The 60,948-nt window shown below is 34.9% G+C and overlaps 1 protein-coding gene across 1 annotated transcript; it reads right to left on the reverse strand.

Annotated features, from left to right (window-relative positions):
• Nucleotides 1-22,755: 22,755 nt before the first annotated feature.
• On the reverse strand, nt 22,756-60,406 carry LOC129255827 (zinc transporter ZIP12-like). Its single transcript, XM_064096541.1, has 13 exons — nt 60,187-60,406; nt 53,168-53,503; nt 43,910-44,117; nt 40,991-41,418; nt 38,724-38,898; nt 37,292-37,461; nt 35,251-35,487; nt 34,716-34,820; nt 33,682-33,787; nt 32,765-32,917; nt 30,619-30,806; nt 27,146-27,259; nt 22,756-25,706 (listed from the first exon to the last, which is right to left on the reverse strand). The coding sequence occupies exons 1-13, from the start codon at nt 60,208-60,210 to the stop codon at nt 25,560-25,562; spliced, it is 2,391 nt and encodes a 796-aa protein (XP_063952611.1). The 5' UTR covers nt 60,211-60,406; the 3' UTR covers nt 22,756-25,559.
• Nucleotides 60,407-60,948: the final 542 nt, after the last annotated feature.

The following is a 60,948-nucleotide window of genomic DNA, read 5'->3' on the forward strand; positions in this document are numbered from 1 at the left end:
TGTAAATAAAATGTCTCCCTAATAATGAAATAAGTTACAGCAGTAAATATCTAATGCACTAAATCAGTTGTCAATCCAATTTTTCTAGTTCTTGGAGGAAAAAATTTGAATAAACCTAATTTTATATGATAAAATACAAAAGAACAAGTGGGGGTGTGACATAATCAGCCCACCTAATGAATATTCATGCCGACTGTTTTCACAAAATATTGCTTAACTTTAAAATTCAATAACTTTGTTATTTGTTATCCGATTTTGATGAAATTTTCGGCATTTTGCTCAGTGAATTCTACTCTATTTATCAAGCTATAAACACTTTCAGCCCGGACCATCCCTTTAGGTAACAGAGCTTTTATAGGACTTACAGATGGTTGTAAACGATCGAGCAACCTTGAAAAGTGAATTCATGAAAATGACTGGATAACAAGAACATGATTTATTTTATTATGTGACACACAGTATTATTTTTCTCTCTCGCTCTTAGCGGCTGGTAAAAGATCGGGAAGCGGAGGTAGTACAATAAAGGAAGATGGGACTGTAAATGAGGTAAGGAAATCTATACACCGATCTATTTCCCACTTTCAATACTATACTCGAAAACCCAGCACTGTATGGTTTAATTTGCCCACCCCTTTATCGTTTAAGTCACTTACTTCATGCATGTCCTGATTCTAAATTCATTCAGTTGGCAAACGAAATGATTACCAAGGTTCTAAACTCATTAATTTGCCAAAATTTATTCTTTCGAAATTCAATCACTATTTTGTGTCACCGAATGCATGCCCCGAATTCGAATCTAAATTGTAAAAACGTTAACTTTAATTCTATTATGAATGAATCGTGATTTATTCATTATGGAATTTATGCTTGGTTTCTTAATGGAAATATTTATCATTAACTAATAATAAAACATTAAACTTGCTTTTGTCCAAATTAAGTAAATTATATCTGATAACTTATAATTGATTTATGTAAGTGATCTCATTTCTAAACTTTATTCATTTTGAAAACGTTTGCGTTTTTAGGCACCAGTGTATAGGGAAAATACTGTATATACATATATTTCGTACAGTAGCCTTAAAAACTAGTGTACTGAAGCTTTTCGACATGCACTCATTGGAGTAAAATCGAGTGAATAGCTAAAGCGTTTCCGATGAATTCTTGTCGGAAAGCTTCAGTATGTCCGTTTTTAAGGCTATTTTACGATTTTGCGGTACCAAACACTCTTTTTCGTATTTTTAATGCAGTTCAATATTAAGCATATGTACATCTCTGCTTACTTTAAGTAGGAAGTCTCGTTACCAGATTTTTCATGAAAACCTCCCACCTTATCTACGAGAACTTGGGCCCACCAGCTGGCAAACATACATTTTAAGTATAAAAATGCTCTGATCCACGTGAATTATGAGGGTGTCCAAGAATGTATGGCCGTTGTATTATGCCGTTGAAATGTGTCACTTCATTAAAACAAATCATGTTGTTGGACAATTTTGATCGCAGTGACATTGCCAACTTACCTTTTGCATGTTCAACCTACCCTTTTCATGTAAAGTGCAATCATTTCTTCATGCAGTTTCTAGTTTAGAATTGGATTTGTTAGGTCTAGCTTTTTATATCTTGAAAAGTGTATTTGTATTTTTTAATCGTATTTTGATTATCTTTAACATGATAATTCATTCAGTTTGATTTCTATCTTACAGAGACAAACTAGCTTAAATTTTGGATCGGCTTTTGACAACTCAGCATGTGTTTTGGATTCAATCGCCTCACAATTACCAGCTGTTTGGCAAGATAGATTAGTAGATGTAAGTACCTTCCGAATACTGTTTTTATTTTTAAGAAGACGAACTCCTTTACGAAGTTTTGGTTTGATTTGATAAAAAGATGATATTATCGACTAATCCATAAATGAAATGGGAGCAAGGGCGATCCGAGCAATTCGACTAGCAAAAAAGAGGTTTCTCTACAAAATGTAGATCCTTTTGGTTATATTTATCCATTTTGCCACACCTAACAGAATCCCAGGGGCTGCTGCCTATGGAAAATAACCCACTCAGCACCCACCAGGAAGATTTTCCTGCATCCCAGCACCCCCGCTTCCTAAGGCCATGGGGGAGGGGACGTGCCCCCTTGAATTTCGAATTTGTACAGCAAGAAATTTTCATCGCCCTTAAGAGACAATAATCTCACAAATTCGCGCCCAACCACATTAACAATGTTTCATTATTAAAATCTTGAATTTGCCAGTTACATCATTTTTCACGAACTGATTCTTTGTGATGATTTGAATCCGACTCTTAAATTAGATTGATTAAATTGCTGGTGAATTGTCATTTTTTTCCATTCAGGCCTTCTAAAAACTTATATGTACATGTATATTATAACAGAGGTTAAATCAGAAAGCTAAAGATACAATCATGAAATCCTTTTCCGTGTATAAGAAAGACAAAAATACAATTAAAAAAATAGCTGGAACAAGACTGTTCCTGTCAATATATTTTTTTTTAATTTGCCATATTTATAAGGTGTCTTTCAAAAAATGTTTATATTCATCATGATAATTAGCAAGAATTATGTATGTATTTGCACACGTTGCTTTAAAAAAGTTCCTTAAAGTATATTTTGAGCCCATTTAAAAGTTCCTAGTATGGTGGTATTATGAAGTTACTACGAAACTTCATTTAATATTTATCAAAGTGCAGTTTATTTAATCTTTTATATCACGTCAATCTGATGATATTTTTTGTCCCCCCCCCCCTCTCTCTCTCTCTGTCTCTCTTTCTCTATCTGTCTCTGTCATTTCCTAGGTTATTCGAAGCGCCTTGCAAGAGGATGACACGTGGTACTAACCATACTATCTTGATGATTATTTAATGTAGATAAAATTAAATCTATTGCGGGATACAAACAAAAGAACATGAAATATGCCAGGAATTGTCATTTCAACCAGATAAAAGTATGGGAGGAAACACCGGAAGTTGTTGTTGCCTGGAAACGGATTCTTTGTGCCTGCAGAATTCTCGATAAGCGCCCATCAAAGCAAAGGACTGATACAATAGAAATATAAGCATTGGTTCATTGTAACACTAGCACAATTTCCTTTCTGCTATTGTCAGGATCTTTTTTTCCGAGTTCACATGATTGTGCTCTTAGCCAAGGTCTTTGTGCAATGTTGAACGCTTTTTAAACCAACCTTAATGAGCAGACATACACCCATACGTACATTAAGCATGTATGTAGCATGCCCATTGGCACTTTACAATATAACATAACAGTAAATTCTACTCTCCAAGTGCTTACAAAATATAAAAAGGGGATATTACTGAGAGAAAAAAAAATCGGATTTTAACTTATTTCTTAATACTCGTTCATTTATGACAATAAAAAGCTCTCTTAATTCTTAAAGTATCTTTCTTTTCATAATATGTTTATAAATGCACTTTTGTTATTTATCGATTTCTTACAAGTTTCCTTGATTTTGATTGGCTGAGGGGGGCACTGTAACTGTCAGATAAAGCAGGACTTGTCAGATAAAAGGGCCGACGAGTCCTTTCATGAAACGCTCCCCTACAGTCCAAAGTCACCAAAAAATCCCGTTAAAGTGGTTATATAGATTTGGAATCAATTCTCATTTAATTCTGGAAAGATTACGCATAGAAAATAAGATTCAACTTGCATAAAAATGTCCATGTTGATTCACTAAAAATATAGGTTACCTTTAGAAATTGACTGAAAAGAACAATATTATTTGTCATGTATGATTGAATATTTAATTCCGTTCATTATTTATTTTTCAAATCATTTATACGTCTGCATGTTATACCTTGTTGACCTACTTGTCATCGTTATTTTATCTGAATTGAAAATGTAGAGGTTGTGAATGTTTGTTACAAAATAGTTTATAGAAATCATGGTTGTTCTTTATTATTTTTTTCTTTACTTATTACAAGTAATATTTATAGTGAACCACTTTCCTCCTTCGTCAGCCTTGAAAAACCATGATGACATAAAACTGAAGCTGTTGTGACATGACAACACGGTTCTGACTGTAGAAACAGACATATTACATGTTAATCATTGTGTAATATGTAGATAATACATAGAGTTATGTAAAAGCAAATGGACCTATATAAATGAATTACAAAATATGTAACCGTGATTAGTAACGTGTCCTGATGTCATGATTATGACAAACTAATTCTTCAAAATTGTTTAAAAAGGAATGTTGCACGGAAATATTAATTTGAATTGATATTTGTGATATATACATGTATAAATAATTTATTTCTAAATACTAAAATCGCATCCACTTTTCAAAGCGATATAAATCTGTTTTATAGGTCTGTTCTATCAACTGTTTTGATTTCATGGTTATATCTGTTTTTTAACATGTAATATTTTTTTTGATAGATAGAAATTATTGTTTACAATACTCATTTAGTAAGCTCAATTATAACATCTCTGAAAAACATTTCAAATAGTGAAATTTGACAAATGTTTGGAAATGATAACTCTAACGATAATTTCTTTTAACAACTGTTTTGAAATATCTCATGGTGAGAATAAATGTATTTGCAATATATCTCTTTGTAACCTTGGTGTTTTTTTTTCTTAGTTTCGGGAATATTTTCATACAGATAAAGATATGAGATATCCATAAATTATGTCATGTAGACTTGAGTTTTAAGGACATATATGTTTTTTGTCTTCCAATCTCACTATAGCGCATGGAGACTTGATTTTATCTTTCCTGTTGCCCACGCTCTGGGCGGACCCACCAAGCACCCCGAGTTAGAAGACTTTGGGTCAGATGCATAAAAAGTAGCAATTGCTTGAAAGGAATTGCTTACAGCAAAATCAATAGCTAGCCAAGCAAAAGATCAGGCTCCAGCAATTGCTTTATTTCATATGCATAACCCTTTGCTTCTGCTTAAACCCTTTTCTTGCCTTCAGAAAGCAATTGCTATCGGTTTGAACAATAGCGACGTCACGCTGGTGCGAACACGACTCGCAGAAAAAATACGGGACTAGAATGTAAAGGTGTGACAGTGCAAAATATCGCTTTTCACACATTACATATTTTCCTTTAATAGATGTGGCGTCAAACTATTCCTTTAACTTGTTTCTAATCAATAAATGCATATAGCTGGCATTCAGTTTGCACTTACTTAACAGGGGCCGCGGAACGGTTTTCAAAGTGGAGTGGCCGAGTCAGAAGTGGGGGGGGGGGGCTGACCATGCAAAAAATCACAATCATAAGTCATTTTAAGTTTTTGTACATCGTTTTGGAAAAAATGGGGGGAGGGGCTGAAGCCCGCTCCCCAGCCCCCCACTTAGGATGAAAACATTTACAATGATTATGAAACGCGAATACCATGATCAAGCAAATTAACGCTCAAGCTGCTCTGACGGAGCTTTAAAAAAACAAGCAAATGCTTGAACGAATAAACAAAGGGGTTCGCTTATATGCCTTTTTAGTAATAGCTTAATCGTTAAGCAAATGCTAGCAGGCAGTTAGCAATTTCTTGTGCTTACTAGCAAGAGCATTTGTTCGCTCATTTGTATGCATATGGAATCAAGCCAAAGCCGAGCATGAGTGTAGCAAAAGCAATTGCTGCTTTTTATACATCTGACCGGTTATTTGAGAATTATTTTACACATTCAAATCAGAGGCATATAACTTAGTTTACCTAAAATAGAACAGATTTAATTTACCGAAGTTTGTTAGTGAATTTTGTTAATCAGCCAGGCGAGGAGGGGGGGGGGGCGATGTTTCGACAAACATTGTATATTTTTTGTAGCTGGCGAGTCATAATGAATCCATCGGCACATAATGATATGCGCATTTATTGTCCACTAGTCATGCTAGTATCCAATCAATATTGTTTCTTTTTTTTGTATTATCGATACGGGCGTACTTCGACCCGTCCTTTCCATAACATTATAAAAAAAAAACTTTCTGCTGAGAGGAAACGATAATGAGTATCGAAGTCTTACAAAGGCGAACATGTAGCCTTTTAAATAAAGTACATCAGCCATCAAAATATTTTTTAGGATCTATGCGTTAGATCAAGATAATAATGTTTGATATTGATATAAACTATAAAGGGCTGACTTTCCGTGATTTAACCACCCGAAAACATAGGCCCAGTAACACAAAGGTTAGCAAGTAATCGTACGCTTTATTTTCACCATTAATTATACATTATGGTTAATGCAATCAATCGTTAAAAAAAGAAAAAAAAATACGATGATTGCTAAGCTTTGTGTAGCTGTTAATGATTTGCGAGTGACTCTACGTAAGACTGATGATCTTTTCTTGAGATATTAGATATATTCATATTGTAAAAGAAGGGCTCGCGTAGAATCAGGCTGAATTCCTTGCGAGCACTCTTACTGTTTTGGTTCTACACGGTTGCCTTGAAATTGCAGCATATGCGAGCCCATAAAGTCGTTACGACTTATTCTTCATGATGTAGAAATAATTCCGTGGAACTTGAAAGATTTTCGAGGCAGCAGAATTTAGGTGCACTTCAACCGATCAAGTTAGATTAGGAGTGCCCCGGGGAGCGTTTCATGAAAGGACTCGTCAGACGTTTTATCCGACAGTTACTAAGGTAACAGTGCCTCTCAGCTAATCATAATCACGGAAAGTTGTCAGACCTGACGACTTGTCGGACGAGTGTTGATGAAACGCTCCCCCGATCTTCTGACTAATTATACTTCAAAGGCACTTTTTTATGACACCTCAAAATTTCGTTTATTTTACAATCTTATCTGGAGATCTATATATGGCAGTTTTCACAATCGTGACGGGGGACGGATTCTACAACATATAAATCTATTGTCAAAAAGCTCTTCATGACAATGCAGTCTTTGTCCAAAATCGGTAAATCAAAACAGCAGTTTCGTCCGGAATCTGGACAAACCACATATTTGCAATTTTTTTTTCGTCAGCTCAGAATCTTACAATGATCAGCTGTCCCGGTTCACCAATTTTCGACAAAGACCCTCAGCTGTTCATTGTGATTTGACGGGCATTTTCAATAGATTTTTTATGTTTTAGAATTCGTTCCTGTCGAAATTCCGAAAACTCGCAATTAGGAGAGGGATCGGCTGAGTAAAAAACAAATCAATGTAGTTAACGTCTAATTTGACTATTTTCGGGGAGATATAATCGATTTATACGGAACCGTCCATTTCTTATTGATAATTTGAATTATACTTATTTGTGTGGGTATGAAAGGGTATAGGCCTACCGGAAATATTCTACAGAAATAAAATAACAATGTTGCTTTTCATTCGTATATAAAAATCTACAACAGGAATGAAAAAAATATAATAAAACGTGCATGAATAATTGATGAAGGACATCATGTCATCTTCGTAAGTACTAAAAAAAAACTAATGGATTCGATTTACTCGATCTTTTATCTTGATCATGCGAAATACCAAAATATAATGGTGGATTTAGGCCTTCTTTCCATCATAAATACGGTAGCAGAAGATAGAAAATATATTTTTGGCTTACAATCATCATCTATCAGATACAGGATTAGTATGTAATTTAAAAGTGATATATTTTGGTTTAGCCCATATTTTTTAATACCTTTTACATGTCACAGAATGATAACTAAACATTTTAAGGTATTGAGTTGAAAAAGTATTTGACTTTATTCCTGTTTCCGGCGACGTTAAAATAATTATTTCAGATTTTCTATGACAGTGTCTAGGTTTGTCATGAAATGTGACACCCATATACATGCAATATTTTCTGATTTTTTTTAGAACCTTGTATAGGAGCATTGTATCTTAGAGAAACACGCTTTATGAAATATGAAATGTTTATGTTATCGTGATGACGATGTAGTCAGTACTCTGACCCATTTATACATTATCAGGAAGCTAAGAACTGATTTAATACGCAATGTAAATAAGGGGTTTATGTCATATTCATTATTTGGTTTATTTGGTTTCATAACATTCTGCAATCAAGACATGCAAAGACCTTTCATTCTAGATCGGTATAGTTTGAATTTTTTCACTCACCCGCAGCCGAAAGCAACCAAAATTCATACGAGCAAAGACGAGTTACAACGAGCAATTACGAGCATAAACGAACAATAACGAGCAACGGCGAGCAGATTACATATGCCAACGCAGCGTTATGATTCGGTGGAGTTTGCCCAGGTGTGCGTGGGGGGGGGCATATATATTCACCTCCACCTTTATATTGATAATTTTATGGTTAAAACACATTTCAGGAAAAATTATCACTCTTTACTAAAAGAAAATAAACATTTTGGTATACCATATCAAAAGTAAATTTACGCATTCCTTGACGTTTACTTCGATATGCATTCGTTCAATCAAGACAGGAAAAAGTTTGATGTTACGTTTATGACTGACAACATGGGTTTGGTAACAAAATCTGTTCTACTTTTTGATAATCTATATAAATTTAGCAATTCCAAATTAATCGCGATTTCTCCCACCCCTTCCCCCACCTCCACATTCATCCATCCGTGCAAAACACGGTATCAGGAAACGTGCAATTACTTTATTAATGAAAGATAAACAACCACAACAACTGAACATTCACCATAAGAACAAATTTACGAAATAAATTCCGATAATTTCTCTTGTAACATTTGAAAATTAAAATGTTGCTCTTAACATGTAGATCCATGCTGTTAATGTCAGCTCACTCATGCAATAACTCGATGAATCGACATTTATTTTAACATAACAGTTCTTAATTTTGATAGAAAAAAAAAGTTTCAAAATCAACGCCGTTTTGATTTATGGAGATTTTTTCGTTTTTGGTACGTTCATTTACCAAGTATTTTTGTCTGAAATAAGAATATTCAGATTGATTTCTTGGACCATCGATTGAAAATTATAACGATTGGATTACATTAATAATTCAAAGATTCTAGAGTATGCGGTTTCACACGATCGATGTATTAAATCTCATGAAAATGGTAAATTTGGGTTTTTATTGATCCGAGCAAATAATTATCTAGTAGAATTGTGTCAGCGAAACAACTATCAGCAGGAAGAAAACTGATCAAAGAGAGCCGCTTGATTTCTAGATGTCCTATGTGTTATTTGCTAACCTCATTATTCAAAATAGTGGTATACTTGATTAAATACACAACCACACCAACAGAATGGGTAACAACATGTTTTGAATTTTTCTTTTATAAAATTGTTGTCAACGTTCGTGCAAGAAATGGAGCCAAGTGATATTTTCATGTTACGGACGTAAAGATAGTGATTCAGAAACGCCCCCCCCCCCCTTTATTGTCAAACAATATTCCCGTCTAAAGTATGGCTGCATATCTTTTGAGTATTGATTATTTTGATGACGATATCGTCTATATCAACTGACATCACATCACCCACCCCTACCCTTGTTCTGTATAAGAGATAGAGAATTCGTTCCAGAAAAAAGGGCGTTAGTTAATTTGTCTACCAGAAGCGAATAATTCGTGATTATACATGTACATAATTATATTATAGGAAAAGGTATTACGATATTTTTTTCAGGTTTTATGTTTTCGGCCATAAAGAAGGAACTTCGTAAAAACTTGTGATTTTGTTCTCCCAATTTCCATGCATCAGCATTTTTTCCATACAGGATTTCTACGAAATTAGAAAGGACTCATTTATCCGATAATGGTCCCCATACATCACCTTATTTCTTTCCCCCTAAGTGGATGTGATAGATTCGCCCTATCGTCCGAAGGTCGATAATAACCAGCGCCTCCCCTCCGTGATGTTTTTAGCTTGAGAGGTATATAGTTTGTTCTCCTTTCAACCTCGTTGATTCGGATATTCATTCAATCCAATGGCATATCATATTATACGTCTTGATTTACAACAATTCAGAGTTCATTCCCCTTTAGTCATCCTTTGTCCGTGTATATTGCCTCCCCTTCAACCTGTGCTTGATAGTTTAAGGAATATCAGAGGATGCCTGGCAACATGATCAAGTCCAGAACTGAAAATCTGAGTATGTTGTAAAACTATAATTAGTTCATTTTTCTCCAATAAAGTACATGCAATGATATAATCGTTATATGCAAGTGTTTATTCCCTTTCTTTCTTGAGTGAGTCAGTTATCAATGCAAAGTCGTTGTGTAAATCTTGTATCGCCTATGTACTTCATGTAATATATATATTTTTTTCTGTATGACTGGTTTGTTATGTACTAGTATTCATAAACGTTATCTCGTTCAAACATGGTGATTCCAAACGCAGTGCAAAGAAGAAAAATAGTAGAATTTAAGAAACCTACATACAAATTCATATTCAATATGAAGATTCGATCTCTGTTTTTATTAGTAGTATTTCATTAAATGAATGCATGGGGAATACATGTGCATTTGGTAAATAACCATCTCTTTTCCCGCGCTATACGGGGTGTCCCAGAAAAACACGGAGCCGCGGATTCTAAGTTTTCTGTTGTCAGAGAGTGCGATTTTGTTTTCCTGCATACTGGGTTTACGCATCTTCTAAACTCTTAATATTGGTCACATAACCGATACACTTGTCAAAATCAATACAAATTATGTTACATTTTAAAATTATGTTAATCTATGATATTTTTTAAACCAAGTTCGATCGAGCACAGTGGTTTTCTTGACCAACTCATTGAAACAAAATGTCAAAAAATTACAAAAAGATCAAGTTTGTGCGTTTTCAAAGTCCGGTTATTTAAAATATCGCATATCAAATAAATCATTCAATATGGCCTCTAAACGATGTTTATTGGAAACAGGCCTACATATTTTATAACTTCTTACTCTTTCATTTTGACCCCATTAAAAGATTTCAACAAACTAAAATGACAAAATCTTTGGATCTAAACAGAAAATTTCATTAGGCTTGAAGTTTTATTTTTCGCTAAATCAACCTCATAGAATTTATAAGATTAAATTTTCGTTAAATAAGTTTTTGAAGACTTAAGTATTTACAAGTCTCGCATTAGAATTAAAATTCAAAGTCTCGGGAATTTAAAAAGAGAATATTGAGTTTTTCATCCAAATACAATTTGATGTCCTTTTTGTTAGAAAGCAGCTTTCTAAGCAGCATTATGCACATTGAAAAAAAAAAAATTCTTTGAGGTTAAGAGTTCATCATTCTCATTTTCTGACGTGTAAGATGATTTGATTTTGCATAACGACGAAATTTCATGTTAATGTGTATAAAACTCATTAAATGATTAATTTATATATAGCATTGCGAATATTCCACTAGATATCAAGTTGAATAAATCCAAAGTGTCACAGAGAAGGATTAACCTTTGCATCCCAATGTTTTTTTTCTGACTCAATGAGTTTACATCGTGTGTTATAAAATATGGTTGATTGATGATTTTTAAGAAGTATTATAGTGATGTTATAATTGCTTCGAAATGAGTGACAACGAAAGCTTAGTTATTAGATACCGTTTAACTACAGCACAGAGAGGAAAAATGATTAATGATTGTCTCCTTAATCCTAGTCACAATGGCCAACATGACCAAGCTGACTCCAGTCTGATCAAAGCTACGTTATATTTATTGAAAAATGGCGGGAGTTTGCAATTACTTTGGTGCAACACTTTTAAACAATGCCCCATGTGTAAAAGAATTTAAAAAATTGATTGTCGATATATAAGGCCCATCTTTTTCATTGTGTAAACTAATTTACTCATCAAAGTCACTCCTTAGTAATTAACAAAAATAATGTTAATTTTTTTTTGTTCTCACTAGGTTAATGGAATCTATATGAAACTCTATTAAGTGTGTGATTAAAAAATAAAAATCACATACGGTACCCGACCCACTTTTAATTGAAATTGAGTCTGGTATGAAATGCGTTCCATAATTATCTGCGTTCGAACTGAATTATATCCCGATATTCTAAGATAATAATTTCGGAAAGCGCAAGTACTACTATTTTCTTAATACACTCTTGGATTCAGAGTCTGATATATGCAAAATTAACATTCTGTTTTTCGGTTAAAGATTAGATTTAAAACCTTCGAAATTGAACTTATCAATAATCTAAAAAGTTGGTAAAGTTCTTTTTCCTTACTCCAAACGTTATTGGAATTAATGGGGGACAATATACAATTTGTATTAACATGGAGAAGATTTAAGACAGAATTGGAATTATGATTGTCATATTCATCCATAAGATTGATGAAAAAAATTGTAATTGTAGAAAATCAAAATAGACAATTATTTACTGATTTAATTTTAATGCACTTCAATCACAGCAGTTTTTAATGAAGCTAAATTTTGAAGCAAAAAAAACAACAACAAAAACAACAACAAAAACAACAAAAACTTGTGTACATAGCAAACGCATGGTTTTTGCTACGACGGACTAAACTGCACAAATTCTTAATCAAAGTACATGTATATCATGATTATAATTTCATGTGAAATGCCACCCCCCCCCCCCGACAAACATACACACACGCCCACATGCATCCCACCAGTAGATTCTGGAGAGAAAACAAAAAATCACAAAGTCTGTGCTTTCATCGTACGTTGATCAAGGATGTTGTAGCCTATGGGGTATGTGCCATTGATTATTCTATTGATTATGGCCCGTTTAATAAAATGATCATTACGGTATTTAATTCTATTTTCTATTTAAAAAATCACCTAAACAGTTCTTAACTTACCTTTGTGTGTATTTTCCCACCTTGATAACTGCAATTCTGCTCTTTCTGGAATCCAGCTATCACATTATTTTCCGCCCTCTCCAATGAAGTCAAAATACTTTTGCAAGGCTTGTTACTCTCTCTAGAAAATCTGAACGTATAGGACGCCAATTCTGAAATCTCTTCACGGGCTTCCAATGCGCCAGTGCATCCTTTCCAAGTTATTCTCATATCTTACAGGATCATCAAAGACCGAGATCCTGGATATCTCGCTGACCTCATCCATTTACGCTCCTTTAGCTCTCCCAGACCACTTCGTTCTTCTACGATCTTGTAGCTAACCCGAGGCGTGGACCCGAACATATACCACTTTTCTAAACCAGTTCGTTGTTATCCCAGGGGCAACATTGATCAAATGAACGCTCATTTATTCCATCAGGATAGGCAAATTTCAATTATGTGAGAATACCTAACATAGCAGAATGCAGAATTTGCATAGACCAGGTGACTAAAATATCACTTCAATGAACTCTTTATAAAGGGATTTGTTGCACTTCGAATGCATTAACATGTTGCTGTTACATTGTTTGGCCAACTGTTATTCGCTGTGGGCGCATTGTTGCTTTCCAGTGGATCGAATGGAGAGCACACTTGTTTAGAATATATAAAAATAATCAAGACATAATGCGCCGAATGTATCTACAAATTGGTCTATCATAAACACACATCCATAATCCCAACTCCCTTGATCAATCTAAGACCATTTTTATTAATTGATTAATTAATTAATTAATTTATTTATTTATCTAATCTATTTATTTATTTATTTGTTTGTTTGTTTGTTTATTAATTTATTTATTTATTCATTCACGTTTTTTTTCCCCACAGAGTAGCCCTTTCAGTTAGCAAACTGATTTACAAAGGGGCCCTGCAACATGATAAAAAACCATACAAATTAGATAATACAATATAAATATGAAATAGATTGAAAATAATATATACATACAGTAACAAATATACAATATGAAAAAGAGTTTTTTAATGTCAAGATTTCCCATTCTGTATACAGTGTATAGCATTCACCGTTAGCCTATTGTCTGCTGCTTTGTTGGGAATATGGAATGCTTGTTTGTCGGTAATCCGTAGAAATTAAACATGTTTTCATGCAACATTTTCTCGACCATACATCATTTATATTTTGTTTTTATGTCTCATATGACAACAAAAAAATTGGTTATTTAAGTTATGAACTTTGTTTTCTCAATAAATAGCAGTAATAGCCAGAAATCTCACTCAAAATTGTAATTTGCTCGTGCGGTTGAAAATTTGCTAGCACCACTTTCAATTTGTTCTAACTCAATCATGGGTGCATTATGAACGTTGAGATGGGCCAATTTATGATTATGTCAGCAAAACTTTCACTGAATAACGGTCTCGTTTTTTTTCTGGTACGCATTGTATAATTACCCCCAAATTACGTTATATTTTCCACATGAGGCCATTGCCAAACTCTAAAAAGAAATCAACTATTAAACCATGGAGCTATTATCTATGATTAAACGATAGTAGATTTAGTTGGAACTTCTAACTATTGGACAATAGTTTGTAGTTCCAACTAAACCTGATATTCTCATACAAATTGCTTTAAACTGATTTGACTAAACGGTATGCTGAAACCTTAACTATTAATCACACAAGTATGCATTCTAATATAAATCACAATATCGTCACCGCGCCTTAATCACCATCTACCCATGCGTTTCAGTCTTATGTACCAATCTGAGAATATGTTGCATATGGTACTGTATGAAAAATTTTAATAAACTAATCTTACTTTAATTGTTAGAAAGTCATGATAGCGTGCATTCCGTCCCAGAAATTTCTCAAAACTATTGCGTATGAATATTAATTATCTTGAAATACCAATATTTATTTGAAATTTCATACTTTATATATACCATTGGCCTATGACGATTTAACAAAAATGGAAATGATATAATGAATATGCAAGAAGAAAGTTGCCCAACGAAAATTCCCATACTCTTGCATGTATGACCATGGGAATGAAAGAAATGACCTAGTAAATAACAATGAGGATCGTTTGTGACGAAATTACCCTATTATCTGATGCCCTTTCTGAAATTTACCCAACTACGGGGCCAAAATGTCCCCAACTCTCATTACCACATGATGCTGGTAATCATTGTCCAATATTTGAGTAAACATAACGGTCCAATAATGGTTAAATTACAGGAATGCTCAACTCAGAATTGATTGCCCATTATCATGATATACTTTTGCCAACCAAAAACATACCAACTAAATTCACCCAACTTTTTACTAGTGTATATATGGAAAGCGGTCTTCATTCCCTTGTGATTATTTCAGCAATGATCATCCAGTGCTAGACATTTTCTTTACATAAAATTTGACATGCAAATAAAAACAACGAAATGATTATCACTCTCTAAATGGCCAAACGGCATAATTATTTTTCATAACTGCTATGGGAGCCCCGTTTGTACGGCCCTGCCATTATAATTAACATTAAGAGCCAAAAGAGTAGGCCAATTACTCGGGCTAATGTTATAATTTCTATTCGATTTGGCGGGAAACGGGTGATTTTGTTCTTCTGATATACTATGGTGACAAGGACGTTAAAAGGGACATTAAAAATGTCTCTCTGCTGAAACATCATAGAAATCATTCGAATTCTGAGTCTTTAGTTGCCTCAAATTTCCATAAATTCATTTCCGAGTACTGGAAAAAAATGCCAGTATCGATCCAAAACATGATTAATTTTTAAATCATGAGGATTTTATAACTTTACTATCTGTCCTTTTTATTCACCTTTTTTCAGAAAAATTAGTAAAAGGAAGAGAAATTGTCCTCTTACCACTCACATCATGATTGACTTAAATCTGCCCGAATATCATGAATATTGTTATAAATAAATACAGTTTATTTGTAAACAGTTCGGTACACATAGGCTATTTCTATCTGGCATATCGCGCCTTGTCAAATCAGAACGCAATGTATGCCGATGTGGCTGATATTAAGTATTTTCCAACGAATAAAGATAGGATGATTAGATTGTTTTCAAAATTGACAAATTTCTGTAATAGCGACGATTAGAATATTTTGATTTGTTTCATTTTACTTCAACACGGTAAAAAAAAGCCCTCGATCATCCAATGGCTGGTTTTCAGAGACGCCGTGCTTATTATACGAGTAAAAGAAAAAAAAGGTGTGTCACTTTTTATCCTAACAAATGCGGATGACTGTAAATAGAAAATTACAATAAATGATTAGCATTCAAGTGAACTGTCACGGAGTAGTGTATTCTCTAGCTAAACTCAATCAAAAGGAATGTTTATCTAAAATCCAGCAAGGTAAGAGACCTTTGCATGAATATATGCAAAGCCGTGAAACTTTTAAAGTTTCACGGCTTTGCATATATTCATGCAAAGGTCTTACGCATTCACAATATATTATTTTCTTTCCCCATGTGTTTGCGTTTTTAAAGTGGATTTATGAGTTGATGAGAAGGAAATTTATAATTGTAGAGTGTGCATGGGTGTGTGTGTGCGTGGGTGAGGGTGGGTGTGTGGGAGGGTGTATATATGTGGGCGTGCATAGGATGCAATATTCAACGTTAAGAGAGCCTATAATCTTATGATATTGACTGGTCATAAAGGATCTGATTGGAAGCCACGACAGACGAAGCAATGTGAATGTGAATTTCACGTTCGTGCCACGGCAATATAGGCCTAATATATTTGAGAACCGCCCATTGTGATTCTAGAGACAATAGGCATGATAGGTGAGATTAATGCAAAACTAATAACAAAAACAATGATAACACTTCGACGATCTAGATGGTGTTTCGTGGCGGTTCGGCTGTCCGCCGTGTAAGCATCGTGAATAAACCCTATAGTCATCTGTCTCTCATCGGCCGCAAACCTCGAGAATCGCAGGGAACATCCAAAACATTATGTATAAGTGATTGAATGCATAGTTCTTATAGTGTTGTTCTTGGCATGGAGCTTCTGTAGTTTGATAATAATACAACACTATACCATGTCTACTCGCTACAATATTTCAGGAATATGCGGAAAGGAAACGAATGCAACAGATAAGGAGAACAAGAATAAAGTAATCATTTAGTTCTTGGTGGTATGGATGGCAATTACTACTTCTACTTTTCTCGCTCGCGGCTCTCACCTTATGTGTCATCTTTATTCAAAACACATTAGTGAAATTAAAGAAGAATACAGAAGAGTAAATCAGAAGCGAATTCACCGGGGCGAGGTGGGCCTTGCCCCCTTTTTTTCACTTGGAATGATATTGATATACGCCACTGAGTCGTTAAGCAATATGTTGACAAATAGCTAAATAATCGACACAATAAGGGCGGCGCTAGAGGGAGCAGGGGCGACCACCTCTAAGTTTTTCTAGGTAACATGAAAGAAAAAAAAACAGGGAGAAATATTATTGAAGGAAGAAAGAAAGAAGAAAATAGTATAAGATAAGAAAGTAATGGGTCTTGTAACGTTTCATTACTCCCGTTTCCAATTGAGAGAGAAAACAAATTAAAAAAAAGGGCATTTCAAAATCATAATCAATGTCGCAATATGTCCAGTTGTCAAAAAGTCAGGTCGGAGAAAACATAAATTCAATGAAATATACTAAGTTGAGAACTACACTTGTTTATGACAATAATCCTTTTATTATTTACTCGTTTATTCATTTATTTGTTTTTTGTTAATTTACTTTTATTAATTCATTTTTATGTTTTTATGTTATTTCATTGTAATCTATACTTTTTTTAAATTTCAGTTTTATTTCATTTTCCTTTTTTTAGTTGTTCATTTTTTTCTATTTTCGGAGGGGGGAGAGTTAGTAGCTCCCCCAATATAAGCCAGTACACATGACTACGACTGCAGACCACTGTTTAGGATCACCTTATACGCACTCGTTGTATGTAAAGTTGTGTCAAAGTGAAACGTGACATTTTTATCAACACCTTAATGGAGTATCTATTCCATTCCCCGATTATTAGCATATAGAAAGTCTCATCAAAGTGATGTCACTCATAAAGCTTTGTCTAAGACCAATACGCTACGCACCCCCCCTTCACTGGTGATGCTTCTTTATAATGTAGAGAGATCGATCATGACCTACAAGATGATTTTTTTTTATCTTTAAAAAAAATGAAAAGCTGTCTCGACGAATAATCAATTTGAACCATGTATTGCACATTTTAACTAACGAGGTGTCTATCTACTTTGGATTACTTCTCGAAGATGAACGTGTTAATCACGAGAGATTATCTTGCTAGAAATAGCACCGTCATGGCCCGTATTGCTTCTCTTCTCTGTTAAACCAACATCGACATGACAAAATTGATCTAGTTTAAATCGTCTAAATCATAGGGAAAACTCTGAAATGTGTTAATATATTATCGCCAAAGGCAATAACTTAATATATTTTTAACTTAAGTACGGAATTAATGAGATGGCAGATTTGATCCTGTTTAAATTTGCTGCTTAGCGGTTATTCACAGGAAGATCTCAGATATACGACAGAAGGCAGAGAAAGTTTAAGGAAGCATACTGCGCATGTCTGTTCTTTTTCTTCTGAGCGTTGATTTTTTATCTGGATCCGCGATCCCGTTTTCATCCTAGTCCAGGATAGAAGAGGCATAACCTTGTTTTTTCATATGTACAATATTTTTTGATGGTTTCTTGTCAATTCGAGGGTACTGATTACGAATCTGCATGATGCAACTCGTGTAACCTTGAGCATTTTCCGCAAATTGGCAAAATCCGATATGGCCGCCAAAATATGCATATTACCCATGAAAATCATAAAATTGCCAGCAAATTGGCCATAAAATGTATGTAATTGTATTGCAGGAGTGAAATACTCTCTGAAAAAAAAAAACATTTTTGACAAAATATTTATTCATTGATATTCAAAATGGCCGCCACAGACCTCTGTATACCCTATTACGTACAATATGAATAGGGAAAATTAATTTTTCACAAAAAAAGATCATTAAACTGTAAGTAATTGTGATCTATGGACGAAGTAATAAATGAAAATCATCCATGCTAACATGATGTATCACTTATTATGTCATGTATGGGAAAATTGTTGTATTTAATATTCAAAATAGCTGCCACTGGCCCAAATAGTATTATTTTCTATGGCAAGGGGCCAACAAAAATCGCAAAAGTGAGCACTAAAATGCATATTATTAAGAGAAACGAGTGGAATACTGACTGAAAACACAATTGCTAAAGCAATATATTATTCAATATGCCATGTATGCGATAAATGCTGTATTTTGATATTCAAAATGCCTCCAAAGGCCCTAACAGATGAGAAAGAGGACCAAAGAAATTACAAGAGTGAGCACTGATAATTCATCAATTTGTGATGAATAAATGGCATACTGTCTAAAAAAAACACATAATTTTTAACGAAATATATCATTCAGGTTTAAAGTTTGTGTTTATTACTGTATTTTGACTTTCAAAATGGCCGCCATAGACATTGATTGTATTATGTACAATGCGAACTAGAAAATACATTTTGATCTATGAGTAAAATGTTGTCTGAAAGCATAATTTCTAACAAGATACATCAGTTCTTCTGCCGGTTAGGGGATAAATACTGTATTTTGAAAGTCAAAATGGCCGCTACAGGCCCCAACAGTATTATATGCAATGTGAATGGGACAAATGATTTTAACAGATTTTGGCTTTGCTTGACTAAATGGTGTTGTATGAGTGAAATATTGTCTGAAAACATTATTACTAACGAAATATATTATATCATCTAAAATGTAGGTGATAAATGTTATATTTCAAAATTCTAAATGGCCTCCATATGCCCTTTAGTGAAAATTATCTGTCCTCATTCAAATTGTACATTATACAATAAGGGCCAATGGCGGCGATTTTCCTTTTCAGAATGCAGCATTTATCACCTTAAATGCACCATATATGATATACCTCGTTAGGAACCATTGTTTTAGACAATATTTCACTCTTACGTTACAATTATATACAATTCTTAAGTTATAGTCAAGCAAAGCCAAATTCTGTCAAAATTATATGTCCCAAATTACAATGTACATGAAACTTTTAGGACCTATGGCAGCCATTTTGAATTTCAAAGTACAGCATTTATTACCTCCATGACCAATATGTGATGTTTTTATTTAGAAATCATGTTTAAGACAGTATTTCTACTTATACATCACAGTTACATGCATTTTATGGCCCACTCTTGTAAAAAAGTAGATTCCATATACGCATGTAACATAATTTAGTTAGGGCTTGTATCAGCTATTTTGTATGCTAAAATACAGTATTTATCACTTACATGGCAGAAGAAATGTTATATTTCATAAAAATCATGTTTTCAATAATGTTTTATCATACAACAGGATTTTATGGATTTCATAGTCAAGTAAATCCAAATTCTTTCAAAATTACATGTCCCCATTAACCGTGTATATAATACTGTTAGGGCCTATAGGGGCCATTTTGAATTTCACAATACAGCATTTATCTCATGCATGACAAAAGAAATGATAATTTTCGCTAGAAAACATGTTTTCAGACATTATTTTACTCGGTAATCACAATTACATGCATTTTATAGTTCTTACTCTTGTGAAAATTAATTTCTCCATCGCATTGTACAAAATGTATAATGGGCCTATATATGGCGGCCATTTTGAATGTCAAAATACATTTATCACATAAATTGCATTTATATTTCGTTAAAAATTCTGTTTTTAGCCAGTATTACCCTCGCTTATGCATTTTAATACTCACTCTTGTGATTTTCTTTCGTCCCCATTAACATTGTACATAATACTGTCAGGGAATTTGGTGGCTTTTTGAATATTAAAATGCTTCATTTATTACATACATGACATAAAAAATGATACATTTCGTTAGCAATCATGTTTTCATCCATTATTTCATTAAAAATCACAATTACTTGCATTTAGTGCTCACCTTTTGTGAAATTTAGTTTCCCCCATTCATATTGTACATAATATAGAATACAGGGGTCTATGGCGGCCAATTTGAATATCTAGAAAATTTTGTTTTTTTGGTCAAAAATCGTTTTTTCAGAGAGTATTTCACTCCTGCAACACAAATACATACATTTTATAACCAATACGCGGGCAATTTTATGATTTTCAAGGGTAATTTGCATATTTTGGCGGCCATATTGGATTTTGCCAATTTGCGGAAAATGCTCAAGGTTACACGAGTGGCATTATTCGGATTCTTAATCAGCACCATCGAATTGACAAGAAACCATCAAAAAATATTGTATATATGAAAAAACAAGGTTTGGTCATTTTTCTATGGGGCCTATCCTGGACTACAAGGTCGAATTATAGATTGGAGACGGTCAGTTTGGTAAGTATTAAATGAGCTTATTATATAATTAGGCAGTGTTCGCAATCGCGACGGGGGCGGATTCTACAACGTAGAAAATCTATTGTCAAAAAGCCCTTCGTGACAAAGCAGTCTTTGACGAAAATATGTGAATCAAAACAGCAGTTTTGTCCTGGAATCTGGACAAAGGAAATATTTGCCATTTTCGTTAGCTCAGAATCTAACGTCCCGGTTCACCAATTTTTTACAAAGAGCTTTCAGCTGTTCGTTGCGATTTGACGGGAATTTTTCAATAGATTTTCTATTTTATAGAATCCGTCATCCTCGCGATTGAGAAAACTCGTTATTATTCCGAAAACACGGACCTCAAAATTAGGCAAAATCGACGGCTATCGAAAGGATCAAGATGATTTTAATCTAACAGCATCATCAACAAAATTTCTTTCAATTCTTGAAGCGTTTTGAATTAAATATGACACTTATTCTTAGATTCAAATGAATCAAATTCTTGAGATGTGTCGTGATAAAATATTTGTGTCACCAAAAACAAAATGCGACGTATAGCATAATCCTTTTTGATTTTCATGGTGTATTTTGCAACCCTTTTACCATTGAAAATCTTGCATTTTTGGTTTTAACATGAGGAAGTTTTTTTTAATTTCACGATGCATGACGAATTTAAGAACACAGTAAATGCATTGACAATGTACGTCAAAGGACAACAAACAGCTGGGAAGTCTTTGTCGGAAATTGGTGAATCGAAACAGCAGCTTCAACCTACGTTTCGCAGCTGACGAAAAATTGCAAATATGTTTGTCCAGAGTCTCGGACTTTGCCGTACGCAGCGGGGAAAGGGGGCAGTTGCCCCTCCCCTGACCTGATATTTTGAAAACTTACAATCTGTTTATTGAAAATCTTTAAAGAAATTAAGCCAAAGGGTGCATGAAATCCTTCAATTTCACTTCAGAAAATGCAAAAATGCCCCAACGAAAAGCTTGGTCGCTAAGCTCTCTAAATTTCGAGTTTCTTCGAAAATTTATACGCGCTCGCCCCCTCCCCAAGAAAAAAAATTTGCGTACAGCCATGGTCCAGGACCATGATTCATCAATTTTCGACGGACTTTTTGGTTGTCAATTTTCATTTGACGGGCATTAGACAATACATTTTCTATTCTTGAAACCGTCATGGAAGAAAAAAATCTCTACCATTATTTTACTAGGTAATCCCTAATAATCCAATATAATAAACCGGGAACAATATTTTCAACATAGGCTTGAGTACTATGCTTTTGTGCTTGGGTTGATTCGAAACCAACCGATTTCGGCGTGATTTAACGAAGACTTTAATACGAGAACAGAGCAATGCCAATCTTTTTAAATAAGTGCATTCAACTGATCTGTACACTAACAGTTAGTATACAAATCACAAATGCATGACATTGTCTTAAAGCAAGAACAAAATGAATACCCCTCATATGAATGATGTCAACATTAATTAACATCAGTTGCAAGAAGGTGGAGATTAAGCACACTAAAGAAAGAGGGAGGAGAAAGGTAGAAATGAGAGCACCGATAAAAATATAATTCTATATATCATGTGCATGTAATGAATGCTTAATCACTTAGTTTGGCGAGAACTACATAAGAAAGGCAGCAGAAAGTTTAAGATTACAATACCATGCTTTAATCGAATCTCATTCACAAAATATACTTTCTGTACACGATAAAGAAAGCTTGATTCTCACATAATCGTTCAATGATATACATACAACACTTTCATTGACATGACTTTAAACATATGCATAATCATTTAATTCCCAGCAGCATTTCAAATGAAAATATGCCAGAAAAGGGTAGCTATCTACATTGCAAAAAGGTATTCATCGAAACTAGATACAAATATTATTTGAAGATCAATATATATATATATAGGTCCCTGGCAGGAAAAGTGTGACACTAAATGCCAATAGCAGGCCAAACAAATGTAGTGTATACAGACATAAGAAATAATCCATGACAATATATATATGAAGAAGGAAAGGAAAATGTTGAGTATGGGGAAATGGAAGCGGAGAACAAGCCTAAAAACGGGTGAAGTTACATTGTCGAATACAATTCAAACATTTATCATAAAGGGATCAACGGCATATCTGTCATGAAAAGGAACCTTGCAAATGAATACGCCATGGATTACATATAGCATCTGCGGAAAAAACGACAACAAGAAGAACATTATGAAATAATAACGCTGATAGTAATAATAACAATGATGATGATGAAACAAAATAATAACTTCAATCTAAAAAAATAATTTGTTTTTAAATACTTTTTGGAAGCTCTGCATGACAGATTATTCCTAAATAATATCATATCTGATCCACAGCCAAATCAATTCATTATCATTATTCCATTCAAATAATGTAAATTTATTAAAATCAATAGTTTTACTCTATTTGTGAAGAAATATGGAATAACATCCTGAAATTTATGTATTGATACTTCGTGACCCTGAAGTTATTTTCATTGTTGAATATCCACTGCGGTGTTCATGGGTGCCTCATTACATGTGCAAGGACCAGGGGCCCGTTTCATAAAGGACTTGCAACTGTTGTAACTTTGCCATTATGGCAACTACCATAGTAACCTTGATTATGATTGACTGCTGAGGCCTGTTACCATGGTAGTTGCCATTATGACAAGTGACAACAGTTGCAAGTCCTTTATGAAACGGGCCCCAGTTTTAGGAAATACCTGAAAGAAAAAACGAGTCTTGAATTTTTCGATGAACAATCTCGAAACCGCAGGGAAAGACACAACGGAACAAGACAGAGGATGGTTATTCTTTTGGCTTTCAAATATTCACTTATCGATATCCCTTTCAACTTTCGGTTGCAGAACGTGCAGAGAGCTTATGATTTTGTGAAACTCTAGGAAAAAGAAAACAGCTGCAGTTATCAAGAAGATGTGTGAAAGTGGAGATAAATTTCACCTCCGAAATATCGGTTTAACGTTGGGACCTTTTTACATTTACACCCTGAACGTGACTTAAATAGCTGTATTTCTTCAACTTTACATGCCTACTTGTCGAACATACATTAAATTTAATGAATGAAATATTTGTTGCAGATTTTGGCATTTTTTCTCAAAGTTTTACTAGATTCGGACTTTCAAAGCAAGAAGCTGTATTGTTTGGATTCATTTATACCTTTTCTTCTCTGTTAAGGGATCATTTCTATTTTGGATATTCAAAACAAGTAAATTGACAAGATGAAACATTAAAATTCTATCGTCTTTTCACACAGTCAAAACAAACTTAAACAACCTGTGTGCACTTTATACGACCTAGTTTAAACTTATCGGCTGTACTTTAAGAGCTCATATAAATTTTTGATTTAATTTAATTCAATTTCGTTTATTTCCATTTCCAACAATTACAATAATTCGATTTCTATCGTTTATCTTGACAACAATAAACATACTATATTAGAAGAAAAATATTAACAGGGTGAAACAGGTGTGTAATGAAGGAGGCCTCCAATTAAAACACTCAATAGTATAGACATAAACATTAATAACTTAAGTACCAGAAAATGACAATTAGAACATTACACCATTAAAGGTGACATGGCCGAGTGGTCAAAGGCGCCTAACTAGACACATGAATGTCCGGGGTTCGATCCCGGCCATGGCACTTATGTGAGCAAGGCATTTATTCAACTAGTGCTCTTCTATCCTGAAATGAAATAAATAGAAATGCTATACGCATTCTTTTCAACTATGTGTGCATTTGTTTTTTAATAAAAGAAAATAAAAACAGTTGACTAACATAAAAAATATCAATGAAGATATTAAAAAACTATCTAATGTTTTGAAATTTGAAAGGAAAATATGCTACAACATTAGATAATTTTATTGTGTAAGAATCATGAAGACATGAACTATTACAAAATCTTTTAATTTTTAAATTTTGCATGGCTGGATCACACAGCTATGGCAATCGGGACAAAATGTGTATATTCATCCCTTTCTTTAAAATCTAGATAACCTTAGATATATTACGACATGGTATATGACCACGTCATATCAACCCACCCAATGGCATTTCTTCCTGCTCTCCAGGAAATTATGAATACGTCTCTTTGCTCAGAATACAAGACATAAAGTTCCATCTTTATTCCAGTAGTAAGAAACATGATATGAGTGAGTAAATAATATTATATATCACACACACGTTTCGAATAATGTACATTCAGCAATTACTTCTTCCAACCCGCCAGCCACGTATTCTATTGAAAATGAATAAAAACAACAAAATACCGATGCAGTTCCAAAAATATGAAGAAGGAAATGTGATAAAAAAAGGCAGCGCTTCAATCGATATTTCCATCGAACATAATCGTCTGGGGTTTCCTGAAAGAAGGATTACGTCATTGAAAGATGGAGTACATGGGGACGTGACCCCTCCTCAACGGTTGAATATATTTAAATGCAGCAGCTCTTCCTCGTAGTATGAGAGTAGAAACATGATGGCCCAGCCAACCAATAAACCGATATTTTGACAGATAAAAACTGCCAGCTTGGATCTCTTTTCGGATTTTTCGTTGAGCGCCATCTGTCGATTACATTTCATACACAAAAAGAAAAGAGAAATAATACGTGATAAGAATTTTGAATCGACAATCTACGATCATCGATACCAATTCTTCGGAAAGAAATCATATCATGTGGAAATCTTAGTGCGGTTTTAATTACATATTCCCTGATGTAAACTTATGATGAATTTCAATTCAAATCAATGCATTCAATGATATTGATCATATTCACCAAACATATTTTAAGTTGCATCTGAATCAACATGGCTTCACTTTTCAACGAAAGGATTTTGATCAAACTCAATCAGTGGTAGTAGAACCGTTCCTATATTAACTTTTGTTTAAACATTAAGTGAAGCCATGCATTAACGAGTACACATCAAAGACAAGTTTGCCACTTTTCGAAGAGTAATTTAAATGATTTATTTCGTCAAACTTCTTATTGGTAAAGGTTTAAAGATGATGTATCACTAAATCCATCCAGATTATTGAGGCATCAAGATAATTGAGGCAAATAAAACAAAAATGTTCCCCAAGAAAGAATTATTGTATAAACATCCATTGGGGATAAACACAAGAGATAACTTCAATCAAGTGCTGTAAGTTGTTCAGATTTCTTGTCACGGCCGGGAAAGGGGAGGGGTATTTTACGGGACACGCCCCTCCCGGTATTGCTGTCTACAATCTGCTGTTTTCTCTCCCTCTTGTAGCCCTTTTCTTTCCCCTTTTATAGCCTTTTATAGCCGTTTTGTAGCCCTTAAAAAACGGAAAAAGATTGAGAATTTTGTCAATGTAGATTTCTCCTTTGAAATTAGTACATGAAATGGCTTCAAAACGGATAATTTTTTTCAATTAGATTTCTCCATAGACATTAGTACATGAAGTGGCTACAAACAGCAAAGGTTGTCTATTTTGTGCAGCTTTAATCACTGTGGTTGCTTTCTGTGTAGTTATTATGGTTGAGTGAGCACATATGAAATGAACGAAATAAACAGTGAAACTTCAGCCTTTAATGTGTGCTTACTCAGGCATGACCTAACGAACCGGTATTATATATTTCACAGAAATCTAAGTAAGTCAAAAAGTCTAACATGTCATAATATATTTTTTTAATAATGAAAAGTTATGCCATTTCTATGTAGGGAATATTTTATATCTGCGTTATAAAAAAACAAGTATTTACAAAGAGAAGCAGCTGATGAACAAAGCAAAACAAATAACATACTCGCATGTTAAGTATCTGATAGGCCTATTGCTGGAAGGCCGACCTCTCATCTTTAAAAAATCTATATGCTTTTTGACCTAATTTCTGCCAAAAACAAACAATTGCCGCATTGGAGACTGTTCCACAAAGTAATAATTATAATTTCATCTAAATTTCCTGCAAATATAAAGAAATTTGCCATGTTCTTTCTCTCAACACCCGCCCTCCCGAAAAAAGGTAATAAATATATCATACCTCTTGTAGCCAGCTATGTCTATTACTCATCGCTGGTGATCTCTTCAACGAAGTCGACGATGATCCGTGAGAGTGACCATGACCATGATCATCTTTCCGTAACATTCCACCAAACTAAAAAACAAAGGAAGCAAATAAAAAGAAATACATATAAGTGCAATGGTTCATTACGTCATGTACGTTGAGGTCAATGTTCTAAATATGGGGAGCCAAAATGACCAGTACCTACTTACCTATCCTTTTAAAAGCATATTTTTTGTATACATATTAGTATTATTATTACTATTATAAATATTAGTATTATCATTATTATTTATTAATCCCCGTAACTTAAAGTCACGAAAATCTTCCTCGGAGACCACACAGATTGACCTCACTGAGTCAATACAGTTCACATCAACCAAACACACTAAGGGGGTGTTGCAAGAAAATATTTGCAATCAATTGCAAATATTCTGTTGCAATTTTACAACTGATAGAGAAATTTTAGCTATAGCAAATCAGATTACACTCCTTGTTTCAATGAAGGAGCAGATAAGCAATCAATCAAGAATTTGCAATTATTTGCAAGACAAATAATTGATTTAGGGACCCCAAAAGGCTTGCAATTGATCGCAAGTTTCTTGCAATGCCCCATAAGACACTTAATACGCCGATCAATACGCTTGCTACTTAATATGTAGATCGATTTATCTCTATTAAATTGTCCAGGTACAGTTTTTTCTCGTATGATCTACATGATACGACAATGACAGGTACACTTAGTAAATTTCAGCAAATGCGGATGAACCTTATAAAGGTTGGAAAGGGTTAAAATTACAAGCATAATACTTTGACTCCAATATTTTTTTTCTTTTTCTATATTTTGCCTCATTCTACGATGAACGATATCTCGTTAATGCATTGTGAACATTGTGTATAAAAATATGATGATAATAGGCTGCAAGATTGACATGACTTGATTATAATCTATTTTTATATACAGGAACAAATGTATATAGCCAAAAGGTCACTCAGCTTTCCGTGACAGCTCAAGAAGTATGACCATGACTATATTTGGCATGGGTAAATTGACCAATCTCCCAATGGACTATTTATACCCTTGTATGTAAAACAAGAATCGGCAAAGGCCTTTTAACCCCCAAAATAGCCATTTGAATCGATACGTGCATGTTTCCTTCTTTGTTGGGTGTTTACAGAAAACTCATTTAAGTAGTATGTCGCTCTCCATAAAGCATCATTTTTTTAGACAAATAGGCCCTACCATGTTTTAAAAATTAACAAAAATATAAAGACACGCTTGTCACTTCCTGATATTTTTTGTAGCGTTACTGAGCGTATCTAGGGGGTGCAAGGGGGTACGTGCCCTGGGTGCCACTTTAGGGGGCGCATACAAAGAAAAAGAAAACAAAAAACAAAAATGAATGGAGGCGAAGAAAAGGAATACCACTGAATGTGATTAATACCCCCGTCCTAAAACGATGTTAATGCAGTTTACAACACATATTGACACTTTCTCGAGAAACAAACATACAAGGATATGCCAATTATGATATGAGTAGCATAATTCAAGGAATCGTAGGCATATTTTAACATACCACTCTGAAAAAATATAAAATGTTGATTATTCGAATCAATATAACGAACGACGTCATTGTGATTTATTAAGAATTCTTTATGGAATACATTGACACAAAAATCTTGTCTAAAACTAAAACGTCTGTTACACTTTTTTGAAAATCTGCTAGGATTATTGTCAAAATGCGGCTTTGGTAGTGTTAATGCAGGTGTTCTAAAGTCTCTACTATCCACTGGCGTAAATCCGGTCCGAGAAGTGGGGGGCGATAACATTTTATTGACCTGAAAATTCAAAATTTGGGGGATACACCCATGGGTGTCGATCTGTATTCATGGTTGGGGGGAATGACCGACACAAATATTGTTTACTGAAAGGGATTTTTTTCTCTTAGTTTGAAGGGGGGGGGGGGTCTTTGGTATTACGAGCCTAACATGTTTAGGGGGCCAGGCATAAAGGGCAAAGTTTATTATCTTAAAAGCTGCGAGCGAGCAAAAATTGTGACAATTTTAATACAAAATCTAATTTTGTGATAGACATGATATTTAAAATATGTATCATATTTCTTCTTTTATTTCTTTCTTTTGTCCTTCTTTCTTGGTTGTGAAACTTTCATGGAGGTCCATGGCCTCCAAACCTCACGTCTGCATGCCATCTAGTGCGGAAGAAGAAGAACTTAACACCAAAGTTTTAAGTATAATGTTAGCTTTATTTCTACGATACTAGATACTTATAAGGACTATATCAATAATGCGAGCGCGAAGCGTGAGCTTAAATTTTTTGGAAAAAAATTGACCTGAAAATGAGGCATTTTGAGGACTCTTACACTGTAAAACATGAAGTGCTAATTTAGCACTTACATTGCTTGTATAGTGACTGCACGACGAGTGCTTATTTTTTAGTTCAAATTTAAACTAGAAAATCAGCACTCGTAGTGCAGTCACTATACAAGCAATGTAAGTGCTGAATTAGTACTTCATTTTTTTACATTGTATCGGTTCTCATTGCTACATCCCTTTTATACATTTTTTTAAATCACAATTTTAATTTTTTGATAAATTTTCTTTAGTTTACGCAATGTTAGCTGTTTCACTGATGCCAGGGCGATGCGCGAGCTGAATTTTTGTGAAACATTGACCTGCATTCCATTGTCAAGCATGCATGCCCACACTGTAAAAAATGATTTGCTAATTTAGCACTTAAAGTGCTCGTATAGTGACCGCACTACGAGTGCTGATTTTCTAGTTTAAATTTGAACTAGCAAATCAACACTCGTAGTGCAGTCACTATACGAGCACTGTAAGTGCTAAATTAGCACTTCATTTTTTACAGTGCACGATCTTCATAATAATTAAATTGCATTATTTATGTGCATGCAAAGTCAAGTTATTTTCATCAGGTGGAAAGGCGTTCTTACTGAATGCTTATTCAATCTTCTATCAATTTTTCGCAAGACATATTTTTTACATCCTGGATAAAAACGATCAGTGCCCATAAGCATTAACAATATTGATCTTACTCTGTACAGGCCCGTACAAGGAAAGAGTGCAACTTTTGTATACAAACCGAATCTCCAGAGAATTCGCATTTTTGCTCACTTTAAATTTCTTTTTAAATGATATTAGGAAGGACATACCTAACATTTCATCACGTTGATTTTGAGATTGAATATAAAAAGATAACAAATAACACATCATTTGGTGATACAGAAGACAGTATGATAAATGAAAATAGTCAAAATGGATTAATAGGGAAAAAAGAGATGGAAAGAAAACACAGGCCAGTGATCTTGTATGTTTTTGTTTTATGTCAGGAAATAACAGAAGACGAATGTGGGCTTTGGGACAATTAAATTCAACTATAATAATGTGAATGAATCGTCGAAATGAAATCTTACCAAATCAACCATTGAAATATATAGAAAAAAGCCAGCGGTGATTGCGAAAAGCCACTGTTGGGCGCCCTCTCTCGTCCCAATAATTATACCTAGATATAAACCTGCGAAGGCTGAACAACCGCTGGCGAAGTTCCAGAACACCGCTCGTCTGTTACTCATTCCATTCTCTATTAAAACACCAAAGTCACCTTTCATAAAGAAGAAATGGGCATAATCCCCAAAGTACATGTTAATATCCTCTAACTGGACAGATCACTAACACTATAGCACACAATGTCAAGCATATTGATATATAATATTGAAATGATAAATTGAAATTGATATAAATGTGGAGTACCACAAGTGTCATTACTTGGCCCACTTTTGTTTATTTTATTTATCAATGACATCTATCGTTCGTCAAATCTCCTTTCCTTTATCATGTACGCCAAAGATACCAATATTGTTTATTCTGATAAAAATCTTTATCACTTGTGTGAAACTGTAAATACTGAACTAACAAATGTTTGTAAATGGTTTTGTGCAAACAAGCTTACCATGAACTATACAAAATGCAATTAAATTATATTCCGTAACTCTACAAGGCGTATTGATCTTAATCATGTAGTGGTGAAGCTTAACAACCAAATTATTGCCAGAGTTGAAAATACTAGGTTTCTTGGCGTTATCATTGATAGTAATTTAAAAGGGATACATCACATAAATGAAATTGAGAACAGAGTTGCAAAAACATTGGAATAATACATCGCCTAAGTTTTTACTTGCCTAAAACTGTATTGCGTACTTTATATTGCTCTTTAATCTTGCCATATTTTCATTACTGTAATTTGGTCTGGGCTAACACATACCGAACCCATCTTGAAAAATTATGTTCCCTTCAAAATAGAATTGTACGTATTATATCTCCAGACGACAAGATACCACTAGCGAATACTACAAATTTGTTTCATTCCCTAAACTTGTTGAAATTAGACGACAACAAACTTCAACAATGTCATTTTCTCTACAGGTGTTTAAATTCTCAAATTCCACAAAAATTTCGTGATTCATTACGCATGTTTCCAACATACATTATTTTGATACCCGCTCAAATAATCAAATATTCATTCCCAAACATAGAAAAATAATCTTCCAACACAACATTCGTTATACTGGCCCCCAAAATATGGAACGAAATTCCGGATTACATAAAAAAATCTCTATAACTAGCTTAAAGTATTAAAAAAAATGGCTTCTGTCATTTTATATATGAATATTTTCCATCTTACGTTTCCTTTTGACTTTAAGTTAACATGATAACATGAACCATGGACAATTGTTGTTGTGGCATTTGTATTTATATTTTGCTCCCCACTGATACATTTGTTTTATTTAGTAATTCATGCCCGCCTCCCCGCTCACGTCTCCCTCTCTCGTTCCCTTTCCTTCTTTTCTTTTCTCTGCCTTTTCCTTCGTATCGTTTTTATTGTATTGTATTTTTGTCTATCGGCGTATTCCGCCACAAGCCTCTGCTTTAAGGGTATACGCCTTCTTCTATAAACCCAAGATGTACATCTTTATATTTTTCATAACAAATTTATTTTTGTATGAATTGATGTTTACGAAAAATGTTATGAAATGGAAGAAAATAAATGTTTATTTGAATTGAATTGAATGAATTATTTGATACTATTTGTACGATATTGAAAAAAATGCTGTAAACTGGTGACTGAATTAACTGATTCGGGGAAAAGTGCAATCATCTGTATTTATGCAATACCTGGGAAGTCACACTCGCTCTTTATTTCACGTTTGTATGTATTATCTCTACCTTATTTTATTCCCTCTACTTTACTAAATTCTTGTTTTTGCCACCACAGTTCCTAGACGAACGGAAAAAGGGAGAGAGCAGGAAAGGGGGAAATGAAACATGATATAATTTTCTGGATAGTATTTCATAGAATTAGATTTTTGCATTAAAGAGATCTTTTTTTCTCGCTTCGCTCGCTCCCAGCTTTTTTCAGGAATATTGCTCCATATGCCAATAATGCCTACTCTTCTCAAATGTTCCGCTTGTTACGCTACTGCCCCCATGCCAACCCCATCTTCTTCAAAATAAATATGCGACACTCCTGTGATTACATAATATGGAAGATAATGTACTTACCAAGCTCATGTGGTATTTCGTGGCACAATATAGCAATACTCGTCGATATTCCAACAAATATATTGGATGTGAAAGCCGCTCCTAACACTAAACCATCCATTGCATTGTGTAAGGCATCCCCTAACAGCACCATGATCGAAACAGGTGTCAATCCTATGGGAGTTAAAAATGAGAAAAAAGTACTTTCCTTGTCTGCCTTTGAAGATGGAGTTTTCGATGAACGAGACCCCCCCCCCCCTACACACAATATAAAATCTCGAAGCGCAGGAAATATCTAAAATCTTGAAAGATTCTATATTCTCCAAGCCTTCCTCTTACCTAATTTTATCAATTTTTCTTCCTTCACTTATCTTTTATCTTTCTTCCCTTTTCTCCTCTCATTCATTTTCCCCCTCCTCTTCTCTTTACTTTCTTTTCCCCCTATTTATGCCGCCAATTTTTACTAGCTTTCTGAATTTATTATTTCGTAAACATTTTTACTTTCTTAACTTAGAGATTGGGTCTAAATGATATAAATCTAGTAAGTGTTTATGAAATACACTCAGTCTTGTCCGCAAAAAATGTTTGAAATTTCACTGCTAAAAATCCCATAAAACTGTTTTCATTTCAACAATCTTCAAGATAAAAACATATATTCAGATAATTCATGAGATATACTAAAAAAGGTTCTGATTAGTTAATATTGAGAGTTCTACTGTAAGTTATTTCTGCTATAATTTGAAATGATTACAAAGACTAAAAAAATATCGTAATTGAGATTTTAAAGCTAGTTGTATAGTTGAAACTTCACATCATACTTGATAACTAATATCTATTTCAAAATACTTTGTCCTGGATCTATACAGTTTTCATTGAAATATCAATTAAACTAAGCGCTCAATATACCAATCTTGTTCAAGTCTAGAATTTGATCGTACCTCTCATAAAAAACGATCTGTTATCTTCATCCTTTTGTTCTTGAACGAGACTCTCAAAACCTCGATCTTCCGCGTCATTATTGCCATTCATGTTAATCGACAATGGCTGCGAAAGAAATGGTCAAGATTACGTAAAATATATAATTATAAGATTTGTTTTAAACTCTCAAAAGCGTAGGTGCACCCGAAAGCACCCTAAATTAAAAAACAAAATTACTGGTTGGAGTTTGTTTCTATAAAGCGTCTGTATAAACCAAATATCTATGCCAACAGCATGAAATAGAGCCCCGTTTTATACTGATCACAACTATCTTTTTTATATTCAAATCTAATAATACCGAATCCTTCATCGGTTTAACATTATTTTCAGTTTCTTTTCTTTGTGATTAAAGGAATAATTTCTTTGTTTCTTAAATAATTATGAGTAAGAAATGCAATATATTTATGATTATGTTGCTACCAGCAAACTGAACACCACAACTTAAAAAAGCCTTTGAGAGTGATTGTTTTGATATTCTATCGTGAAAGGAGATCTTGGACCCCCTTTTATATATAAAACTTGGTACCAATGGCATGTATACAAACAGTGCTATAAGCGACTGGAATAAGAATCTTAGTGAATAATACCAAATTTTAATGTTTTCTTATTAAGCGACATAGCGTATTAAATATTATATTGTTCGAAAGAATAGTAAACTATATTTCCCTTTCCCTTGGCAAGACAAGATTGTGTCTGATATACCAACGCCATGCTAAAGGTATTGAAAACATACTATTTCGATGAGCGTTCTGCTTCATATTTTTAATAGGGGAAGCAATAAATAAATTAAAAAAAGAATATGTTGAAACACACACTTGATTACATTTTAGAGAGTTCTGTCACGTAACTTTCCACTGATTGTAATAAAAATTGACAAATAGATATAAAATCTTTGGTAGAAATTGCCAAAGAACTGCGGCTCTGACTTGATACCAATAACAAGTTTGATAAATGACTTGCTAACATGGCAGTCATATTGTATTGAAGAGATTACCGTTAAAGTGCTAGGTTCGGGAAGATTTGGAATGCCATTGTCTGTATCATTCAGCCACACTTGCTCTGTTTGTTGGTTGAATACTGATGTCTTCTCATCGCAATCCTTGTTTGGGAAAGAAATAATATAATTGGTATTATTTTACAGATTGTGAAGAGAATAAATTCAAAGCTCACAGTAAACACGTGAATAGACCCCCCCCCCACGCTCTTAATCGCAGACGCAGCTTGGGAAGGTTTCACTTACTTTTCTCAATTACACTATGACATCTATCTCTTTGAATTAGATTTATGAATTCACGTCCATATTCTTCAAGTCCAGTGATATTACATTTGGTAAATGAAATAGCTGAATGCATTCCTATTAAATACAAATTCCTTCTATTCACATTCACCCTTCTATTAGTAACACAGATATGTATATATTTTAACATAGACTCGCTATCATTGAGTTCAATAATTTATTAAAAAAAATAAGGAAATTCATATTTTCGGGAGGGGGCGCTAGACTTTTTACATCCAAAGACAATACTTACTTCTACTAATCTTGAACATCTTCTTGTCTCCGCATCTTCACTTTTCTTTCTGCTAAACAAGACATTCATCAAGGATTCAAATAGAAAGAAGAAGTAAATAGCCCCCAGAACCGTCGCCATTTTGTACATGATATTCATCATATCGATCTCAACCAACATCACGCCATGATCGTGATTACCATCTGGAGCATGATGGTCATTTTCGTCATCGTCACCGTGACTGTGAAGACCAATGGCCTGGCAAAAACGGCATAAGAGATAGAAATGTTGATATTAAACAAGAGGAGAATAACAAGAACAAACCCAAGAATACTAAAGCTGTTTAAAAGTTTTTCTGACGTATGCGTGACGGAGGCCTTTTGCTAAACTTAAAATCATTTAATTTCCAGATGCCAAATGTGCAAATTGTATAGAGGTAAGTAAATAGGCCTATTAGAATTCCATAAACCATAGAGTTGCACATTCCAAACTTAGCTTTGTGATGGTCTTCTTTCTTCTGTATTTCTCTCCCTTTTCACACATACGTTGGTATCCACGCCCCCTGTGTGACGCCCATAAATGAAGTTCTAACAAACAGATAAAACGTTAAAAACATTTTCAGTGAAATCATTTTTCTTTTGCCTTCATGTGAATGAAATAGTTCGAGATCCTCCCCATGATGGTAAGAAATACTTTTTTTGTGTTGAAGACCTTGTTTTTTGCTTGTCAAATTTTTTCTGGTAAGAAATCCTTTATTTGTGGTTCAGGACCTTTTTATTTTTTAATTTTTTTCTTTGTTTGTCAAATTTTTTTGTGGTAAGAAATCCTTAATTTGTGGTTGAAGACCTTTTTTTTTTTTTTTTTTTTTTTTGCTTGTCAAATTTTATCGCGGACGAAATATCCTCCAAAATTTTTTACCCCCTTCTGAAAAATCCTAGGTACGCCAGTGCTCTGGCTGTATTCTGAACTCGTATTTAACTTAGACCAAGGTATAACTCTTTGACGAAGAAGCCGAAAATATCACAAGTAAACTATGTTTAAATTGTTTCTGATCTTTACTTTGTTCTTCCCCATGCTTAAATGGTGAACAAAAAAAATTGTTAACATTCCCTGCCAGCTGGTTATGAATGAGGTGAATGTCAAATGACATGATAAACTTGTACTGTTAAACCACAACTTTATAGTTAGGATAAAACCCGAGCCCAGAATACGTGCCTCTATATTCCGGTCATTCATAAAGTCACGCATTTACGAATAGAATGATTTATGGAACATTTTCACGTCCGGGTCATTACGAACTAGGTAATGAAGGCGGGGAGAGTAAAGGACAGAGTAGTATGATGAACATTTACCCAACATTCACGGATACTGACTAATTGATCTGTAGGGGACATAAGATGAAAACAGCATGAAATCCAGGGATGAAAAACAAAACGAAGAATTCATTAGAGGAAAGACATGATGAGGGGAGTATAGAGAGAGGAAATTAACATTGACTTTACGAGTTTCTTATAAATAGATACAGACCAAAGTCCGAGCAACGCAATCTCATCTCTTAAAGAATGCATCATTTTCCGGGAGTACAAGTCATCCCGATCTCAACCCTACAATTTTTTTACCATGTCTTAAATGATATTCTGGCCACAAAGCACACCACTGATAAGATTATTCGGCTTCAAAATCTCCAATGCTCGTGGTACATCACGAGGTCAAAATTTCCACACTCAACTTCCAAGCCTTGCAGATAATGAATTCTAACTATGAGCAGGTTGATCTCATCGTGTGGGAATCGTGAATAGATCGTTAAGAGATCGTTGTGAAGGGATCGTGTTGATTAGTTAGAGATCGGTGGATTAATAGGAACTAGTATAATTTTGGCTATCCCTGACCACCGGTCGATTTGCCTTTCAATTTTCTTTATCTGTAATTTCTTGTTTCCCCTTCGCCAGAAATGAGATACAATATCGAGTGTATACGATTTCACCATTATCGTTGTAATCATGAGAAGAGGAAGATGAAGAAGAAGAAGAAGAAGAAAGAAGAAGAGAGAAACAAAAATTACCTGTGGAATAAGATGCATGAGTGCATCTCCCGACATAGTACTGATGGAGAGGGCCACAAAGGCATGTATGACGTATTGTTGCACCGAGTCACTGAGACAGGGTAGAATAAGAACGGCTAATATTGATGTTGCCGTGATGATGAATACCGCTAGCGTTCCATAACCGTACACTGAATTTTAAAAGAAGTTGAAAAAGACAGAAAAAAGGTTTAAAGGTCTTAAAATGATAAAGGTATAGTAAACCAAAGAATCAGTTTGAAAAAAATTAGTCACAACTGGAGCATTCATGACACCCTCCACATCGATAAAAGGCCAAACCCACAAAAATCAAGTACTAGTACATTAAAAAAAAACAAAAACAAATACAAATGAACCAGATATAAAAATTAAATCACTATTGAATTCAAAATGAGAAATTCTAATAATCATACATATATACTCCATGTCCCTTAAAATGAGAATTAGGCCTTATTAATCACAAGCGAATTAGTATTCAATTTGAATTCCTTTAATTCGGGTGAAACAACGGGGGGGGGGGGGGGCATCCCACTCCCTCATTCAATTACAAGAAATGATAGCTAAGACTTTCTTTAACAAGATAAATCATGGTGTAATCTTCCTTTTCTTTTAGTATTATTACGTGATACAACATGCGGAGAATGCTTATGATGTAAACATAGCACCAAAATGGCCATTTTCCTTTCGTCAGAAGATGACTTTTCCCCCTTAAAAATGACACAATTACTACTTTCCTTCGGTTGGGCATGTCAAGTTCACACGTCTCACTGGGAATTGGTTGTTTACATGTTAATCTATGTTTTTGCATTTAAAGATTTTGAACCTATATCAAGAGTGGAGTATCTAAGAAAGGCACGTTCCCATTGCGCCACTTCCGGGGGTCGAATGCCTTAATGAGTTTAACAAACTGAAAGTGCGTAATATGGTTTAAGGAGCATGTGTCTCCAAAAAACACGAGTGAACCCTGTGCCCTTTATAAAACAAACATCAACTATTGTGGTAGATTAAAATATGATGAGGTAATACAAATATGATTCCTTTCCCTTCAACTTTATGGGGTCCAGTGCCAGCCAAAAGTTAAAATCGTCCCCATCTTAATGTGCTAATAGGGGAAACTCTAAGACCACGAAAAACACAGGATGTTGGCCTACCTTATACTCCCATCCCCCCACACACACTTTCACTGTAAAAAATGAAGTGCTAATTTAGCACTTACAGTGCTTGTATAATGATTGCACTACAAGTGCTGATTTTTTAGTTCAAATTTAAACTAGAAAATCAACACTCGTAGTGCAGTCACTATACAAGCACCTTAAGTGCTAAAATAGCACTTCATTTTTTACAGTGTTCTGTCCCTTCTGATGAGTCCTTCTTCCCCAACCCCTCCCCTCTCCCTCCAAGGGCTGAACTTCACCTTCCGCAGTAGACAAAGGCCCTACAGGACGCACATCAGTACGCATGTCGGGGTTACAAGCGTCCGTGATGATTTGATGTAAGATAGCTGGACAGAGTTCACTGAACTGCCTCTCTGATATCCCCAGGGCCTCGTTGATACCAAATATATCCAAGAGCTGATCACCAGAATAACACTGAAACGAGAAGTGAATAATCATTATGTAATTATCCAGGTCTGTATTGCTTCTGATCGAGGGATGGAAGACAGGAGGTTAGGCTCAGTTTCATATAACCTATCAATTGTATTTTTATTTTGAACTTACTGAGTTTACAAAAGCAGAATGCATTATCATTTATTATGATTCATCATAAGAACCGGATGTCAAATACAAAAATAGTGCACAAAATGAGTGAGAAACATGACAGACTAGTAGTAAGGATGTAATATGTCATTTTTGCAAGGGTAACTTCCTTATTTCCGTGAAGACGTGATTACAGGGCTGGACGTGAAGTCACGTGATCACCATAATCACCAGGCAGTTCAAAGTAATCCGTCTGAAGCGCCTCTGTAGAAAACCTCTCATAGCATTTGCAGTAAAAAGCAAACATTCTTTGCGATCAAAATAAGTTTAAACCGGATTGTTTAATATACAGTATATCAATGGAGATCATTATAGATAACATTAAATGGCCAAGTTACCATAATAGTAACTTTTGTTAGATGAACACTATGCCAAAGGACGCTATTCCGCAGGAGGTTTCGGATTCATGACGCCCTGGGGATTTTATCAAAATGTTTGTCTGACAAGTTGTCATATCTGACAACTTTCCTGACAACTTTTCTTAATTTTCTGATTAACTGGGATCCTATGGTAGTTGTCGGATAAAACGTCCGACAAATCCTTTCATGAGACGCTCCTCAGATGGAAAGGCATAAGTTAGAACCCTACACCACGGCGCCTCTACTTATAACGGGATTATGTTGGGCGATCAACTCATTAACCCCCCCCCCCTCCACTTTTTCGATTCTTCGTGACTCACAAGTTAATATCACGTGACCTCATGAGTGGACAGGAAAAACCCTCGTCATGACACCACATCAAAATAGAACATCATTCATCGCCAAATAAACCAAGACAAAATGGTTCAAATAAAGGAATAACCCTCGATGGGAATACAGTCACAGGTCGAGACGAAAGGGACGAAGGAACACGATGATTGATCACGAAAACCGCTTTAAATGCCAAAGAAAGACGATAAGTTTTGTTTATTTCTTCAAGAAGGGATTTCTAGATGGGTTGACGTTTACATTTTAAGAAGCAAGGATTTTTTGAAATTGCACATCTTCACACTACCTTTAACTTTAAAACAATATCTTTCAGATAAGTTCATGACTGAACCTTCTTCTAGCAATAGTTCACCTGCTTTCTTTAGGGCTCTTTCTGGCAATATGCGGTCACTATTGTGATGTTAAGGAGGAAGGAGTCCTTAAAGAATGACTCATGTAACTGAACTGTCTACTCGACTTAAACCGAACGAACGGAAACATGGAGAGAACGTCCGTCCTCTTCAATAAATCTTGAGGTATCCATGATGGTTAAAGGGGTTGGATAGGTGCAAGGGGGTTGATTCGACCTGTATAAGTGAGGTCTTGTCATTCGTCAATCTTATCGTGTTCGCTGACTGAAATGTAGATAACGGCAATGTGTTGGGATTCGAAGTTTCCCTCCTGACTTAGATGGCATGCATCGATTAGTATGGACGTGTATTTTCATTACATGTATTTTGCCTGATCGACTTTTTCTATCACACACTTCGTCTATCAGTACTTTGAATGCCAATAAATTTTCTGGTTTCTTACAATGTTCTTAAGAGCTAGATTTGAATTAAGATTATTTTACAAGGAGAGTAAATATGACAAATTTATCTTACAAAGACAGCATATATGATCTCCTTTTGATGGAATAACGTACATCTCTGAGACGCTTTCACGTTCTTGCTGCGATATGTGCGCCAAATGGGACTACTGCTTCATAACCCTTCCCCCGATCGCTTACTTTGCTCCAACGTATATAACAATTTGCCTGTTAAAAAAAATCATGCCTACATCAGTGAAATAAGACTACCTAGGAGAAATTGTAAATACTTTTTTTCAGTACCCTGATTTGTGAAACGTTATAAGTATTTTATATGGAATAATGAGCACCCCACTAAAAAATATAAATAAAAACGAGTTTGTGTATTAAACTTATATTGAATTTACAATATCTATACACTCGGGCTAACCTGCTGAAAGGTGTCATTTTCTGCTTGATGTTCGTGTCCTGGGGAATGGAGATGTGTTGCTCTTCTTTTGGTTCGGTGGTCGTTGATAACGTTTCTTTCCATCAGAAACCCGAAATGATGCGGTGGCCCATGACCATGTCCATGGTGGTCGTGGTGACCATGAACACCATGCCCTGCATGTGGATCCAGTGTCGGTGTTACCGACGTTGTTTTATTCGTAGGCCCGTGACCGCCCGGTCTGTGCCCATGGTCGTGACCTGTTCCCTGTCCTTGGCCAGTCGCGGATCCCCGGCCGAAGGTAGGACCACTGTTGGCGTGGTCATGGTCACGGTGGTCGTGACCGTGGTCATGACCGTGATCTCCACCCTCTGCTGACTGATCGGTAAGAACAAAACCGAGATCGAGGGTGCCAAGCAGACGCTGAAGTCCTGCAATTTGATCAGAGGAATGGGAAAAAAGGGGGACGATTAATTATTGAACATAATCATAAATTTCGATGGCATTGAAAGTTGAAAAGGAATAAAGCCGATTGTCACTAATTCATTTTGCAATGTATTCGAGTTTAACAGTCAGATGAGAATTTTTAGAGCCATGCTCACCCAACAGCAAATTGATTTTAAAACTTCATGAACGGCTGTTGAAATAAGATTTTCATGACATTTTTGGAATTTTGCCTTTTTAGAACACAGTGATAATCAGGGGCAGATCCCTGCGGGATTTACCAGTGGAAAGGAGCAGTGACATACATTTTCGGCCAAGCATCCCCCTAAAGAAAGGGTCTTAGGTCTCCGCCATAACAAAGAAATTTGGTATAATGAGGCGATGCCCCTACAATGCCCCCATCTACCTCTAGTGCTGACAAATTATCGAGTAAATGCTCGTCTTTTGAATCTTATCATCGAATATCATAAGTTCAAACTTGAACTTAATGGCAAAAGCCTTTCACTGAATAACGATAGGTTAGAACAATAACTGCATTGCATGTTTTTTTAGGCATGGCAACATATTTGGTTTTATTGCAATATTAGATGAAAAGTTGTAATATTCAGATTTCATATAATACAAAGAAAAAGTAGCTGGGAGAAACCATTGCACCATCACACGTGCTAGTTTTGTAGTTTGTATAATCGGCTCAATTACTTTATGTACTAATTGAGTGTTGGTTCGAAGTAGTAAATATTTTTCTGGTTTGAAACATCCCAATTCACGAATACCCGAAAGTTCCATTTGTTAACCAGATTGTATGAATTTATTACGAGTTGTTTTAGTTCCAACTTTGTACAGTTACGCCATCGAATGTATCGTAGCACGAAGAACATATTTAAGAGGAAAACGTACGCTATAAACACCTTAATCATTAACAACTTCCTGATCCTGTGTTGTTTTGAAACATTAAGACATGAATCATAACGCGTAATCTCATCCTCCAGAATTTCAACTTTAACTGAATCGAAAGTACTTATGATTAAATAGTTTTACACTATAAAGGTACCCAGAGTCAAACAATGTCCTGAGATGGAAATTATGGTTCGAAAAATCCCCATCGAAAATTGACATTTATTGCATACGATTACTTAAAAGTCGAGTTTATTTCAACAGCAAAATGGATTTTCATAAAGAGTAAAAAGAATAAAAAAATAACAAAAGCAAATTTTCTCAAAGTTTGATCTCATGTATAGTGGTAGTTTAGCTATCTTCCACCCTAACACAATTAAATGGTAAATAAACGATGACTAATATGATACCCTTTTTACACACGCTAAAATTTCCTTAACCCCGTACTATAGGTGGGGCTAAATGGCAATTTAGCCCCACCTATAGTACGGGGTTAAGCTTAGCCCACTTTCTTTTTACACAGCATTTTTGCAAAGTGGGCTAACCCCACCTTTAGTACGGGATTATTTGGCCCTGCAAAAAAGCAGGGTTATCCCAGCAATTGCGGTGCTAAGAGCGATAGTACGGGGTTAAGATCGCTAGTGTAAAACGAAAGTGGGCTAAGCTTAACCCCGTACTATAGGTGGGGCTAAATGGCAATTTGGCCCCACCTATAGTACGGGGTTAAGGAAATTGTAGCGTGTGTAAAAAGGTACGAGTGAAGTACTTGTACTACGAATGATCGACAAAAACCACTAGTCCGGGGTTAGCGAGTTTCGTGTGTGAAAAGCAAGGATTCCTTATCCGGGGTTAGCAATAACAATTTGGCATGTGTAAAAAGGAAAAAAAATAGTACGGGGTTAAGGATAGTACGGGGTTAGCGATAGTCCGGGGCTAAGAAAATCCTGTGTAAAAAGGGTATAAGTGAAGTAAAGGGAATACGAAATCATAAAAAGTCAGAATGCAATTGCATTTCAAGAATCTTGGAAATGAGGTTTTGTAATCGTGGGTGGAAATAGGCGAGGTCCAGACATTAGATCCCCAGAGAAGTAGTGACCTGTGACCAGGGTAAGGATAAGGGAATGGGAAAGGGTAAGAGGGGAGTCATTGTGTAAGAGAAAAAATGCAGAGAGGGAGGGAGGGAGAGAAAAGGAGATATAGGGGAAGATAGAAAATGAATAAGGCAAGTGAAATATGGGAAAGTGTGAGCGATAAGACAGAAGAAAATGGAGTAGGGCGAAAAATATGGGTAAGCATTAGATCCATTTTCTCGATCGAAAAGGGTAAGGGAAGAGGAAAAGCGAAAGAATCAAGGGGCAAAAGAGTAAAATATAACATTATCCTCCGGACATTATTTTACAATCTATTACAAAATAAAAAATATATTTCCAGCTTAAGTAGTCATTGTTTTTATCATTATTGTTCTCGTTCGCACCTCCCCCGTGTGTTCCGTCTCCTCGCTAAATCCCAGTCGGTGGGTTTGGAGAAAAAAAAGTCTTAAAGGTAGATATTTACAATTTTTCAACATATCAAGAACGACCTTACCTGCCTCTCGTATGATATGGTTGCTACCAAACTCGTCGAAGATGTAATCTGAAAAGTAGGAAGGGGGGACAAGAAGACCCTCGCCAATACAGTGTCCATGGAGTAGGGAACTAACTAAGTGGGCAGCTAAGATCTCCAAACCTGACTGGGCGATATCATGTTCGTCGGGGATGCTGGCAGCTTTGATCAGTGTGTGAGCCTGAAAACACTGAAAAAATATAATGGATGAAACTTTTAATCGATCTGTCTGCAAGCTATTTTCATTTCATTTTGGTTATTTCCATTTCCAACAATATAGATCAGAAAATTGAATGACTCGTACCAAGTGAAAAGATGTAACCTAACAATAAGAAATAATTAATTGACAGTACATCAAATTCTTGAATATATTGAATAAGGAGGATGTACTCTTACAAGGCAGATTTTAAGGATAACAGTCCCGCATTTGTATCAATTTTGATGAATAGAGAGTGTTAGCGTTTAGTATTTATCTATTTTTTCGATTTAACTTTTTTCAATATTAAGTATAAAATCAATTGTCTACCGTATACAGATAGTAATAACAAAATATTATTATTAAATCCACTTTACTTAAAGAGTTATTTGCTATTACTTGGGTACATAACCTAAATGAAAAAGACAGAATGAAAACAAGTTATAATTAAAGCATCAAAGTCCTTTAAAAAAAAATCAAAGCATAAAAGTTTACAAAATCACTAGCTTATGTCGTAAAGTTATAAATATAATATTTATAGAAAATACAAACAAAATGCGGGGAAAAGGAAATACAAGTGGAATGCCTCTGGCCGTCTCACCTGCATCACGCGATTCAATATAGCAGCAGTGCTGATTTTGAAAACTACTATAACTCGCACAAGATGTTCAGTGATACTTGGTTACTCTTATTTCCACGTTTTATGAACTAGACCAATACACTTATAGAGATATGATGGCAATTCAACAAATACCCCCAACGTGGCCAAAGTTCTTTGACCTTACATGACCTTTGACCTTGATCATGTGACCTGAAACTCGCACAGGATGTTCAGTGATACTTGATTACTATTATGTCCAAGTTTTATGAACTATACCAACACACTTTCAAATTTATGGCTGTAATTCAACAAATACCCCAATTTGGCCAAAGTTCATTGACCCTAAATGACCTTTGACCTTGATCATGTGACCTGAAACTTGCACAGGATGTTCAGTAATACTTGATTACTATTATGTCCAAGTTTCATGAATCAGATCCTTAAACTTTCAAAGTTATGATGGTAATTCAACAGATACCCCCATTCGGCCAAAGTTCATTGACCCTAAATGACCTTTGACCTTGGTCATGTGACGTGAAACTCATGCAGGATGTTCAGTGATACTTGATTAACCTTATGTATAAGTTTCATGAACTAGGTCCATATATTTTCTAAGTTATGATGACATTTCAAAAACTTAACCTTAGGTTAAGATTTTGATGTTGATTCCCCCAACATGGTCTAAGTTCATTGACCCTAAATGACCTTTGACCTTGGTCATGTGACATGAAACTCAGGCAGGATGTTCAGTAATACTTGATTAACCTTATGGCCAAGTTTCATGAACTAGGTCCATATACTTTCTAAGTTATGCTGTCATTTCAAAAACTTAACCTCAGGTTAAGATTTGGTGTTGACGCCGCCGTCGCCGCCGCCGCCGCCGTCGGAAAAGCGGCGCCTATAGTCTCACTCTGCTATGCAGGTGAGACAATAAAAAAGTGGAAATAAAATTCCTTGAATTTAATGGAAACTTTGGATACACGGAGGAAGGTGAAATATATATATTTATTTTCTATGTTTTCATTTAAAATCCACCTTCGTTTCTGCTTGCCCTTCATTTTAAAACATTTTGTGATGGTAATGATATAGGAATATATCGTGTTTACACCATACATTATTCTAGTATCCATACACTTATTGGGTTCATCCGGTATTTTTATGATATTTTTCCATATTTCAAGTACTCACACCCCCCCCCCCCCCGAGAGAGCGAAATTTATGACTGCTAAATGAACAGGAGATTATCACGAATCTCCTTAACCAACTCTGTGATACTGAGCATCATTATTCGTGGAAACTTAAAGAGATCTAAAGTTCATTTTCTTAGTACTTTCGCTATAGGGATTTATTTCAATATTTTCTGGGTACCTCACAGCTCTCTACTAGCAATAACAACGGCATTGGGTGACTCATTTCTACTTCTGTCTATCATGACTATTTGCATTGAAAGCTGTCTTACATTATACAATTAAGAATAAAGCAATGAAACAATGTTTCCTCTTTAAGAACAGAATGATGGAATGAAGAAACAGGTGCAACGTACTTAGCAATCACAAAAATGATTCGATTAGTGAAATTGTTCCTTGTTTTTCATCGCAGTTGTAGGTAGGATGCAATTTTGTGGCATCACAAACAAACATCTCATCAATACGCCTAGTGCAAGTAATTTTTTTCAAATAAAGATTGAAAACGATCTGACATGCGCATTCAATTTATAGTCAGATGCATTCGGTCACTTTATAATCAGATGCATTTTTGAAGGCCTATACACTGCAAAACGCCGGTGTTAATTTAATACCATATGCAAGTAGTGAAACCATTAGGAATCATACGACAGAGCAATTTATGGAATTCGTATTACACGGATACTTTTACGGGATAGCTGCATAATTGTGACGTCAAAAATTAAATATTCATAATATCATAACTCCGCTTTTAAATTTTCGCCAAATCTTCATTTTATGGGCTTCTTTCATTTTCTTTTTCTTTCTACTTTTATTGACCACTTGGTCGTCAACGTTGCAGGGGAATTCCCGATAGTTCCCCCACAGATCGGAAAATCGAAACAGCAGATTCATCAGCTCTGAAATGTCGAACGAAACTGCTTTTCCGATTCACCGACCCTCGAATAAGATTCCAATGTGATTTAACTTGCGTTTTCAATGTATTTGCTGCGTTGTAGCTAGTATTCATTCTGCGTCGCTAAGCGAAAACGTGCTAGACTTTACAGGACGGGAACGATCCCGAGAACGCTAAATACAATAAAATTAAGTCGAGGATGCAAATACAGGTAGTGTATAACGTACACATTTTCCTACATGCCATGTACAGGAGGGTCGAGAGGCCCCATTATGGAACTTTCGCTGAGCAACATACAATACGGATTCGGAAGAAGTGAATGTATTGTCAAATACCCGCCAAAATAATGACAAAGAACAACCAAGAAATGTTTGTCTCAAATTGATTAACCGGAACAGAATTTTTGTCCTAAGTTTCAGAGCTGACGAAAAATTGCAAATGTGTCGTTCGTCAAGAATCAAGGACAAAATACCGCTGTTTTAATTCACCAATTTTCAACAAAGACTTCTTTAATGTTCGAATTGGTTGGTCAGTCAGTTTTGTTCTCCTGAATCCCTATTGTAGTATTTAGCTTTCTCGTTCCCGTCCTGTAACGTAAAGTCCCCGTTGTTCCCCTGCATTTTGTCTGGAGAAGGAAAGTGGTAACATGATTTTACCTTAATGTGTTTGACAGACTGGATAAAAATAATATTATAACCTTATTGCTGATAAAAGTAAATCCCGCTCTGGGTGATGTACACCCTTTTCTACATATGCAGTTCTCGGTCGCTCCGAGGTAGCTCCAATATTCACACTCTGCATGAAAGCTAACATGACCCTCGACAGCCTTTTAGTAGGAATGAGTAATGCAGCAAAAGAAGAATGCGTCAAGCCATACAAAGTCATATCATGGCTATAAATATTTTAGTTACATAATCAATAGCAGGCGTCTAGTAGTCTTCCGGCAGAATGAGTCGCATCATGTTCATTGAACGATTCTGGCAAATTGCCTGAATGATTGAACTTGTATCAGTTCAACATACAATAAAACACGGTTAAACAAGCTTCCAAGGTCGATTTACGAAATTGAATTTATCGTAAGTATAATTAATGAACAAATTATGGGATGATTACTATTAGTCCTATACTTCCCCTAAAGTTACAGTACTGTTTCACACTCCACAATCAGAGTCACAACGGACGACCCTCTCTAGGGCGGCATCTACCCTTTTGTGGATAGTACTTCTTCTGAGATCAGGAATGAAAGTTCATTGTACATCTTGATCCCGTTGGTTCTGACAGACGGTCATTCTCAGGGCTACTTTTAATCGCCTTTGAACAGTGGATAATTGATACGGAAAGTCATTAGTTATTTCAATATCCTTTGGTCATCTCAGAAAGTATTTTGGGAAGTCTGTCACATCTTCGTTTCAATCACGCCACAGAAGTGCAAATTAATTGCTCTCTGAATGTAACCAATTACAATTTTTGGGAAACATAAAATTGCTATGCAACAGAAGATGATAATTGGGTGATATCTAATGAATGTTTCATCCAATAACTATAGGCCTACTACAGATAATTTTGCTCTGCAATATTGATGAAAAGGGAATCATGTGATGTATTGTAAATTTGCCCATCAAACACGAACATGACAATGTAGTGTTCTTCTGGTACCTTTCGCCAATCTATCAGGTTGACAGCTTTGTTCTATTGGCTAACTGTAACATTTACACCTCTCTTGAGTTTTTCGAAATCACTTTTATTTTTTTCACTTTCCTTTGGATTTATATATTAGATTATCAATTTTAACCTTTTAAGTTGTAAACAATTATTTCCTTATGAGATAAATCATCCTTAATTATGCTGATAATTACACTACTTAATTGCTAAAGGCCACCGCACACTTTACGATTGGTCTGCGATCCGATTTTAGAATAAAACGTAGTAGAATTTGATGCTAATATTGATAATGGAATATCTTACTGTGTACTCTTCTAAATCATATACGAATACTTATTCTCAAATCTGTGACTATGCTATCATCCTTATTAGAATAAAAGTGATTTTGTGTCCAGCCACCCCAAAACCAACAATAAGACACTTGGGAAGGTTCTCTGTTAATAGCAAAAAATAGTGAGTTGGTCTTCAAAAAGAAAAGAAAAATGAAAAGTTGGCCTTTTTGAAAGAAAAAACTATTCTTCATGTCAAAATTTCAAGTTGTATAGAAAACAAAATACAAAAGTTTCTTTGACACAAGTTTTTGAAGACTGCTTGGAAGTTTCATTGAATCTGCACAGAGTGCAATCTCATTCTTGAGTGAACCCTGAACTTCAAACATTGTTTTCTATTTTTCTATGAAGCTGTCGCTTAGTTTCTCCTACATTCAATCAAGTACTTTTGCAGGTTATTGGTTTAAAAAGTTAAATATCATTTTAAAGCTTAAGATGTGCTTTTTAAATCTCAATAAAGGTCTAAAAAATAATTTTGGGAGACTTATTGTTGGTTTGGGGTAGGCTGGTCACATTCATTACCTAGTAGCAAGCGTATGATTGGCTACAAATTGAAACCAAATTGGTCTTTACTCCAAAATAAAGGCTTGCAATCATTCTAAATTGGTATATTAGTATTCTTTCAGTTAATTCGAACTTCAAATAATTAGAAAATGAACAAAATGTGATTTATTCGTGGCCCAGTCGTAAGGTGTGCTGAGGCCTCAAGACTGTATCCGAGCGCCCAGAAGATTTCAACCAAACTTTACATTTTAAAACTCTTGCATTTAAAACATTTCCTGCTCGAATCACCACACGTCTTAGATCTGCGTTATAAATATGAATTCATTGAGTTCTTAAATGCATCTCCCATTTCCTAGGGGCAAGGACAGTCAGAAAGTAGGTCGTTCGGTGCCATGGGCAGACGACAGATTAGCTCAGATTCGTCACCGCCTTGAGTTTGACCAGTCAGAGAGTTTCTTATCCATCAACTACATCTTACTGATCTGTATAAAAATGGGGAACGACAATAACTCTTAGACATTTACATCCCAGACAGATTTAGGACCAACCGTAAATCCGGGGGGGGGGGGGGGAGGGGTGAAATTTGTTTGTTTCTCACAACAAGTTTTTAACAGAAAAGTGTCCACCATCACTGGTAAAAAATCCTGGATCTGCAGCAGTTTATGACAGACCGAATTCTTCTCTTCAACACGTTCAAGGAATGTTCAGGTCTTTCTATTTGTTTTCTTTATTTTTGGCTCCACATACTGCAGGACATAGACATCTCTGCTAAATCATTAAATAAACCTCATAGAATCAGTGTTTGGTATAGACTTACCATGTCTATCCCGTGGCCTTTTCCGCCATAATTGACGAAGGGGGTAACAATAAATTAAGGCAAACTATATATGCATCTGAGGGAGGGGCATGTAGCTTGCTTCGAATTTTCTATTCTTTTTAAAATTTGCTTTAGTATTTGAAAAAAAACACCTGAATATTACAGACGACAGAAATACGTTGATTCGCGATTTACTGCCGGTCATGAATCCTGGTAAAAGCCTAATCAAATAAGAAAAAAATAAAAAAATAAATATCTAGAACCCAAATTATATTTAGCACCAAGGTTTCTTATCTACAATTCATAGATCGTATAGCAGTTTTCTGGTTTATTCAAAGTGAATTAAATAATTTATCGTAACATTTGGTTTACCATAATTATGAAAAAAGAAATACCATATACAGCGAGTATCAAAATGATTTTGATATTTTTGCTAGAATTTATGCTTAGAGTGATTTTACCATAATAGAAAAAATATATAATTTGACCCACACAAAGATTATATAAAACAGAATGATATAATTTTTGTGTTAGAAAGATAGGGAGTCCATGATGTCATCGCGTGTCTCATGTGTATACTGCCATAATGTTCATGTAACCCTTTGTGAAATGAGATTATAATTTTAAATGTATAATCATGATTTTCAATTTTTTTCCGATTTTGATTCAACTTTAGAAATTTGAGATTTCCAGCATTATGTATTTTTTAATTTCTTCTTTTTCATTCAAATGAACTTTATGTTCGAGGGGACATGGCCTGTTAGATAATATTACTTAGCTCGGTTTCATAACTGGTGTTTTGAAATATTAAAAACAAAAATATCACAATATAGCAATACAAACAAGATAAGGGACGAAAATATCCGATGGATGCAGGGATATAACACACAGTCAATGAGACAATGCCTTGGATTCTTCCAAAATTTGTCAATTTATAGCATGAAATTCAATAACACGATACCAAATCAGTTGCTATTTATGGAACCATAGTCTTTATGATTTCATGCAGGCCTCTTAAAGATTTAAAGCTGATCCAACGTTATCGACTTCATGTTATACCTTGATGTGTTCATTGAATTTCAAAACAGTTTATATATAGAACAGTATTTTTTTTTTTTGAGGGGGGATATGTTTTTATTTTTTTCCTGGTATTAAACGTGTAAACCTTTAAGAACGCCCTTTTATTTCAACGTTTATTTGATGGAATATATATTCTTTATTAACTTGATTCAATCTTCGTAAATCATCAGAAATGTTATGAAACATTTGGTGTCAATACATATAGCGATAGCCTACTGTAGTGACTATCCTACTCCATCCCTACCTCTGCTCTACTCATTCTTTACCTATTCATCTGTGCTGAAACTTTTATTGACTGAAATAACAATTAAATAAAGGTCTTATTCATCTGTGCTGAAAATTATATTGACTGAAATAATAACAATTAAATAAAGGTATGAATATCAATATGTGGAGCATTTTCGTCATTTTGTAGTTTTTGTTGATGCTTCCAGTTTTTCAATTACATCTGATGCTGCATATGCCGTCGTCATTTTTGTTTAAAACTTTCATTTTTATCATTTTTAAAAATAGTCAACTGCTGCATTATACAACAGTGTTTAAATCGCTAGCTTGTGCTTCTTATCGACTGTCTTTTTAACACAGGAGGACTATCGGGTTTCCTTTCGAGTTATTTTTAAACGTAGAATCCGGAAGTTTGAAAAGTCATTCCACTAAACCCTTACTCGCCCCCAATTTTGTATCCTTCATCCAAGACAGCGAGTACACCCTACCCGATGTGAACGGGTTCGTGTGCCGAAGTCATTGGTGAATTGTATTGAGATCATTCATTCAGACGAAAAACGAAAATATGCATCGACGTAAATTGCGTACAAAGTTGAGTAAGGGTGATCCTGGAGGCGTGAAGTTTAAATTATGGGGAAATTAGTTATTAACGCATCTATTCAGACAATGTCAGACGATCTGACCACTGCTTCGGCTATCAAAGCGATCGGCGCGGCTATTTGTATGAATTAGTTCTAGGAAGTTGACTGCTGCGTTAATAGAATTTATCTCCTTCGTTCAGACAATTTCCGAGTTAGTATTTTTATTTCTTTGACATGCAAGAGGGTTGCTATGGTCCGCATACCGAGGACGCGTCCTACACGAACACATTTATTATATAAGCCGAACGGGAACATTATGTTTATCATGCGTTCACTACAGGACATATGAAACAGTTTGAAATAAGATGAGGAATTGATTGACATGGTTATCTAGGACGTCCCCGGTTGATGTGTAAAATGTAAGAAACTGTCCCCAGATATCATAATAAACTCTCAGCCACCGGCGCAGATACACACACACACACACACACAGAAGAAATTTACTGATTTTGACATTTTAAGAACTATTTGTAGAAATTCATGAACATGGATGTATGTTACCCAAAATAAGATATTTGAAAAGTCGAAAATTATGAAAGTTAAAAATAAATGAAATAAAGTTAATGAATTCGACAAAAATTTATTCACGTAAGCTACATCAATACAATAGTCTTAATGATATCCGTCTTTGGATAGCGTTTATCACATCGAGACACTTATTCCAGCTAGCGCCCATAAGAGGGTTTGCGGCTTGTTCGCGTACAATGTAAAGAAGAATCTCCACTCCCTGAATAGAATTCCAACAATGAGGAGTCACATTAAGCTCTAATTGAATACGACACTAACGTTCGCATCCATTTAACACCTATGTAGATGGAGAGTGGTCAAGAAAGCATTTACATCTTGCCAAAGAGCACTATCAAGTGCCTCGGTCGGATATGAACAAATCACGATCCTTTGAAAACAAGGTGAGAGGGGGGGGGAGAGTAAAAGCCGATACACCACGTCCTTTTTTTTTTTTTTTACCCAACTAGCATTTAGTCGCTCCCAGAGACACTCGAGTCTCACGAGATCTACCAAAGACGTCAAAGGAAAGAAAAAGCCGTCGGTTGGCTACAAATGGCGATGAAATTCATGGCGTGACGCTGACCCTAAATACAACTCACCTGAAAAGAAGATGTTGGTATATAAGTCTTATTGATGCTCTTCAGAAGTAGCTGCAACTTCTCCTCCGAAAACATGGCTCCGTTTCCGAATGATATCCGAGAACCGAGCTTAGGAGTAGAGTCCGTCGAGTTGAGACCGCTCAGTGCAAGTAGGTAATCTCTGTACGAGAAGGAATCGTTGGTTCCAACGGTAGAAGGTCCAAGTGTACATGTCGCCTCTGGTGCATGGATGTAGTACAGGATGACCAGGCTAGCTGGACCAAATGTTGCTTCGCTCAGGTAACCGTCTCTGGTATCTACCCCTACTATCCGGAAGAGCGTCTCCGCGGGTATGCACTAGATTTGAGGAAGAAGGTAACACAACAAGGAATGAAATGATGCAGAGGGGCAAATAAGAGATGTATAACTTTATTCCTACCTCAAACATGCCAAAGTTAAATCAAAGGCCGAAACAAAATTACAGAAATCTTTGAATTGGCTACATGAAAAAATGCCTAATCGTCAAAATCATAATGAATGCATGTTTACAATCGAATTGCATAAATTTCTAAAGAGAAGGCATTTTCTTCACTATTCAATTTTTTTTTCTAATATGATGAATATGCAATAGAATATGAATATTAATATTTCCAATTTCAATAGATAAAGCTGACAGATTGCGGGATCCGATGGTGTTACATACTGACTATCTAATCTTTATTTAACTGTAGGGCCTAGGTCTATGAAATTTGAAGAAAAAAAACTCTAAAGTGAAAAACATGCTTTGATTGCCCAATTGTTGCTGTAACTGATTATGACTTGAAAGGTTTTGCAACATCAAACTTACGAAAATTAAATATTTTTGATACATTACATAATTCATATGATCCATGTTATGTATGCAAATGTGTAAAGTATAACCAATTTATTAATGAAATGTCATAACTTTCCTATAACTTGTATTTTTATCAAAATAAACTTGCTCCAGGGTGGAACTAAATTTTAAGCTTGTTCAAGATTTTCATTTTTTGTTTCAAATTCTGGAACATGTAAGTCAAATGATAATTCGACCTTTGTGTAAACTTTGCGAAACATGTTTCTTTATTTGAAAGAACGATTACTAAAAACCTCGGTGATGATGACTAATATCCTCGTTGTTGCTTGACAAAATTATGTGCGGTATTCTTCAAACCTCTAAAAGATACGAAAAAGGGATTGAACTTGGGATTAATTTGACGAGCGTTGTTGGCTTCAACTATAGTCATTAACTTTCATGAGATGAATTCATCATAAAATCCCTGCAATACAGATCATAACATGAGTCGAATTGTATACAACAAAAGCAGTCCCATCAGATCCTGTATTATACAGTCATACAAGTCACAAGGCTTTCCGTACAGCCTGGATTTGTATATCTGTGAGCACACGAGTTAATCTCACTGTGTATATCTCAATAAGGCAAACTAATGGTGTATTGTTACAATGATGTCATAAATATCATACAGCATCATTCCTTTTCAATAATCTCTGAGAGGCTCTATCATCCAGGGTATAGCATAAGTTCGTTGTGTGTCTATGCGATGTTAATGATGTTCCCGAATCGCTCATTTTCGACTTGAGCTCTGTCTGACTCATAATGATGTGCTTCAAGGATATATGGTATAGCCTTATGTAATTATCAGACATGGGAGTTCTTGTACCGATATACATAACGTATTGTTTTCACTTTTGAATTGCCTTGAATTGATAAGTCGTTTCCAATGTTGACAGGCCGTTACGTTCGAATATCCCCATAACATGCCTTTGGTCATAATGGTCGGATAGTCACTTTACCAAATGGTCCTATATGGATATTCGAACAGTAATTGGTGCGTCTCAAAGCGCTTGGACAAACATAAATCTTTATCGTTGTTTTTGGTAAGATTTCTCTTTTTTTTTCCTGGGGGGGGGGGGGGGGGCATCGTTCAGTGACTGGAACCACATACCCCTGCCCCAGCAACCAATTAATTTTCTGTCAGTTTATAGGATTGTGTTCAACTAGTGTCATATGACATTTTACTACAACCCATATCTGGCTAATACCATTGTGTATGCAAAAACATATGATATGGGACCAATTACAATGGTCAGCGAACCCCCAACGTCCTCAGTTCGTTGTGATGTGTCCTTGGTTTAGATGTGATGCTTTTTGACGGCAAGTAAGCACACACAGAGATTTCCACGCATACACACACACCCACCCTCTCACGCACTCATCCTCCTCTCTTTCTCGCAACTTCAGAACTGTCACTCATTTTTAATGAAACTTTAAAAGAGACAATATATGAAGACATACATGTACACCTCCCATTAGTTTAGAATGTTTATCCTTAATGACTTGCAACAACGATATGTTTTCATTCAAACATAACCAATTTATCATAAAAATACAGTATGTTTTCATAATATGATTTCCTCATGGTCTTACAAAATGATATTTGTAGTGACATTCAATTTCCAGTGATTTGATAGATACATTAATTTCAGGTTTTCTTTTCAAAGCAAAATCGTGAAGGTTTTCATAAAAGGAATCTATGAGAGGCTCTTAATCTTCCCTTTCCCACGAGATCATTTTACGATCATGTCTGTCATAATATTTACCATAATCACGAAATAAACATTAACTTTAACAATGTTTATAAAGCACAATCTCAAATTTCATATGTGGAACTACAAAATTAAGGTAAATGTATTTTATTTGTTTAGGGCAACCATTCTTCACCTTAGAATAAATTTGAATATACAGAAGAAAAACAATCATCAATGGCTTGTGGTCGCCCCTGACAAAAGGGGATGGGGGTGAACTTTTATGTAAAAATATAAAGTTGGTCTTTTGATATTGATTTTAAATCATTTACTTTTTAAAAATATTGTGTAAAAATTACAGTTTGCTTTATGTGTTAACTTTGTAACTAGAGATGTTTAAGTGTCCCAATAGTATACCTTTATAGCATTATTTACTTTATTGGTTGATTTCATATTGGGTAATGAATCTTGCAATTATTGATTGTTGTATTTTTTATTGAATAGTTACTGATGTGGCCGATTGATGACGGAATTGTAAATATTGTTTTCGAATTTCACAAATTGGGCGGTAAATACTTCCCATCACATGAAATGATTAGATTGTTAACGTCAAATTCCTCTCACTGAAGAGTTAATGTATCTCACTTAAACCTAAAACAAATACTCGTGAGTTCAGCTGCCTGAATTGAAGGGGGCAACTGTACAGTAGAAATGATTCACAGTTTGTTTCAAACAATAATCTCAGACCTTAACATGGCAAGGACCTGTTAAACCATGTTATTCGTACAGTCATTGTCTTGGGGACCATGACGAATATCCCGTTTTATATTTTGTCCATGCATGTATAATCCTGGATAGCTTCAGACTACCCTCAACTGTAGGATTATTTTTAGAATACAACAAACTCGATGAGAAAAATGATAAAAGTTCATCTTATGGTCCTGTATTTCAGATGGCAAGCAGCAGTGGCAGGCTTGTCAACTGCAATAGAGTTCAACCTATTGTAGTTTTGTGTCTGTGCCCCCCTCATCCCCTTTGAACATGTTGAAAAGGAAGTGAATTTGATTTCAATAAGCAGGAAACCCTTTCACTCTTGCAGTGCAGTTATCCCCCGAACCTGCCAAATAAAAATGGTGATGATGATGATCATCATGATAATTCATTTAGCAAATGTATTGTTTTATATATGGAATGTAAAATCAAATGGGAAAATAATCAAAAGATAAATAAGTATGGAAGAAATAATGAGGAGAGTCCTTGGTCTTGTTATAATAACTATAACAATAATAAACTATAACAGACCTAAAATTCAAATGGAGGAAATGTAATGTCGTATTCAACCCTTGTACAATATGACACCTTTAATTCGTGAATTCAGAAAAAAAGATCAATCGCATGGTTCACCTTTCCCCCTTCTTTCACAATACACTGGTGCCGCCCCTGCCCAAATCAAAGAAGAGTACACCCTGTCGAAATGTTTAAACGAACTGAACTACTTTTACTTGGCAAATCTCCCAAATCATGGTAAGTAGTTGATCATATTTTCTTCATACATATTCCATTTTATCCACTGTGGTCGAGTGAGCTGCTGTAGAGGTCCAAACCGCATTGAGATTTACTGGCTAAGGCTGTAATCGCGCCCCTTTTTCAAATGTATCACATTCTACTCTATTCTTTTTTAAATTAGACCTTGCCTAGATAATAATAATGATAATAATAATAGCAATGATAATAATAATAATGATAACGATAACAATAATAATAATGATGATGATGATAGTGAGCGACTATGAACGAAAGAACAGAGGGATGCGTGTTCGCATTTATCTTGAATCGATGAATTCATTCAGCGAAATACTTAATACCTGCACGTATAATAAGGTGTACAATCTACAACAATTATAGCCTTAATTTATAAATGGTATGAACACGTTAAAGTGCCACAGAAAAAACACATCGTGTGAGAGGGGCCCCAGGAAACAAAATTAGAGATAGTGGGAATCGGCTGTAGAATGATTTGATATGAATGGCAATAAAAACAGCTGAATATTCTTTAAAAATAAATGAAAGTCATTTACAATGAAAATATTCATATATCATAAATTTGTCCACATTGGAACTCCGATCACGCCCCATATGCACAAAACACAACCACAGACAATGCCATATAACAACACACACAAGCACACACACAAGCACACATGCAAACCTACCCTTGCATGTCAAATGACATGACAGATCAGTCACATTTTCATACACAATTATTGTTTCATGAACATTGAAGAATGCTCCAACGATTTCATTTTTTCTCGACATCGTTTGACAAAAAAGTTATATTCTTTATAACAAGAAAGTGAGTTACTTGTCATGTTGAATTCATGTTATGCTGAAGGTAAACCCGCATTCACCACACTAAAAATAAACTTTAATATAATAGGCTAGGCCCGAGTAAGAATCATAAATAGTTCAATATGTTATTAATGTGTATGCATTTAATTTCGACCTATTCGATGTTTGTATTAAATTATTGTACTTCTTTATCACTGTATTAAACGGGTATTGTTGTACACAACTGCCAATGTTACTCGTATTGGTATTTAAAGTAACTATCAATGGTAACCTGCATGGAATCTCCGACTTTGCTTGGATATTGAGCATTGTTATTTTGGATTTTTAAATGATAGTTTTCTGACATGGGGTCCTTTCGTCACGACAGAATGTGGTAAACTCCATGTCAAAAGGGTAGCTATAATTTTCATGATCAAGGTCAATTTCCCTTTCAACCTGTTCGATGATGTACACTCTGAATGTCCTGACAAAGGGAAGACTAACGCCAACTATTAATTATAAATAATCCCATTTCTCCGCTACAATAACGCGGGAGAACCTTCGCCTTCACTAGTGGTGATGCCCATGGCCGCTAATCGCGTTAGATAAATCTTTCCACACTAGATTTGGCGGTTCTTGTTAACCCCTGCGGCCTGACGACTATTAGAGCCATAGACTGAATCACAGATAAAGGGCTTGTCAGCAGCCTAGCTAGCACGAGCTTTCAACCCGATAGAATTAGGCAATGATCAATAACTTCCGAACAAAGTCATGGTGGTTGGATATTTAATTTGGAATATCATAATTTCACGTAAAGTAGGAGATTAAAAAAGAAACCTGAATAAATGCAGAGATATATCTAACTATATATTTAACATTTAAGGAGTAGTTTTGGTAGGAATCGATATTTAGTACATATATGTATTTTAATCATTTTTATTGCTGGGACAAGTAGAATTAACAAAATAAAAGTATCCAATGGCGGTTCCAGAATGCCCCTCCCGCTTCATAAAGCTTAATCAACACTTGTGATGTATCTTGCATTTTCCATTGTGACCATTCCCCATCATCCATGAATAATGGCTCTTATGAATATAGTGAATCTCCATCTACACCATGATGACTAGCAATCACTTCAGTTTTATGAGTTACATGAATTCGGGTTATGAATAACCTCTGTAGGATTACAATGCCGCTGATCCTAGGGAATAATTTGTTTTAAAGACTGTCATCTCACAACATGAATAGTTGACTTCATAATTGACACACCAAATCACGACCTACAACTCATTTCAGTATACAAAAACTCCAATATCAAAACGTCTCTGTTTGAAGTTCAGTTTGAAGTTCAGTATTGTCACACACATGGGAATTAAAAGAAATAAAAAAAAAACAACACCTCCAAATGTTCTAAAAGTGATCTAAAATTATTACTCTGATTCACCCATGCACAATCATTAAATAAGCAACGAATCCTGCAATGATCCATTCTATAATATCTAAATTTGAACGGTTTCTAACTCCAATACCCCTGACAAGATCCTGCACTGATCTAATCACCTAACTTCACCTACACGTATATTAGTACTCTTCAAAATCTTATCAATTAGATCTTTTAACGTTATCTAATTTCCTTTACAATCATGACTACCACTCATTCCTATGAAAGATTCTCTATCTTCATAGAATTCCGTCTTCACCACTAACCAATTCTGAACTGATACATTTTTTTTATTCACACATTTTCACAATTCTTCAAACATGTGAACTTGAGCTTTTCTCCGACAAACTTCTTTTTTCTATGTTCTTGAATTCGTTCAGCGTCACGGTGCCAAAAGTCTTTATTCTCCAAAACCCGACTTTGGGATATCACAATCTTGAACCATCTAAAATAAAATAAAAAAAACTTTCTACAATATATCCTATTATCATCTTTTATGTCATATGATTACTAAAAACTTATTTGAAATGTCTATGAACTCTTGAGGTTTAAATCACATTCAAGAATATTATTCATAAGTTGAATTAGTGGTCACAAATCTATAACTATAAATTATAAAAGAGTTATATCAACATTTAAAATTTTATTTTATTTTTTATTTGGTTTTCAATAAAAAAAACTAGGAAAAAAGCAAGGATTAACTTACCGATAGGTTCTTCAATTCAGGCATAATAATAGTATAAATTCTGCTTAATCTGACCTCATACAGGCTTCTAAAATCTTAAACCAATAGCAGGAAAATATAGGTAGCTTTTTGGTATAAAGTTGAAAATCAGATCATAAATAACAAGATGGCAGGTAAAATGGCGACTTCCTCAGACTGAAATTTAATATGTGTGCTTCACAAAGTCTAAAGATGCAATGCCCAGAATTAGAAAACTACTGAAAAGCTACTGGGGTCTCCTCCCAATTTTACCATTTTCCAACAGCATTCAAGGCAGCTGTTTAAAAGAAAGGCTCACTGAGCTGAAACTAAACGACCTATACATGTTCACTACCCTGGACACAACACACAATAGACTTCTTACAGAAGAATCCCTCACATCCTAATAATCTTATACACTTCTCATTGTTGCATGAGATCTACTCCCTGTATCTTAGCAACCTGGCTGAGGAGTGAAACTTATATGAAAATTAGCAAGCTTTTCTGGGTAAAATAAATAAAATAAAATATTAACATTCTAAATGTGAAAAAGTGGTCATTATGAGTTTATGAATAGTATACGACTTCCATTTAAAGAAGAGCGGGCCTACACGGCCGACACGTTTTGAACATTCTTTTTAAGCATTCATCAATTTATTTAATTTATTTGCCTTTATTCTATTTCATGAATAGTGACTCTTATCTGAATTTACGTGTATTATGATTATCAATCATTTTATAGCTTCATGAGTAACTATACCACAT

The sequence above is a fragment of the Lytechinus pictus genome, chromosome 3 (genome assembly GCF_037042905.1).
Source record: "Lytechinus pictus isolate F3 Inbred chromosome 3, Lp3.0, whole genome shotgun sequence".
Lineage (NCBI taxonomy): Eukaryota > Metazoa > Echinodermata > Echinoidea > Temnopleuroida > Toxopneustidae > Lytechinus > Lytechinus pictus.

Excerpts from the sequence above, each read along its gene's own strand:
- LOC129255827 (XM_064096541.1), bottom strand. The coding sequence starts at position 60,210 with ATGCCTGAATTGAAGAACCTATCG. Across the intron at positions 37,462-38,723 it reads GCCTTTGTCTACTGCGGAAG|TGTACGGTTATGGAACGCTA; the intron begins GTGAAGTTCAGC and ends TTTAAAATTCAG. Across the intron at positions 25,707-27,145 it reads GACATAGCTGGCTACAAGAG|ATGGCGCTCAACGAAAAATC; the intron begins GTATGATATATT and ends TGTAATCGACAG.